Source organism: Camellia sinensis, chromosome 14 (assembly GCF_055761805.1).
Source record: "Camellia sinensis isolate YWXY chromosome 14, ASM5576180v1, whole genome shotgun sequence".
NCBI lineage: Eukaryota > Viridiplantae > Streptophyta > Magnoliopsida > Ericales > Theaceae > Camellia > Camellia sinensis.
The window spans coordinates 31,482,411-31,554,499 of NC_138974.1; the positions used below are offsets into that span (position 1 = coordinate 31,482,411).

General features: G+C 33.3%; 4 protein-coding genes, 1 non-coding gene and 2 pseudogenes across 7 annotated transcripts; 5 read left to right on the plus strand and 2 right to left on the minus strand.

Annotated features, from left to right (window-relative positions):
- Nucleotides 1–7,975: 7,975 nt before the first annotated feature.
- Nucleotides 7,976–13,328, plus strand: LOC114287601 (R3H domain protein). 2 transcript variants are annotated; one of them, XM_082905556.1, is made up of 7 exons: nucleotides 7,976–8,360; nucleotides 8,618–8,688; nucleotides 9,567–9,675; nucleotides 11,017–11,099; nucleotides 11,940–12,098; nucleotides 12,559–12,660; nucleotides 12,923–13,328. In XM_082905556.1, the coding sequence occupies exons 1-7, from the start codon at nucleotides 8,288–8,290 to the stop codon at nucleotides 13,073–13,075; spliced, it is 750 nt and encodes a 249-aa protein (XP_082761682.1). In that variant the 5' UTR covers nucleotides 7,976–8,287; the 3' UTR covers nucleotides 13,076–13,328. The 2 variants fall into 2 exon arrangements, with proteins under 2 accessions (XP_082761682.1, XP_082761683.1); XM_082905557.1 differs by having other exon boundaries at nucleotides 8,001–8,360; nucleotides 8,621–8,688.
- A 5,935-nt stretch (nucleotides 13,329–19,263) lies between these two features.
- LOC114288124 (protein FAR1-RELATED SEQUENCE 5-like) lies at nucleotides 19,264–20,140 on the minus strand. Its single transcript, XM_028231608.2, has 2 exons — nucleotides 19,666–20,140; nucleotides 19,264–19,481 (listed from the first exon to the last, which is right to left on the minus strand). Exons 1-2 carry the CDS (start codon nucleotides 20,138–20,140, stop codon nucleotides 19,264–19,266), a joined length of 693 nt encoding a protein of 230 aa, XP_028087409.2.
- Nucleotides 20,141–24,551: 4,411 nt separating this feature from the next.
- On the minus strand, nucleotides 24,552–24,658 carry LOC114288188 (small nucleolar RNA R71). The gene has a single exon (XR_003638143.2). It is a non-coding gene; the product is annotated as a small nucleolar RNA R71 (small nucleolar RNA).
- Nucleotides 24,659–24,726: 68 nt separating this feature from the next.
- On the plus strand, nucleotides 24,727–34,745 carry LOC114288133 (uncharacterized; annotated as a pseudogene).
- Nucleotides 34,746–38,620: 3,875 nt separating this feature from the next.
- LOC145807409 (uncharacterized) lies at nucleotides 38,621–46,851 on the plus strand (annotated as a pseudogene). The gene is made up of 6 exons (XR_014350462.1): nucleotides 38,621–38,753; nucleotides 38,884–39,108; nucleotides 45,189–45,462; nucleotides 45,824–45,985; nucleotides 46,445–46,528; nucleotides 46,622–46,851. The product of XR_014350462.1 is annotated as an uncharacterized LOC145807409 (transcript).
- Nucleotides 46,852–51,222: 4,371 nt separating this feature from the next.
- Nucleotides 51,223–55,099, plus strand: LOC114264250 (uncharacterized). Its single transcript, XM_082904730.1, has 5 exons — nucleotides 51,223–51,240; nucleotides 52,003–52,200; nucleotides 53,922–54,188; nucleotides 54,589–54,672; nucleotides 54,772–55,099. Exons 1-5 carry the CDS (start codon nucleotides 51,223–51,225, stop codon nucleotides 54,877–54,879), a joined length of 675 nt encoding a protein of 224 aa, XP_082760856.1. The 3' UTR covers nucleotides 54,880–55,099.
- Nucleotides 55,100–66,241: 11,142 nt separating this feature from the next.
- Nucleotides 66,242–68,931, plus strand: LOC145806884 (uncharacterized). The gene is made up of 4 exons (XM_082904731.1): nucleotides 66,242–66,280; nucleotides 67,706–67,936; nucleotides 68,271–68,369; nucleotides 68,824–68,931. Exons 1-4 carry the CDS (start codon nucleotides 66,242–66,244, stop codon nucleotides 68,929–68,931), a joined length of 477 nt encoding a protein of 158 aa, XP_082760857.1.
- Nucleotides 68,932–72,089: the final 3,158 nt, after the last annotated feature.

The following is a 72,089-nucleotide window of genomic DNA, read 5'->3' on the forward strand; positions in this document are numbered from 1 at the left end:
ATCAAAAAATTAGGATATTAAGATTGAGACATTGGAGCTCCCACAAGGTTTGTGAGTTAAAAACCCCATTTTCCTTATATGATACTAGCCTGTCATCCGTGCTATGCACGAGATAATTATAGTTATTTATATTTGTTTTAGATTTTTTTAAATATATAAATTATGTTTTTTAAGATTTTTTATAAAAATAATTTAACAATCTTATCACTAACCATAGTATATGAGAGAAGTTGAAAAAGGTACTGCAGTAACTATACACGGATTGTATCTATAATTATTTGTATGAGGGGATTTTAAATGCTGATTAAAGGATTTTGACCAAATCAATAAATGCAGGTTTGTAGAAAGACATGTGGATTGAAAAAAGTTAATAAATGTTGATCAGAGAATTTTGACTAAATCAATAAATGCTGAGTTTTTTTTTTAATAAAAAATTTTAAAAATTCAGATTGAGAACGGGAAATAAATAAAAAAAATCAAAGATATTTATATTTACTATATCTAAAAAAATCAAAGATATTTAAAAGATATTTATATTTAAAAGATATTTAAAAAAATCAAAGATATTTATATCTATTTTAAAGAAATCAACATTTTTAATATATAGTAAGTATAGATAGATAGATAGATATAGATATTTATATTTGTTTTAGATATTTATATTTGTTAAAAATAAAAATAAAAAAGTTAAAAATGATGTGTATATAGCAGAAGTTAAAAAGATTTTGGAGAATTTAATAAATGCTGAGCTAAAACAAAAATTTTAATTAATGAAAACTACAATTTAATGGGTCAAGACATATATATATATATATATATATATTACATGTGGAATACACGCAGACATCATAATACCGTGCTATACACGGGATAATTATAGATATTTATATTTGTTTTAGATTTTTTTTAATATATAAATTATGTTTTTTAAGATTTTTTATAAAAATAATTTAACAATCTTATCACTATCCATAATGTATGGGAGAAGTTTAAAAGACTACTGCAGCAACTATACACGGATTGTATCTATAATTATTTGTATGAGGGGATTTTAAATGTTGATCAAGAGATTTTGACCAAATCAATAAATGCAGGCATGTGGAAAGACATGTAGATTAAAAAAAGTTAATAAATACTGATCAGGGGATTTTGACAAAATCAATAAATGCTGAATTTTTTTTTTAATAAGAAATTTAGAAAATTCAGATTGAGATATTGAACCTCTCACAGGCCTTGGGGTTAAAAATCCCATTTTACTTAATATATAGTATAGATACTAGCATATCACCCGTGCTATGCACGGATTGTGTTTACAATTATCTATAAATATAAATTGTGATTTTTAATTTTTTTTTTTAAATGTCTTCTTTTTTTTCCTTTTTTATATTATATTAAAGTTTAATATTTTGATAATAATCATATATGTTGGACTTTTCAAGGAATTAAATGTCTTTTTTTATTATTATATTATATTAAAGTTTAATATTTTGACAATAATCATATGTATATATGTGAATTGTGATTTAAATTTTTTTTTTTATAAATGTCTTCTTTTTTTCCTTTTTTATATTATATTAAAGTTTAATATTTTGATAATAATTATACTAGCATATCACCCGTGCTATGCACGGGATTAAATTTAAAAAAAAAACTATTTATATTCTGTCAAACATATTTATAAATTGTTAGCATAAAATATATGTAATTTTAAAAGAAACTGTTGACATTGCATAATTAAAGTAATAAAAATAATAATTTATTGTATTTGTTCGAAATTCACTGAATAAGTAAAACAAAAAAATAACTAAAATCTAAATTGTTGTGAGCATTCCATCAGCAGCATTGTCAACAAGATAGTTATGTGGTGTTTGGTTATCATATTTGGCTAAATAACCACAAAAAGACAAAAAAATTCAAAAAATCACAAAAAGCCAAAAATCACAAAAAGACAAAAAAAAAATCTACTATTCCAAAGTTAAAAAGCCAAAAATCCAATCAAGAATACCAAACAAACAAAAAAGTTTCAGGCTAAAAAAGTCAAAAAGGCCAAAAAGCCAACTAAAAAAGTCATTGCTAAACAAAGACTTAGTATTATAATTAATGAACAATACATATATTATGTATTTATAAAATGTTATAAAGTAAAAATGTTATACTTACATTTTTTTTTTAACCTTCTGAAATGTATAGACATTCTTCTGACCAATCTACATTTAAAAAAATAACCGTTGAACTAACTACAATCACATTTTTCTCTTTGTGAGTATTTATATTTATCTAACTTCAATCATATTAAAAAATCAAATTATAATTTATTTTTGGCTAGACCAAATACAAATAAAAAAAAATGAGATAACTTCAATCATACAAATCACAAATATTTTTATGTTATCTAACTACAATCATATTTTTTCATAATAAAAAAATAATTATAAAGAAGAACCATTAAAGCAGTAAATAAAACGATTAAATCACGTTAAAAAAAAACCATTGAACAAATTACAATCACATCACATTTTTCTCATAATAAAAAAAATAAATGAAAAAAAAGAACCATTGAACTAACTACAATACAATCACATTAAAAAAAAAAACATTGAACAAACTACAATCATATCACATTTTTCCCATAATAAAAAAATAAATAAAAAAAAGAACCATTAAACTAATTACAATATAACCACATTAAAAAAAAACTATTGAACTAACTATAATCACGTTAAAAAAAAGAACCGTTGAACTAACTACAATCACATTTTTCTCTTTGTGAGTGTTTATATTTATTTAACTTCAATCATATTAAAAAAATCAAATTATAATTTTTTTTTAGCTAGACCAAATACAAATAAAAAAAGGAGATAACTTCAATCATACAAATCACAAATATTTTTATGCTATCTAACTACAATTATATTTTTTTCATAATAAAAAAAATAATTGTAAAGAAGAACCATTAAAACAGTAAATAAAACAATTAAATCACATTAAAAAAAAATCATTGAACAAATTACAATCACATCATATTTTTCTCATAATAAAAAAAAAGTAAATGAAAAAAAAGAACCATTGAACTAACTATAATACAATCATATTAAAAAATAGAACCATTGAACAAACTACAATCACATCACATTTTCTCATAATAAAAAAAAAACAAATGAAAAAAAAAGAACTATTAAACTAATTACAATACAATCTCATTAAAAAAAGAATCATTGAACTAATTACAATCACATTAAAAAAAAAAAAACTGTTGAATTAGTTACAATCACATTTTTCTCTTTGTGAATATTTATATTTATCTAACTTCAATCATATTAAATAATCAAATTATAATTTTTTTTTTTACAAATCACAAAAGGAGATAACTTCAATAAAAAGAACCATTAAAAGAACTATTAAAATAATACACAAAAGAAGAAATTGCTAAACCAAATACAAATTATAAATTTTTTTTTAGGCTAGACGAAATACATCAAAAAATGAGATAAGTTCAATCATATAAATCACAAATATTTTTATACTATCTAATTACAATCATATTTTTTCATATTAAAAAAAATAATTGTAAAGAAGAACCATTAAAATAGTAAATAAAACGATTAAATAATTATGAGGGGGTTTTAACTAAATCTCTCAAAAGGCATGGGGATTGAGAGAAATTAATAAATGCTGAGTTTTTTTTTTTTTTAAATCAAAAAACTAGAAAATTAGGATTGAGATATTGGAGCTCCCACAAGACTTGTGGGTTAAAAACCCCCTTTTGCTTAATATATAGTATAGATGTGTTGGACTTTTCAAGGAATTAAATGTCTTTTAATAAATGCTAAATTTTTTTTTATATTTTAAATCAAAAAATCAGAAAATTTAGATTGGGAGATTGGAGCTCTCACAAGCCTTGGGGTTAAAAACTCCCTTTTGCTTAATATATAGTATAGATAGATAGATAAATAGATAGATATTAATTTTTTGCTTTAAATATTTTATGTATAAATTTGATATACATATCTTAATATTTTTTTTTGTAATTCATTTGTAGATACAAATGCTCCAAATAATTTTTTAAATGCCCAAGATGATAGCGTTGTTGAGTTAAAAATTGAAATGATTGCAAATAGTGAAGAGGAAGCTTATAACATGTACAATGAATATGCATATCACAAAGGCTTTAGTATTCAAAGGGATGAAAAAACATACAAAAGAGGGACAACTCAACTGATTCGTTGTAGTTTTGTTTGCTCAAGAGAAGGGTTTAGAGAATTTAGTGACCTTAGCCCAGAGAAGAAGTATGATAAGCTAGACACTAGATGTGGTTGTTAGACTCACGTTATTTTTAAAGTGGAAAATAGCATTTATGAAATTAGACGGTTAATCTGCATGTAAAATACATGACACTAGTAAAGGTGTTATTAAATCCATGGTTGATGCTAGTATATGGGTGTCCAAAACATATGGATATTTGTTAAATGAAGCGGGTGGTTATCGAAGTATTGGATTCACTAAGCGTGATTGTCCTAACTATATTCAAGTTGAGCAGTCAAAAAGAATTGAAGCTGGTGATGGTTAGAGTGTAATAAATCATTTTAAGTATAAGTAAATAGAGAATCTAATGTTCTTTTATACAGTGCAAGTTGATGACGAAAATCGAATGAATAAATTTTTTTTTGAGAGATGGAATTTCCAAATTGGACTATTAGTGTTTTGGAGATGTTGTAATGTTTGATATGGACAAACAAATATAACATGATTTGTGCTCCATTTGTCGGGGTAAATCATCATTGTAAAAATGTGCTATTTGATTGTACATTTTTGTGTGATGAGACAATTGCTTCATTTGTTTGGTTGTTTGATGTTTTTCTTGAGTGTATGGATTGTAAGGCACCAAAAACTATTTTCACTGATCAAGGGGGTTTTGGAGAGGAAAAAAAGAATGTTGAGAAGGTGAGTACAAGTAGGGCTGAGCAAGGAATCCGTGAAATCCGTAATCCGATCCAGTCCAGTTCAATCCGATAGGTTTGGATTGATTTTTTGAATCCGTGGTTCGGTTCCGGATTGAACAGTTAAAAATCCGTAGTCCACGGATTGGTTCCGGATTGAACCCCACGGTTCCGGATTGGAACCGATCCGAACCGTATACAAATAGTCTATATTTTTATTATACATCCTCCCCATAGTATCTTCTCTTATTCCATATAAAACCTAAACTCAAACTTAAACCCGCATAATATCTTCTTTTATAACTTTTGTTTGTTAGTTTTTAGTTTTAATTTGTAATGGTTTAAATACTTATGGTGAAACCAATTTTCTTATGGTTGTTTAAATTTTAGAACAATATGTCGCTATTATAGAAAGACATATTGCTATTGTGGAACTAATATAGCGCTATGTTTATGTTTTTATGAAATTAAAGTGTTATATATACATTTTTTTATTATTTAATTATGTGAATCCGTGGTCCTAAACCGATCCAATCCGTGTTTAAATGGATTGGTTCGGATTGGTTCTATGATTTAAACGGATTAGATTGGTTCCAATTTTTCAGGAACCGTAAATAACGGATTGGTCCTGGTTTTACCCCCAATCCAGTCCAATCCGGACCATGCTCACCCCTAAGTACAAGGAAATTTCAAGCACTACACACTGCTGTGACAAGTAAATAAAATTATATTTTTGGAGATATAAAATTTATTTATTTTTGTACAAACAATGATAATCACACATGTTTATTTATTTATTATTAGATACTGCAATGCAGTCATATGTTGTAAGACTTTCAAGGTTTTTGGTGCCAACAACAAATATTCCAATTGTCCAGGAGGTATATTCATCATGTAAAAAAAAAAAAAAAAAACTTAATTTCATTTTGTTTAATTAGTATATATTATTTAAAGTATATTACCTCTTTAATGCAAATGTAGATGCTTGGATACTTGAATATGCCTTTTACTACTATGCTACAATCTAGCTTCTCCATGTCACGTTATATTTTAATATTTAGCTCATTACAATATATTTGATTTTCAAATATAATAACTAATCTAATTGTATTATTTACATTCTTAGTGCTACAAGAAGTCAAAGTTCTCCTAATATGTGTAACTTGAGTGAAGATATTGAAGAAGACTATGGTTTCTCTCTTTAACCATGCAACTGGAATAAATTCTATGTTTGTTTTCTGAAGAACAATATAGTTTTGGTTTCTTTTAAGCTTGATGTTTGTGACATTCATGAACTTTTGGTTTGTCTATAGACTAATTTTAGTTTGTGTTTTAATTTATGCTTTTATATTGTTTATTCGATGACGATCTTGTAAGGTTAATTTGGCTTTTGTAACATTTTCCATGGCTTAATTTGAATTTTAATGACGATCTTGTAAGGTTAATTTGGCTTTTGTAACATTTTCCATGGCTTAATTTGAATTTTAATGAAATCTGTGTTTTCAATGTCTTTTCTTTCATGAGTATTTTTTGTTTCTTTATCTTCCTTGTAACAAATTTTAGTAATTATTTTCTTTGAACACTTTTAAAACACTTAACATAATACAAAAGACAATTATATACTATTCATTTTCTTTTCTTTTTTTTTTTGGAATAAAAAATGATAATAATAAAAATATTATTTAGAGAATTTCATACAATGCTAGTTTAAAAAAAGTACATACATTAGATTTTCAGATTTTATTTTAGTTCAAACAAAGATTAAAATTATAAATTTTGAAAACCAAACATAGATCCAATATGTTTAGATTATTTGGGATTTAGATTATTTGGAGAATTCTAATTATATTAATCATATTTTTTTTGAGTTATTGGTTTGCCAAATTGAACAAAATAATATGTTTTGATTTTTAATAATATGCTTTAGATTATTTGACATTCTAAAAAAAATTCAATTTATGGATCGTTCTATCAACAAAAAATTATGTGACTTCATTTTTATATAAGTTGAAATATTGGATGGTGGTTTAATTTATTATTATTATTATTATTTTTGATAAAGGGAGAGTCATACTAAAAAGAATAAAAAAATAAAATTCTTAAAAGTAGAGTAAGACAAAAAAATAATGCTATATATATCAATTAGTGTATCAATTGATGATGTAACAAAATTTAAAATATTTTTTGTATAATATTGATACACTAATTAATACACTAATTGATGAATATAACACCATTAGAAATAAAAATATGCTCATGATTACCGAAGAGAGATAAAAGATCAATGAAGAGAGAGAAAGAGTTAATAGAGTTTTATTTCAACGTTTTAATGGTTTATTAATACTTGTCTTATGTTGTAAATTTTTACTGGAAAGATGTGTTGTTAAGTTGTGATAGGCTATGAATACCATACATGGGTGTAGGGTTGTAAATTTGGGCTGGCCTGGCCTGGCTCATGTCGGTCCTCGCAAGCTCTGCCAAAATTCGGGCCAGGCTGAGCCGGCCCACGAGCCAGAAAATTAGGTATAGGCTCAATCCAGTGGGTATTCGGGTCTTGAGTGGGCCTGAACAAAGTTTTTTGTTTTTTTATTTTTTTTACTAAAATTTTATTATTTTTCATTAAAAAAGACATTAGGCCTTGGGAGGGCCGGACCTCAAGTGGGTCTTAAGCGGGCCGATAGGCCTGGCTAAGCTTCAAAATAATGGCTCAGGGTTTTGGGCTGGGCTCAGGCTCAAACAGGCCACGACCACCCTGAACCACGGGAGGGCTTAGGACCGTCCATGGATCGCGGGTCATTTTTACATTCCTACCAACATGTTACTCTATCTGCACCAAAAAATTGTTCCAATTGATTTGGAAGTGTGGCCTATCCACATGTCGTGCCCATCATCTTTTACATGTCCCATCAAATCTATTTCAACGCAAAAATGTTAGAGATTTCAAAAATTTTACTAAAAATTCTATCAAATATTTCACATGATGTGAGACTCACATGAGACCCACACTCATATAAACATTTAATAAAAATTTTGGTAAAATTTTTAAAACAACTAACATTACTCAATCCAACGGATAAGGTTTCATCTATTTTGTCCAACCTGTTGCTGGCGAAAACTATCCTTAATTTGATAAATTTCACTCAAATCGGCATCACATATTAGCATATTCCTTGTGTGTAATTCTAAGGCTCTGTTTGGTGTCTCCGTATTTACTTACTAAAGATCCCTTCACAAGTTATCCTCCTCCTCCGTCAAACAAACACCAGAACAAGAAGACCAAGAGAGACCCAAAACCACCGCACCGGACAAAGACGAGATCGATCTCTGTTCAATTTTCTCGAGAATCAATCATGGCGACTCCTGAGGTTTTGCAGAGCGAACACGATCTGCTTCTATCTTATCCTCTATTTGACCATCCCAAAGGTACACAAATAGATCTATTCTTTGTAACAGACCCATCTAATATATATATATATATATATATATGAATGAATGCACTGAGATTTCAATTTTTTTGTTTTATGGGTCTTGGGACTGTGGGTGTTATGTTTAGACTGTTAATCTTGATGACCCAGATTCTTGATTTTAATTTTCTTTCTATTTAGCTACTCTACATGGTTATTTTTTTTCCATGCAATTTTAGGAAATTTATTGAACTATATTTTTGTATGCCTTTGCAGCAGAGAATGCCAAATCCCGAGGACTGGCAATCGAGAAAAAGATTGAGTTTCTTGAGAGCTTGGCTGGAAAAGTAATTACCTTTTTTTTTTTTTTTTGTCACTTGAGTTTATTTTCTTCCCATTTTTTTTTCTTCTTTTGGTGAAATTCTGTTTTAGGGAAAGACTCATGTTTGTTGTTGCTTTGGTTGATTTCTTGGTTATGTGAATTTGGTCCTGCAATTAGTGTAATCCACATTTGTCTTGTACAATTTAAACTTAAAAGAAGTTTTAATTATGGTGCTAAAATTGGGAATTTTGACTACTTGTTCTATAAGATCTGAGCTTCATTTTTGTATTGCCAAAAAGTTTTGAGATGGTGGAACAAGACTTATTACTGTCTAATGAATTGTAATTTGTAATACATATTAGGAGGGTATGGTATGAAGTGAAATATTACAGATTTATGCATCATTCAGTAATTTTTTTTTAATTCTAGTTGCAAAGAGAATGTTACCTCAATCATTGTGCTGTAATTTTTTGAGTTTCAATTGTTTATTATGTAATAAATAGGAGTGCAGTAACAATATGGAGGATTCATCACCAATCACAATAAAAGAAAAAGGAGGATTTACAATCTCTAATAGAAATCACAATTTTCCTTTTGTCAAAGCAATAAAGCACATTAAATTGATGTGTGTAGGGAGACCTATTAGTACTTCTCCCAGTTCTTTTCCTATGATTCTATTTTTTTTCTTAATAATAAAAAAGTCTAAGCAATAGGGGTTGGTTGGATGGGTTGGGTTGGGGATTGAAGTAGCTGTCAGGTCTTAGTAGATTTAGAGTTTAGAAGATTATTTGATAATTTTAAATTTTTATTCACAATCTGTTTACATTTAGCTATTGAGAGAAAAAGCTTGTGGTTTAGTCCAACCTGATCCTTATTGCTGTTAACTTATTTTACTTGTTTCAGGTTAGTAATCGAAGATCGCGCCGATGGTTAAATGATCGCCTATTGATGGAACTTGTTCCTCGTTTGAATGCAGAAGAGATTAGAGGCTTATTTGCTCCACCACCTTGGGGTGAGACTGCTTCATTAGCCTTTTAATTATGTGAAAATGGAAACAGGCCAATCTCATAGATCAGTGTTGATCATGGCAGAGGTGTAGTGGTTAAGATGAGATGTAGCAGTAATGAGATCATTTAAAAAGTGACCATAATTTTCTTTTTGTAAAATTTGGGGTGTGTGGAAAGTGTGAAATTGGACGACAAGGTCTCACTTTGAAGCCGAAATTGTGTTTGTGAGATCACTTTTAAGTTGGTGATCTCCTTTCTTTGTTGTTAGCCTTTCTTTTGTGTTGTTATGTGGTTTGAACTTACTGAGACAAAGTTTACCCATGTGGGCATTGCTGTTCTTTCCTCATATATACAAATTTGTACGTACCAAAAAGTTGTTTAACAACTTGTTCGCTCTGTTAAAAAGTTTGCTTCTGAATCTGATGTTATTAGGTGCTTATGAAAGTGCAATCCTTGCTTAAGAAATTAAATATATATCACAGATTCAGTAATTGTTTCTGTGGATCAAAATAGGTGTTAATTGAATTTTCAAAGTTGACGTCTTTAAGTATTGGGTTCCCAAGATCAACTTTTGAGCTGATTCCCTGTTTAGACATAATCCTACTATTTTAACTGCCACCGGTCTTGGTTAAAATACTGGTGGTTGGGAACATCATGGTGTTGGCAAAGATGATGTCCAAAATATTTATGCAAGTGAAAAAATTAATGACATGGACTCAGCCAATGATGAGGAAAATAAGTTTTTTGCTGCTGAAAATGCGATCCATTAAATTTCCATGTACAGTATGTCGCTAGTCTTGGTGTACTTTTACTTCACATTTTTCTGTCATACAATTCCATAAATTGTTTTGTTGGTGATTTAAGTTGATAGTTGAGACAATTGGCTGAAATTCAGATTGGCTTGATATATCTTGCAACATGTATCCTGATTGATTTTAGTTGATAGATACCATCCTGTATTTCATTGAGTCTTACAACCAATTTATTTTTATTTTTATTTTTAAAATTGCCTACTCCACCTGTGTACTATGCTAATCAAAACTTGAACAGCTTGCCCTACTTTGTAGGCCCATAAGGGCACTGATATTGCTAGAACACATTAAATTTTAGATCACCTGCTAATAGAAGACCTTGAATATTCTTCTTCTTCTTCTTCTTCTTCTTCTTCTTCTTCTTCTTCTTCTTCTTCTTTCAATTATTTTATATTAAATATATTACTTGGCACTGATATTGTTAGAAGACATTGAATTTTCTTCTTCTTCTTCTTCTTTTTTCAATTATTTTATATTAAATATATTTACTTGGCATTTTTTTTTGTTGGACTGTTGATTGGGTTCATTTTACAGGTGATGATGTTCCACTGTCGCCATTTTGCAAGACAAATATGGGAGAGTGGGACAAATTTAGGCATATAGACATGGACAAAGAGGTTTTTCACTTCCCTTATTCACCAAAGCATGTTTATCTGCCACAAAATTCTTACACGATACAGTCTGAGCAATATAATAATTGTTTGAGAATATTACACTGCTAGACTTTAACATGGCTGTTTGATTTGAGGCAAGTAATTGTGCTGCAATTTTGGAATTTAATCCATGAAATTTTTGAGGTGGCTTGGGATACTTCACACTTGGATTATCAGACTACTTCTTGCATGAGATGTTTTTCTTCTTCTTCTTCCTTTTTTCCCCACTCTTGTGTTGCTTTTTATTTGCTCAGAATATGCTATATGCAACATCTTTGTTTTGTCATGTATGGAGAAAGGAATCTCGTAGCAAACCTGGCTGGCATGCATTTATTGTTTAAATTGGAAAATTTACTTCAAGATTTACTACTTCAGTTAAATGGTATGTGTGGAAATTATTCATTTAATGGGAATTTACTTGAGCATGAAAGATGATTTACTACATACGATCTACATGCTGTTCAACTTGAAAAATGCATTTTACCATTTCCAAGACAAAAATTGCTTTGAAAAATTTGGTGTGCTTGACAACAATGACGTTATATATATAACATCAGAAATGGCATGAATATGGTGATTTGTAAGCTTCAAGTTGATGACTTTGACTGAGTGGGATTGTGCCGTGATATTTTGTTCTCCGTATCTTTTGTGTTGTTTGATTACTTTATGGAAATTGGGAATTGTTACTGCTCATAGGGCTTGTTGACATAAGTATTTCAAGTGTGATGTACACACCTACATAATATTTATATGGCTTGGAGCAACTTGCTTTAATTCTTCTAGTTTCTGTTTTCTTTGTGGTAGGCAACCATCATTAAAGCCCTCAAAAACTCTTCATCAAAAAAGAAAGGTCGTGTGGATGCTGATAAGATGGCTGTATTGAATGCATGGCATAGAGTAGATTGTCGAACTAGAGAGGCACTTCGCCGTAGCTTTCTTTCAGACCTTGTTAATGGATATGAGGTAAATCTAATCTCTAATGAATGAAGTTCATGTCTTCCTTTTTTTCTCCGTAAATATGCTTGGCTTTCTTCTTCTAATGAAACAGCCAACTGTTTTTGATATTTGGAATATTTATGAATGAGTGTTTGCTTTGTCCTCGCACCTAGATTCTCAAATCTATTAAGATAATCATAATCTTTGTTCTGTTTTCTCATCCAAAGACTCTTTTTTCTCTATATATTCATACAACTTTCATCTCCAATCCTATAGTAGGTTTTTGTAGTATTCTTTCTCTATCGCAGCCTCCGACATGTGATTTTCCTTGGTTATTATCTGATCAAATCATACATCACTATGAATATGGACAATACTTTTCATATATATATATATATATATATGTGCCATATCAATTTCCAATTTTTAAAACAATTTTCATTCCATTTGTGTCATTTAAAGGAGCTATAATTTTTTATCTTTGTAGGAATGCATACGAGCCTTCATCAAGGAGAGTGGAGATATGGAGGTGCTGGAGCTGCATGTTCAAGACCCTTTTCATAGGCTGTTGCTACATGGCGTCTCCGAGGTATATCTTTGAATTTTTTTTTTTACATATGAGAGCCCATAAATTTATGCAAGGGGTTGTCAATATGAAGGTTATATTTCATGCTGCTATCTAGAGCTATATGGTCAGTTACCAACCAAATCTGCAGAACCCAACTCTCTGCAGATCTTTAGAGATTTGTACATCAAGTGAATTGCTATTATCAAATTTGTCATCTTTTAACAAAATCACCAAAGTTTTTTCTTTTCATTACCTAATATTCCTAAAAAATTTGTTTCAACAGTTCTATGACCTTGTCTCAGTAACAGTTCCACAGTCGAAGGGCATGGAGTTAATGAAGATGACGAGGATAAAGAAGAAGAAAGCGGGTTCTGTTGAGCTCCCAAACATTACCCTCTGCCAATTCCTGAGAATGGCAAAGGAAGGGATTTGGTAATTATTAACCGCCTGGAATCCAAGCCATGTAATATTAACCAATCTAAAGCTGTTCATTATCTTTATTTAATGTTTGGGATGTAAAAAAAAGAAGTTAGTTCTTTAGTTGTACCTGTAACAATATCTCATTGACCCCTTTCCTGTTTGATAGAAGTTTGAATGTTGTAATCTTTGCTCCTCTCTTTTTAGATAATGTAATTGATGCTTACATTTGAAGTTTTATAATTATGCAGAATAAACTGTGATTTGATTAACCTTTGTAGATTTTGAATTTTTTTTTTGGGGTTAAAATATTTCAACTAAGAAAAAGTGCAAGTAAATAGATTGTGAATTGTACACATTTTCATTCTCAAAAAACAAGTTATGACTTACGTTTCTTTTTTCCCAACAAATATAGTATATATACAATAAAAAATTTGAAATTCTCTAGGTTGTGTACTTCCGAAGTTCTTATGTTGATCTAGATGTAAGATTATAACTATATTAAAAAATGTTATTCCATAATCGGGTCAAGTCTTTGTTATAGATTTCTTGTTAGGTTAATCTAACGATTGAGATTTGTAGTTGAACCAATGTGTGATTAACATATTATGCAAAATTTTTTGTATCATTTTATTTTAATTTTAAATGATAACTAAAAAATAAAGAATTTGAGATGTTCTTACCAAATATGAAATTTAAATGGACAGACTCAATTTTTTATACGTGCCGCACTCAATCACATTACTCCTTTATCACAACATTTTTGGTCTAAAATGATACGGTGGTGCAAGATGTAGTAATTAATAAATTTGACTATAAATCCCTTTTATCTTCTTTTTATTGTTAAAAAGATTAAGAAAAAAATTATACTTTTAAAACCCCCTCATAATTATAAAATTTTGTATAAAAGACAAAATTTATTATTTAAATATTTTATCAGACTATTATACCCTCAACTATCTCAATCTCTCAAGATACCATGGCTAGGGTTTCAAGATCTGGTATCAAAACCAATGCCGACGACCTCGCATGCCTCTTATCCACCCCGTTGCCTCCACCTTCCACCTTCAACGGCATCTACTTCGTAGTCGATGAAAACCACCGCCGCTACAGACGGCCACCGCTAACCACTTGGTGACTTGCTTTGCTCCGCCTCAGATCGAAGTTCGATCTCCTTCTTCGGTTGATTTCTTCGCTGCTCGATCACCGCCGTTGCCATTTGATCAAATATCCTCACCTGAGATCCATGAGTTGGTCGATTCGCCAAGCCACCGCGATGACCTTGTAAGCCAAATTGAAGAGTAGGTACCAGATTATTTTGATATCATTTTTGGAAAGAGCTATTGTGATCCCAACCACATTTTCCTTCATAAACAGTGCTATTGGGGCCATGTACAGCAGAAGGTTCATAGAATTCAAGAGATTTTCAAGATGATATTGATGATGATGAATGATTATATGAGTTGTGGGAGTTCTGATCTGTTTGAGGTGGAAGACATTGGTGTGATTGGGGTTGGAGCGTAAATGCATATCAATTGGTTTTTTTTTTTTTTTTTTAAGATCTAAAAGTAAAATTTGACTCTGGTTCATTCATTTATGTATTTTATTTTTTTATAACAGTAAAATTATACTCCGGTTAAAAACATATTGTTTTGCCTAATGATATAAAATTTTACTTCAAATCATAGTAAACTACTTTGAATCAGAGTAAAGTTTATTATGATTCAAAGTAAAATTTTACTCTGGTTAAAAACATGTTAATTTGCTTAACGATATAAAATTTTACTTTGAATCATAGTAACCTTTACTCTGATTCAGGATAAAATTTTACTCTGAATCAGAGTAAAGTTTACTATGATTCAAAGTAAAATTTTACTTTGAAATACAATGTAAGGATAGCTTAATAGGAGAGTTGATAGATATGAGGGTAATATAGTAAAAGAAACAAGTTTTAAAATATTAGGGTGTTTTGAAAGTACCTATATAATTCTTGTTCTTTTGAAAGACAAAGACAAATTAGAGAGTGAGGGGTCTATCACCAAATCCCCCATTAGTATATCCATTTTTATTAGAGCATTCACAATGGATGTGTTAAAAATGTGTTATATGACAAAAAGTGACAAAAGTGGAGCTAAAAAAATGTGTTAAGAGTTTGTTAATTTTAGAGAGTGAGTGGTGGTGCAATGGATGTATTAAGATGTGTGTTAAATATATATATATATATATATAAACCATAAATAAAATAAATAATAGTTGAAAAGTGAAGTGGGCCCCACCCTACTGCACTGTGTCAGCAAGCATCTCACTCTTTCTCTTTCTCTTTTCTCTCTCTCGGCTAGCTAAATGGGTTGCTAACCACTTGACTTCTTGGCATCTGACATGTTTAATGGGTATGTTAACACCTCCATTGCAACACAAAAAGTGATTTTTAGTTGGCTAGAGTTTAGTCCTTGACACTAAAACACTGCTTAACACATTCATTGTGGATGCCATTATAACATTATTATTAACTTCACATACTATACAAATTATAAATATTCAAAACCTCTAAAATAATGTCACATAATCTGTTAATACACTAATTGATATACTAATTAGTACATATAGCATTATTTAAAATTATATATTTGTAACATTTTTCAGTTTAAAAACTCTCTTCACTTTTTATTCATGCCAAAATGAGTTTTATGATGAATGGTTAAAAATGTATAATTATTTTATTATTTTTAATCATTAATACACTTTTATTAATTTAATTTCCCCACTTTATTTTTAGATGTGATTTAATGATCTAATTTTAATTTTTATAGGATAATTTGCAATTAGGATAAAAGTTGAGGCTAGATGGCAATTAGAGAAAAAAAAGATGCCAAATTGAAATCAAACTCCTGCCATGGAGAGCTGCCACATTACACAGCCAACCAACAAAGTGGATGAAGAGACTTAAATGGTTGAATAGTGCATGCAAAGATCCTATTGGCTGGATGATACTAGAATATATCCAAATTTACCACCCCAGTGACATCTACAAAGCGTAAGGATCCTCTAGAGTAATCCTCTAGAGTGATCTCCTAAAGTACTTAATCCGATGGCTGAGAATGAAACTCACCAAAACGACGTCGTTTTGGTGAGTATTTTGAAAAAAAAAAAAAAAAACAAAACAAAAATCAGTTTCAGGGATTTCAAAATTCCCCCTATATGGCTGAAGAATGCGAATACAGACGGCGAGTGTGCGAAGGAGTTCGAAGGACAACAAGACGAGGGACGAAGGATGACGAGACGGTGGACGAACGGCGGCAGAGGCAGACGAACCACGACAGAGGATGGAGGACGAAGGACGACGAACCACGACGGAGGACGAACAGGAGCCTGCGACAGCGAATCTGAGGTAAACCTGAAATCGCAAAGTTAGGGTTTACGTTTGGCTTCAATTTTTGTAGAAATTAGTCGATTGGGAGTGTTTGGGGTTGGATTTTGTTTGCTATTTGTGTTAGGGTTTGAGATTTGGCTTTAATTTGTGATATGTTAGGCTTTGGGATTTGCCTTTATACCTGTGATCAAGAATGAACTCTGTGTTCACATTCTGCACCCTGTGTATGTTGAAAAATTGAAATTTAAATGACTTTTCAATTTATACCTGGGATTTGCCTTTGTACCTGGGTTTTGGCTTCAATTTCATTACAAGGACATCAGAGTCCCTTTTTGTTTTTTTTTTTGTCCTTAATTTTGGACCAATTTTATTTCCTCAAGGTGGTTTTCAACTTATTTTCCCAAAACCCAGATGGTTTCTTGAAGTCGTGTTTTGGATTTGAAGTTGTGCTTTCAAAAACAATTTCATTGAGTTCTATAATTAGTTAATTGAAGTTGTATTTTGAAAGCTCATGTTTTGAAAAAAAACCAAAACAACCCCCTTAGATTTGAGAAAATAAGTTATTAAAGGATACGTTCTTAGAAAATAAGATGCCAAACCACTCAAGTTTGTTAAAAAAGGACGTGTATTTTGATGACAAGATGATGAATTTTATAGAGATGATTGGCATTTTCATTGGAAAAGTAGTGTTCAACTGGTATTACCAAAACCAAACTAATACCACCAAAGTTATTTGTTTTTTAATCTTAAATTTGTGAAAGAAAAAAATAAAGAAAATATATATAAATAATTGAAGAAGCTTTTTATTCTCTTTTCTTTTTTGTTTTTTCAATTTTCTTTTCCTTTTCTCCCCCCTTTACAAACCCAATATCCTAAGTATTGTTCCACACCCAAACATAAAATAAAATTAAAGATGAAAACAAGTAAAGGTAATGGACAGATTAAACATTGCAAAAGCCTATTGCTTTCTACACTAACAAAGGTAGATTGATAGTTACAAAATTACACTTAGGAAGAATAATTGTCAGAAGCACAGATCCTGAAGAGAACAATTACAAAGACATCTCTGTAGGACTCTTCAGAAAAGATAAACACTTCCAATGAAACCTGCATTGAGAGGACAATGAAGATTGCTTAATGAGAAGCTGAACAGAGGTTGCAATCAAAAGCTCAAACCCAAAAACACAAAATCATGATGTTTTCATTAAACTTCACAGCCCTTCTTGAAGCAACCTTGGCATCATAATCTGATTCTTATATACAGGATTCCTAGTGTTTGTTTCCTTTCTTTCTCATTTACAGTACAGTATAGTTGAAAAATCATGATGTCTTCTAGTAATAGGTAAAACAGCTTGAGAGATAAAAACATAGGAAGAACGTCATCTTTTACTAATCGGTAGTTGAATCTGTTGGTATTTTTTATGCAGATAAACAAATGGCTTCATCTTCTACTAATAATACGAACTTAAGATTAAAGCCAAGGTTTTGTAATTGTGGAAGAACAACTTCCGTGCGTATTGTACGAACCAATGCGAATGGAAATGAAGGACGTGTCTATTTTGTTTGCCCAAGAAAATATGTAAGTTCCTGTTATGTAAATGAATCTGTTACTTTTTACAAAATTCATTTGTCCTTTATTGATTAACTGATTCTTGGCCATCGTAGACTACGAACAACCACTGCAATTACTTCAGGTGGTTCGCAGATGATGACGACGACGACGATGACATTAACTCATCAACTTCAACCAATGCTGGACCTCAGACAGATTCAAGAACAGAAGAAATTAATGATCTAAGGAGAAGGCTTGGTGAGCATGATAGAAGGCTTCAAAGGATGGAGAAGATGTTCAAGGCAATGACTTATGTCATTGTATTTTGTGTATTTTTGTACTTTATCATGTAAATGACTCAGTTGTGAGGTTTTCGAACATGCTATGAATGTAATCTACTTTTCTACTTGTTTTGTAATTTTTTTTGGTGCTTAAAAATCTGATGGCTTGCAAAAACAAGTGTATAACAGGTTTGTTTGAGATGAAATGTGTTGAATGAACAGTTTGTGAAATCTATTGAGTTATGTTGGTTGCTTAACAATGTGTATTATATGTGATGGTTTGAAAAAAACAAGTATATTGATTAACAATGTGTTGAATGAACATGTGCTTAATAGTGTATTTTTTTGGACAATGGTTGAACATGTTGAATTGAAATGTGTTCAATGAACAGGTTGAACAAGTTGAATAACAAGGTGTTCAAAGAACAGGTTGAACAGGTTGAAGGTGTATAACAGGTTTCTTGATGAAATGTGTTGAATTTGTAAAGTGGGTATTGATTATGAACAGTGTGTGAAATCTTTTGAATTATGTTGGTTGCTTAACAGTGTGTATTATATGTGATGGTTTGAAAATGTTGTATGAAATGTTCAACGCTGTATAACAGGTTTCTGAAATTCAAGTTGTTCATGACCAACATTTTAACAAAAAAATTTATTTCACATATTTATATTGACAAAAATATGTAAGATGCATTTAGCACTCTGGGAAAACATAACAAATAAAATTAGAGAATGAGTACGGGACCTTGCAGCTTCAAAGATCACACAGATTGCACTTAAACTTTGACATATAACATATTGCACATGATATCCTACTAGATAAACAAAAATGAAAGCAGACTCTTTTTGCTTGTTTTTGACCATGCACAATGACACAGAGCTACATCAAAGTAATTGCCTGGAAATTATGTCATGTCCATATTGATATTCAAGAGAGAGCTTCCCATAACAAACCAAGCAATCATTGATATGAAAAATATATGCATTTTTAATACCCACTATGATCAATAAACCTGAATAAGTAGAGTAAATGAGAACATCAAAGCTGCACCAAATATTACAGTTTCCCTATGATGGTTAAATCCAACAAAAGACGCAAATGGTCTATGTGCACTATTTAACTTGTAAGTAGTGTCGAAAGTCACAACATCACCAAATTGCCCATAATCCATGATCATCTGAGCATCGGCCCAAAATATGTTTGTAATCTGCTCCTCGTTATCTAATTGGATCGAGTAAAAAAAAGATGGATTCTCCAATGATTTGTCACGAAAATATTGCAAAATGCTACCTGCCTCCCCATATGCTAAACTGTTTTGCCTCTTCGTTCTCAAATAATTTTTTTGGTCCAGCTTTGTGAACCCAAGTGACTCCCTTCCACCAACTTCATTACCCAGCTTCATTACCCATGAGCTCAAATGCAGCATTAAGATGGATTCCAGATTTTTCAGCTAAATCTATTTCGGTTGCCTGTGATGCAGATATCTTCCTTTGGGATGGTAACATATGCGTACATTCTGTTGGTACAAAGATATGATTATGTTGTTCAACAAAATCACTAACAAAAAATTTCTGCATATTCCTATCCCACTTAATGACAAGTCGGGCTTGACAACCAGTCCTCACTTCCTGCCTAAGATTTTTTGTTAATGGATCTCGCTTGTCGACAACCCGAAATCCCTCTTTATTGCAAACAAATTGCCTTGAAGTGATTTGCCCCTCTTTGCTCTTGTTTACATAACCCCTTCTAATACTAAAGCCCAACCTTCCTCCATAAGTATCATAGAAATCATATGCTTCTTGTTCTGTATCAAATGCCATGCGAACTCTAGGCTTCCAATCACACTCACCCCCGTCATTCTCATGATTGTTAGGTTCCATATCAATGTGCCAAGTCACTTAAAAAACAAAGAAGTGCTCAATATTAGCATAAAAACTGTAAATTATGTTTGCAAAATAATACAAACTGAATAAGATAATCAATGAATAACAGAAATTAGATAATCAAGGCAAACAAAAAAAATAGAAATTAACAACAACCAAATGCCAAGTGCAATATGCTATCTTTGTGGTTAGAGTTCCAGTAATAAACTTTATTTCAGGAGGGTCAAACTTTATATTCATATTTTCAAATGATTCTCAACAATGAAGTCAATCAAGCCTTCAAAAGACACTGCCACTCAATTTCTATTTAAATTGGACAAAAAGTCTAATAAGAATTATCTGTGGACTCCACTTTGAAACGAAATGCTACAAGCATTATCTGTGGACAATTTAACAGCTACAAGCCCATAAACATCATTTAACAAGTCAATATGAATTATCAACACATTTAAACATCACATATTAATCATTTCACCAACTCAAATTTTCATGTTGTTACGTGTTGTGCATCAATATGAAATAAGATAGGTTTAGTTATATAAAAATAAAAAACTAGAGATATATCAGTTATAATTTATATGAATGGAAACATAGCTGATGGTCTAAGCTAGCTCTGATTGATAATGTGAAATGCACAAGATGTAAAATTAGAAGCAGTTGTCATGACTGTTAATGCCAGAATTTAGGACATGTGCAAGACTCAACCAGGATTTCTAAACCTGATAAGATGAACTAAAAGAAGGTAAGTCAGTACCTAAAAATCAATGACCCAGAATACAGTCAAGGGAATTCATTCCAGTTCAAAACTTGTTAATCTTACTCTTGATTCAAATTCCATTTTATTTGACAATCATCTGAACATGTTGACAGTGTTTCCAACTATAAAATTTCATTAAAAAATTCATCTTTTCCCAACAAAACATAAACTTTAATATATCCCCCATTTTTTTTCTAAGGTTGCATATACTGTGTATATATATATATATATATCTATTATCACAGGGATTGAGCAATATTCAGCACAACACAGATGAGGCAAAAAAAATTTGTGGTTGAAAATTCTATATTTCAGCAAGATTCAACAATATATGTCTATTATTCAAGGCTGTATAATGTGTCTATATATAATATAATCACCTATATTTTCTTTAATCGGTTGGAGTAGGGGCGACGGCCACGGCGGCGGTAGGACAGTGGCGACGGCAGGACGGTGGTGACAGCGGGGCGATGGCGATGGTGGGGCGACGGGATGCTCTTCACGACGGCCAACTCTTCTTCGTTCTCTCGTTCTTTCTTTGCTTCTTCCCGTCGTCTGTATTCGCGTTCTTCAGCCATATGAGGGGAATTTTGAAATCCCTGAAATTGATTTTTGTTTTTTTGTTTTTTTTTTCCCCCTCAAAATACTCACCAAAACGACGTCGTTTTGGTGAGTTTTATTCTCAGCTGTTGGATTAAGTACTTTAAGAGATCACTCTAGAGGATTAACTCTAGAGGATCCTTACGCATTATACACAGCAATCTCATTGAGGCGGAAGATTTTTTTTTTGGGGCGGGGGCCGCCTTTTAATACATATTATTTTCTTTTTGTTTTTTTAATGTTTTAATTATTTTAATTTTTTTTGTTAAGGTCAGGGGTGAAATCCTAATATTTTATTTATAGATATTTTATGATTCAATTATAGTTTTTTTTAAGGAATATTTATCAATAAATTCTATCTCATAAACAAGTACTTCAATTATTTCTAATTTTTTTTCTATTGATCTATTAAGTCTTGTTAGTGGAAAACTTTTTTCTTTGTAGTTTTATTTTTTATTTTGGTAGTGTTTTAGCGGATAACTATATCTTTTTATTATCGTGACAAGTATGATGTGATAGCCTAATGTGATAGGTATTAATGTGACACTCTAATAATATGACACTCCAAAAAAACTAAAAACTCCTTAGTGTGCTTTTTCCAAATGTAACAATGTGGCGGGTATGATGTTACACTCCAAGACTTTCACTCCAAAAAAACGAACACTCTTTAGTGTTTTTTTTTTTTTTCAAAAGTGACAACATGTCGAGTATGATGTCACACTTTAAAAAAACTAAAAACTCTTTAGTGTACTTTTTCCAAATATGACAACGTGGCAAATATGATGTGACACTCTAAAAAAAACCTCATTAGTGTACTTTTTCCAAATGTGACAACATGACCGATATGAGTGACACTCTAAAAAAAATAAAAACTCCTTAGTGTACTTTTTCTAAATATGACAACGTGGCGAGTATGATATGATGTGACACTCAAAAAAAAAAAAAACTCTTTAGTGTACTTTTTCCAAACGTGACATGTGACATTCCAACATGGCGGATATGATGTGACACGCTAAAAAAATTAAAAACTCTTAAGTGTACTTTTTTCAAATGTGACACTTCAGCATGGTGCTTATGATATGACACTAAAAAACTCCTTAGTGTACTTTTTTTCAAATGTGACACTCCAATGTGGCGGGCAAATGAGTCATTACACATCCAAAAAGACTAAATGGATCACAAAAAAAAATAAATGGGATTATATGGATTACAAGTCTAAAATATGGGACTTATTGGTCAATCTCCTTTTTTTTTTTTTTTTAATGTTAGATTATTTTAATTGATTGGTTCATTTATTTGGAGAAAGTTTTTGTTCTGTATAATATCTTGTTCTATCGTAGACTCAGGGCACGATAGAAGCTTTATATTTCCTGCGAATCAAATAACTAGATTTTTATGGTGTAATCAATTAGTGGAATTATTTTTTATATGGAATAATCGTTTTTATCTACCGATTGAAAATACATTTTGTGTATGTTTCAATTGAGTTATATAAATTGAATCTAAAATATTTTAAATAAAGCATTGATGGCGGATCTTTGATGCCTTAGCACCCTTTTTTATAATCACCTTATTTTATCTTGTAATTAATTATTTTTCTCAAACTATTCAACCATTTCAAAAATTCAAAACCATATTTTTCTTTACTTTATTTGAGTGGTGGGTAATTATTTTGAACAAACTGCTCCTTGTGGATTCGACCTCGGACTCACCAAGTTATATTATTTCGTGACATCTTGCACTTGGGATTGTAATATAAAAGTCGCAGCAAGTTTTTGACGCCGTTGCCGGGACCTACATCATTGTTAAAAAAAAAAAAAAAGTACTGAGGAGGTTTGCATTGCGATTTCTAGCAATTTTGGTAAACTCGTTCCACTCTTTTTATTTTATTTTTTAATAAGTAGGATTTGATTTAAAAAAAGAAAGAAAGTAAAAGTAATGCTATTGTTGCGTCGGAATAGTGAGGTAGTGTGTTTGCTGGTGTGATTGTGATAATTATTATTTATTTGTTTTTTTACAATTAGTCACTGTTTTGTTACATTAAAAAATATATATATATATATATATTATTTATGTTGTATGCATATTTGGTGTCGTGATCATCTTGGTCAGTTGGTAAGAATTGATTTTGATTCAGATACATTGTTTGGTAATCTCTTTGAGTCTGAATTTGATTTATTTGTACACCCTCACACTTGACATGATATGAAAATCAAATTCAAATAGCTCAACCTGTTCGAACGTGATTATTTGCAATCCACAAGGAGTAGTGCTCCGTCTTGTATTATTTTTCCTCCAAATGCAAATAATTTAATTTTAAACCGGGTATGATTGCGTTACTTCCTAGATTTCATGGCCTTGACTTTGAAAATCCTTACTTGCATATTAAAGAATTTGAAGAAGTTTGTGCTACCTTTCTTGACCAAACCTGTAGTGAGGAGACTATAAGGCTGAAGTTATTTCCTTTTTCTCTAAAAGATAAGGCAAAAACATGGTTAAATTCATTGAGATCTAGATCGATAAGCACTTGGCAAGAGATGAAAACTGAGGTAGCGTTTGGCAGAGTTTTCTAAATATGATTTGAGAATAGAGTTGTATTTTGAGTTTGTGAGTTTTGGAATTATGATTTAAGTGTGAAAATTTTGTTTGGTGAAAGAGTTTTGAATTGAGTGGGAAATTTTTGATGTGACATATGATATTTGATACAAAAACTTATAACTCATAACCAAACACACAACTCAAAATTCTATTCAAAACTCATAAAAAAATTTAAAAATTTCAAATTTTTTTTTATTTAAAATATAAAAAATAACAGGTGCCAATTATAGTAAAAAAAAAATTACACTATACTAGTCAACCGGCCGGACATCCGGAAGGATTAGCTTAAATTTTCCCGCCTTTGAAATAATTTTCAAAAGTGGGTGTGGAATTAACTTTTGAAAACTCTAAATAAGCACCATACTAAAACCAAACGGTGGAATCATAGTTTGAACATCTGACCAAACACTGCCTGAATTTTTAAATAAAATTTTCCCAATACATAGAACAAATTCTTTGAAAAGACAGATCATGAATTTTTCTCAAAAAGAAAATGAAACTTTTTATCAGTGCTGGGAACGCTTTAAGGGTTTGTTAAGCTCTTGTCCACATCATGGCTACGAATCTTGGCGATTTATTGATTTTTTCTAAGAAAAGTTTGACTCCTCAAATGCGCCAATTGGTAAAGATGATGTGTAACGGTGAATTTTTGAATAAAGATTCGGATGAAGCTTTTGAGTACTTTGATTTACTAGCAGAGAATGCCCAATCTTGGGATACCACTGATACTCTAGGACATTCTAGTAAAACCAAGCCTTCTTCTACAGTTTTTGGTGGTGGTAAGTACCAACTAAAAGATGAAGATGATTTAAGTGCAAGAATAGCTACTTTGACCAAAAAAGTAGAGGCCATGGAATTAAGGAAAGTTAATGAAAATTTCCAAGACCATGGGACACCTAATACATGAATGTCCAATTATTCCAGCTTTTAAGGAGCTGTTGCATGATCAAGCAAATGCTATAAACACTTTTAAAAAGCCTGTTTCATCCGCCTATTTTGAGACTTACAATCCAGGATGGAGGAATCACCCAAATTTTAGTTCAAGGAGTAATAATGTTGCACTACCCCCACAACCCCAAGGACATTATAAATTTGTTCCATATGCTCCCCCGCCAAAGAATAACCTTGAGGATACATTGCAACAATTCATGCAAGGCCAGATAGTGATAAATAATCAGACATCTCAGGCAATAAATGACGTTAAGAACACTCTCACCAAATTGACATCTTCATTGAGCATTCAAGAAAAAGGTAAATTTCCTGCTCAAGCTCAACCCAACCCACAAGGACAATATGGTGTGAGTGATTCTTCATCTTCTGACACTCAGCTTAAACATGTCAAATCTATTACTGCACTTCATAGTGGAAAAATTATTGATAAAACTATGCCTATGAAGGCCCTAAAGCCTAAGGGTATTTCAAAATCAAAGAGTGGTGATGATATTGACAAGTCCAAGTCAAGTGAAGAAATGAAATGTCCGATTCCTGCTCCCTGCTCCTTTTCCTTAAAGATTGCAGCCCCCTTAGATATCAAATCAAAATGCTGAGATTTTTGAGCTTTTCAAGCAAGTCAAAATAAACATCTCCCTGTTGGATGCAATAAAACAAATCCCGTCATATGCCAAAATTTTGAAAGATTTGTGTATAGTCAAGTGAAAGCTTAATGTACATTAGAAAGCCTTTTTGACAGAACAAGTGAGTGCAATAATTCAGCAAACTTCCCCACCAAAGTTTAAGGATCCAGGATGCCCCACAATCTCTTGTGTGATTGGGAACTATCAGATAGAGCAAGCTTTGCTTGACCTTGGGGTAAGTGTGAACCTTTTACCATATACAATTTATAAATAGTTAGGCCTTAGGAGAGCTTAAACCAACTACCATTACACTCCAACTTGCAGATCGTTCTGTGAAAATACTAAGGGGAATTGTGGAATTGGTTCAAATAGATAACTTCTATTTCCCTATCGATTTAATTGTATTGGACACACATTCTGTTTTGCATACACACACAAATTCCTGTCATTCTAGGTCGTCCATTTCTTGCAACTTCCAATGCTTTGATTAATTGTAGAAATGATGTGATGAAATTATCTTTTGGTAATATGACTTTGGAGTTGAATATTCTCAATATTTGCAAACAACCAAGGGATAGTGATGAGATTGAAAAAGTGAACTTGATTGATACATTTGTTGAAAAGCATTTCAATAACTCCTATTTTTCTGATCCACTGGAATCTTCCTTAGTTAATTCTTGTGATTTTGATGAAGATTCGAAAATTGCAACATTTATTCTTTATTGGAATCTGCATAGGAATTGAAAGACTACAAATGGAAGCCAAAGTTTAAGCAGTTGCCAACTTCTGTGAGTAAGTGTAGACCCCCCATTTTTGACCGTCCTCAAGACTTAGACGTCATCATTTGAACATTTGATGATCATCCATGTTCGTGTTCGTTTTGAGTTGTCGGAGGTCTCAGCTACGCGCCTTGCCTCAAGATCTCTCAACTTATCTGTTTTGTGCTTGGTTATATACCAAACACTTGTGTTTTTGCTTCTGAGGGCAGGGAATGGCTTGTTGGCCATCCCCACACTTTACCGGCCTTGGCTTGAGGCCACCGGCCCTGTTTTCATGCTACCGGCCAAATATTTTGGTCAGTCGGCATTGTTTTTGGTCGGTCAGCCCATTTTGTTGGTCAATCGGCCATTTCTGCTGGTCGACCCCTTTCCATCTGCTTTTGGCAGATATTTTATGCCAGTTGTAATAGCTGGCATCCACAATACACCCCTCCATACACGTGTATGGAGGGATTTGCCTCTTGGTTAGCTTCTCTTAGAAGCTTTAGAATTGAACCTCTATAAGAGGAGGGCTTCTCCTCCTTCCTCCAGGGTTTAGAGAATTAGGGTTAGAGAGTGAGATACAACTTTGTATCTATATTCCCTTATTTGATCCCATTTTGTGCCTCAAAAGTGAGTTTGTGTCTTAGTTTTGCACTTGAACACCTAGCATTACACTACCCTTGGGTTGCTGAGGCATTAGAGGGTTGTTGTTAAGGTTCTTGAGCTGATTTTCATCAGAGAAACCTGCTGGAGCTTGGTTCTTGAAGAGGTTCTACAAGGGTGAGTTCCTTGCTTTAGATTCTCCTTTTTTGCACAAGCTTTTAGCCTATCTTGCATCTATTTTTAAGCTTAAGTTATAACTGATAAAAGTTCTATTTTTAAGTGCTTAAAATAGTTGTTTAAGATTACTTTGGTGTTTGGGGTTGTTTACCCCCTCTTAGGCCTTGTTTGGCCTCATTTTTGTGCCTTTTTTGTGAGCTCCGGGACCACCTTGTATTGGCCTTCTCACCACTGAAATCCAGAGGGATTTTAGTGGTGGGGATGGTGTTTTGAGGTCCTAAGAAGGAGAGGGCCATCCCCTCTCCGTGTTGTCTTCAATACTTGTCATATTTGCCTCATGTGTGAGCACCTTGTTTAAGTTCATGTTGGCCATGTCTTAGTTGATATTTGGTATTATTTTGCCATGATTTACCTCTGTCCAAAGTTGGTTTAGACATGCCATGTATGCTCCATACACTTGTCTTGTAATCCCATGTTTTGGCCTTAACATGCATCATGTTATAACATGTGTTTTTAGCATGATTTTGGCTCAACTTTGTGAAGTTTCTAGCCTTGTTTTAACATGTTTGAGCTCTGATTTTGGTTGTTTTGGTTGTCCATGACTTACTTTGTATAGCTACCATGCAATCTAGCTTGTAGGCTTTGAGTTTTGACCCCCCTAGCATGCATTACTTAGCTCATTTCAGTGATTTGGAGTCACTTACCATGTCATTTCAGTCCATATGGCATGCTCGCTTACTTACATTTGATGCTCCTTTGATGCCTTAAAGAGTTGCTATTTTATGCTCCATGTTTGGACCATCATGTATGTCATCATGTGTAGGCCATTTAGATGCCATCTAAGTGGGTTTTGGGGCTTATTTTGGCATGATATGATTTTGCTTTGCATTGAATAATCCATGCCATGTTTGGTTGTGATGGGTGTAGAGCAATGCTCCCTTTTGTAGCTTTGAATACCCTTTGTTTTGGGCCCGTTTCTTAGCATGTTTTGGCTTTGTTCCATGCATGCTCTAACCTTGTTTTGGTTTGTCTTGGGACTGTTTTAAGTCCTCTTGGCCTTTTGGGGCATGGTTGATATGGTCATGGCTTGAACCCCTCGGCTAGCCTCAAGTTTTTGGGACTCCCTTGCATGCTTTACTTGGGTAGTTTGATTGGTTTGGCACCACTCTTAATATGATTTTAGAGCTTAGCATGCTTGTCATTTGTCCATATTAGTCTCTTTTAAATGTGTTTAAGAGTTGCCTCTTTTATGCCTTAGATGATAGGCCTTTGTACATGCATGTTTGCATATCTATTCCATGCTTTTGTTGTATCATATTGGCCACTGTTTTGGACCTATTAGAGAGCTGTCCTTCTTGGTGTAAGTCCATCATTTGCATGTTGTTGCATGCTCGCCTTGTATGTTGTTGCATACTTTGCTCATTGCATGTCGTTGCATGCTTAAGTTGCATTTTGCATCCTTGTTAGCTTGCATCTTGTCATGTATTTGATATGTTGATTACATACTTGTTCACATGCTTGAGTTGTTTGCATGCTTAGGTTGCATGGCATTGTGTGTGCATTGCCTTGCCTCTTGATCACACATGATAGAGGTTAAGGTCCCTTATGCGTTTTGTGCATTTCATTTGATATCGAATTGCACGCTTGACTCTTTTGGGCCATCATGCATTGAAATGCGTTATTGATGGCCTGAGGGTCGAGAACCATGCTCCTCTAAGTCTCAAACATGCTGAGGAGGGTGGTGGTGCATAAATTGCTTTAAAAATGAATTGCCATGTCTTGTCTGTCCTCTGTTGCAGCAAACCAGTATTCTGCAGGAAGAAATGACCGGTCGGCAACTTTCAGTGCTGGCCGACTATCAATACCCAGCTGTTGATCTAATTTTTGGTCGATGATCATAATTCCATGGCCGGTGGTGCTCCCTCTTGGTCGGTGGCCTCCCACAACTCTTAGGGAGTATTTCAGAAGCAATTTGGAAACGTGTGCAGTCTTCAGAAGAGGAAAACAATGCAAACAGAGGCAGCATGAGCATGGCGATGGATTTCAGGGCGGAGCCGAGCATGCGTGCATTTATCCCTCTTCCCAAGGCTGTTTTACCGCTTTATTAGCTTAGTTAATTTGCTTAACTAGTTAAGTGGTCTGTAATAATTAATTAGCTAGAGTAGTTAATTATTTATTTGGTTTGTACTATTCTTTCGGTCCCTCGAGAGGGCGCAATTGTGTAATAAGCGTGCGTGTGTGTGATGCATGTCTTCCAACCTCCACTTCTTTCTCCCTTTTACTTAACCGCTTACGATGGTTAGTTCTAGGGCACGTTTCAATTAGCATCCTTATGCTATGCATGTTTGCATCATTCATCAGTATTGTATGCACCGGGCTCGGCTCATCATACTAACTGCATAGTGTTTCAAATTTCAAGTTGAATACATGTGTTGAATTGTCACATCTCATATGCCACTTTAGATTAGCCGAGCCTATTCTAGTTGCATTTTGCCTGCGATGCATTAGCCATTTTTAACATGGACTTGGATCATACATTTGATTACTAACATGTTCATTGTTTTGGCTCGGAGTACACTGTGAGTATTTGTGCTTTAGCATCTTGCATGTATGTGAGTGTTAACATGACAGCATGCTTACCATGAGGCTATTTGCTTATGTGATATAACTGCCTGAATGCCTGTGGGTGAAGGTTGGGTTGCTTGAATTGGAATAAATTCGTCGAAACCCGTGTTTTAGCCTACTTGCGAGTAGCAAACTTCAAACTAGTTTAAAAAACAGACGGGTATGCGATGCTTTGTTCCAAATTAGGCGATCTAGTCTATACGTGTGTGTTGTGCGTATCACATAGTAAATTCTAGCTAATTAACCGGAATAAGAACACACATGTTTTCAAAACTCAATATCATGGTTAGTAGAGGCCGATCTTTGATCGGGCGAACGGGGGTGCTCACGAAGTGACCTTCCCCAATCGTACCCAAGTTCCCGAGGCGAGGCAACTTTGGTGATGACGGACACGTGGCCTTAGGCACGAGTCAGGGTTTCCTAAATTTCCCCAAAATAAAATATTTAGGTGGCGACTTTGCATCTGGCAAAGCAGTCCATGTTTGGCACTTCTTTCTAAAAATCAGTTTTTCAAAACGATTTGCCGGATTTGGACTCTTTGATGATTCATCGGTCTTGTATTTCACTCCATGAGATTAGATACAGGACCGTGACATTGAGTCCGAACTGTAGTGAGCCCCAATTGAACAAAATGGGATTCCCTCCCGGGACGTTCGGGGACGTCTACAGTAAGCCTTTGCCATCAAGTGAACAAGTACCAAAACTTGAGTTGAAACCTTTGCCTGCAGAGTTGAAGTATACATTTTTAGGATTCGAGGACACATATCCAGTGGTAATATCTTCTAAACTTGACTGTGTGCAAGAAGGTAAATTACTTAATGTTTTGAGACAACATAAAGGGGAAATAGGATGGACCATTGCAGACATTAAAGGAATTAGTCCCTTAGTGTGCACTCATAGAATTTACTTGGAAGAAAATGCCAAACTATCGAGGGAGATACAACGTAGGTTGAATCCTATAATGAAAGATGTTGTGAGAGGAGAGGTCTTTAAGCTATTAGATGTGGGGATCATTTATCCCATAGTTGATAGTAAATGGGTAAGTCTCACACAAGTAGTACCCAAGAAGTCTGGAATAACTGTGGTAAAAATGAGAACAATGAGATGATTCCAACTCGTGTTGTTACGGGTTGGCATATGTGCATTGACTATAGAAAATTAAATTCCATGACTAGGAAAAACCATTTCCCTTTGCCATTTTGGACCAAATTTTAGAAAGGGTAGCTGGACATGCATTTTATTGTTTCCTAGATAGGTACACGGGATATTACCAAATTGAAATTTCATTAGAGGACTAAGAAAAAACCAGTTTTACATGTCCTTTTGGTACTTTTGCTTTTCGAAGGATTCCATTTGGATTATGCAACGCTTCAACCACTTTTCAAAGGGGCATGCTAAGTATTTTTAAGTGATATGGTGGAGCAATTTTTAGAAGTTTTTATAGATGATTTTTCTGTATTTGGAGTTTGTTTTGATGATTGTTTAACAAATTTACAGAAAGTTTTGTCCAGGTGTGAAGAAAAGAACCTTGTGTTAAATTGGGAGAAGTGCAAATTCATGGTTACTTTCGGGATTGTACTAGGACACATTGTTTCTTCCAAAGGAATTGAGGTAGATAAATCTAAAATTGAGTTAATTGCAAATCTATCTACCGTTAAGACTGTTAAAGATGTTAGATCATTCTTAGGACACGCAAGTTTTTATAGGAGATTCATTAAGGATTTTAGTACTATATCTAGACCGTTATGTAATCTCTTATTAAAAGATGCACCTTTTGAATGGACTAATAAATGTCAAGAGGCTTTTGAAAAATTGAAAACCATGTTTATTTCTGCCCTTATCATGCAACCATCTAATTGGTCTTTATCTTTTGAAATTATGTGTGATGCTAGTAATTATGCAGTTTGAGCTGTTTTGGGACAACGCATGGACAAAAAGCTATATGTCATTTACTATGCTAGTAAAACTTTGAATAATGCCCAAATGAACAACTTTACCACAGAAAAAAAGTTGCTAGTTGTACTATTTTCTCTTGACAAATTTTGTGCTTATTTAGTTGGATCACCTATTGTTGTATTTACTGACCATGCATCTTTAAAGTACCTTCTCGCCAAGAAGGATGCTAAGCCTCGCTTGATTAGGTGGATCCTTCTACTCCAAGAATTCAATATCACAATCAAAGACAAAAAAGGAGTAGAAAATGTTGTGGCGGATCATTTGTCTCGACTTATGTTTGATGACTCCATAGAAACAATGCCCTTAAAAGATACTTTCCCTGATGAGCAATTGTTTATTATTATTGACATGCCTTGGTATGCTGATATTGTTAATTATCTTGTTACAAGCATGATCCCGAGTCAATGGAGTGCACAAGACAGGAGGCAATTTTTGGTTGAAGTAAAGAATTTCTTTTGGGATGATCCATATTTGTTTAAATATTTTCCAGACCAAATCATAAGAAGATGTGTCCCTAATAATGAAATAAATAGTGTCATCTCCTTTTGCCATTCTGAAGCTTGTGGAGGCCATTTTTCTTCAAAGAAAATTGTTGCAGTGTGGATTTTATTGGCGAAGCCTTTTTAAGGACAGTCATAATTTTTTCAAATCTTGTGAGCATTGTTAAAAGTTAGGAGGGATAACCCATAGAAATATGATGCCCTTGAACCCTATTTTAGTGATTAAACTATTTGACCGTTGGGGCATTGATTTTTTATGGGACATTTTCTTTCATCTTTTGGATATCTTTATATCTTAGTTGCTGTTGATTATGTTTCCAAATGGGTTGAGGCAATTCCTTACAGGTTTAATGATCATCGAACTATTTTAAAATTTTTGAAAGAAAATATTTTGTCAAGGTTTGGAATTCCTCGAGCCGTTGTAAGTGATGGGGTTTGCATTTTTGTAATCGGTCTTTTGAAGTTTTGATGAAAAAATATTTTATTACTCATAAAGTTGCAACTGCTTATCACCCACAGACAAGTGGTCAAGCTGAACTTGCTAATCGGGAGATTAAAAATATTTTGGAAAAAACAGTTAACTCAAATCGCAAATATTGGTCCTTGTGACTAACCGATGCACTTTGGGCATATTGTACAACTTATAAAACTCCGCTTGGTATGTCACCTTATAGACTTGTCTATGGAAAAGATTGTCACTTGCCAGTGGAACTGGAACATAAGGGATACTGGGCTATAAAGACATTCAATTTTAATTTAGACAAAGCTGGCTCACTAAGAAAATTGCAGATGAATGAGTTAGAAGAAATCCAGAGAGATGCTTATGAGATTCTAGGATTTACAAAGAAAGAATGAAGGTGTTTCATGACAAGCATATTTTTCGGAAAAATTTTGAGCCTTCACAAAAAGTTCTTTTGTATAATTCTAGATTACATTTATTTCCCGGTAAATTGAGATCTAGATGAACTGGCCCTTTCATTGTTAAAACTGTTTTTCCTCTTGAAGCTTTTGAAATTGAAAACCCAAAGAATGGTAATGTTTTTAAAGTGAATAGGCAGCATCTGAAACCATTTTTGGAAAATTATCCGTCTGAGGATGAGTCCATGGAACTTGTGGATCCAATTTATCAGGATCATGAAACAATTAGGATTCAATTTTCTTTTTCATCTTGCATTTCTTTCCTTTGTTTTGTTTTGTTTTGTTTTTTTGGTTTTTGTTTTGTTTTGTTTTTGTTTGTTTTTTTTTGGTTTTGTTTTGGGTATTGCGAACCCATTGCAGGAAAAGCAAACATGATTCATCATTTAAGATAAACCCTTTCCTGTTTCGTTTTTTTTTTTTTTTTTTACATTGAGGACAATGCGTCGTTTAGGTTGGGGGGAGGGATTAATTATCAGTTTGTGTTGATTGGAATAAGTTAGTGAAAAATGGTTGAAAGCACTAAAAGTGGTGCTCTAACAGCACCACTAATGATGTGGCAGTGGGTGGGGTCCACTGTCTATGCCTTCTTGTTGTTGTTGGTTTTTTTTTTTTTTTTGGCATTCCCAATGCATTAGTGCTATTAGTGGTCTTTTTTTTTTTTTTTTTTTTTTGTGGTATGAATCATTGTTGTAAGTTAGTAAACCCAAAAAAAAAAATCAAAGTTATCTCTTATATGTGCATTAAAGTGGTTGAGCTTAGTTGTGATATTTCTGTTGTCTTAGCTTGAGAATTGTGTTGAAATTTATTATTCTATCCTCATTGACAAAGTATCTCATGTGTTCATATTTAGAACTTTTGCACTGCACTTTAGCCACATGATTACAATATTTAGTTGATACGTGGATGTGACTTAAAAATCTTGAAGAATGATATTGGAGACTTTTAACAGTATGAGTTTCGAGCCATTCTTTTCTTTGGAGGGTTATTATACATTTACTCTTGATTTTTCTTTGGAAGCGCATTAAGTTGTTGTGTAGCCTCATTATTCTTTGTCTTGGTTAAATACTGTGAACACATTTATTTGTTATCACACTATTATTTCCTTGAGATCATGAAAATTGAAGGACCATACCAATTTTTAAGATATGATTTTAGTCCATCTTTGTTTCTTTGAGTTTTATATTTTTCTTTGTTACATTAATCCCTTGAAGCCCATTGGAGCCTATATTTAGCCATTCTTTGTTAAACCCCACATCCAACTTGTCTTGATTTGTCTTGAAATTTGTTGTTTGGGAGGTAAAAGGAGTGTGCTTACTAAAAAGCACAAAAGATGAATTTTTGAAAGGGTCTAGAAAAGTGAACTATCTGCAATAATCTCCTAAATTGTGTTATATTTATCTTCATTACTCTCAAGACCTCAACCTTTACTCTCTTTTGGATTTTTCCACCTTTACCCTTACATTATAATCAAATAAAAGTCTTATTTGATCTTAGGAATGGTATGGTTTGGATATGGACATGATGGATAGTTAATAATGTGTGAATGTTAATTCTCAGTATTTGACATTCCTTCCATGCGACTATTTGTTTATTCTTTCTTATGAGCATTTTTCAACCAAGTTAATATGTGAGAAATTTTGCTTTTGGTTTACATTATTCTGCTGGCATATATTTAGAGTGATATTTACACCACATTTTGAGTGATTCAATTGTTGAGTGTAAAACCGGTGAGATTTGAGTCAAAGCATATTTCAGATAGACAATTGAGTTACATTTTACCTTGAGGTTAAGAATGTGTTTATGTTGGCTAAGATTATTCACACACCCTGAATTTTGGATATGTTGGGTTATCTTTACTTGTTGCTAGTATTTTAAATTTTGATTGATTCTTTTGTTAGTATAATGAAATTCATCACTATTGTTCTCGAACTTTGTGCATATAAATAAGGGAGACTTTGAGGTTAAATTTTTGGATGTTTGTGGGTATCATCTTTGGAAACCCTCATGAGACTATAACTCGTCCACTAAGGGTAACTTAGGGGTTTAAAGGCTTATTGCATATGCAAATGCAATCGCGTTGTCCTACGAAAATGGTTTACATATTTTTGTTAAGAACTATATTTTTGTAGGCGCCTTAGTTGCTAGGGACTAGCAATTAGCTAGTTGAGGGGTGCGATGAATAGTTAAAAATGTATAATTATTTTATTATTTTTAATCATTAATACACTTTTATTAATTTAATTCTCCCACTTTATTTTTAGTTGTGAGTTTAATGATTTAATTTTAATTTTTACAAGATAATTTTCAATTAGGATAAAATTTGGGGCTAGATGGCAATTAGAGAAAAAAAATGGAAATTGAAATCAAACTCTTGCCATAGAGAGCCGCCACATCACATAGCCAATGAACAATGTGGATGAAGAGACTTAAATGATTGAATGGTGCATGCAAAAATCATATTGGCTGGATGATACTAGAATCTATCCAAATTTACCACCCCAGTGACATCTATAAATTAGAGGTGAGCAGCAGATATATTGATCTTTCCAAATTGATTGAACAAAACTGATCTGCCGCATTTTGGATGGATGCGTGATGACAAACGGACGGTTACGGATTGATTTTTTTCAATCCGTCTAGTTTTGGACGGATGTCAGATTTAAGGTTCCTTTGGCCGCAACCGAATCGCCAAACGTTGAGCACCCCTAGTAATTTGTAAGATTTTGCGTTTTCAATTTATTTAGATATTTTGTTTGTATTTTCAATTAAAAAGAGTTTAAATATTCTTTTGAATATATTCTGTTGAAAAAGAATTTTCAACTTGAATATATTTTTTGAATTGAAAAAAAAAATTATTTATCTATATTTTTTGATTTTTAAATCTAACTCTAAAAATAATAAATAAATAAGATGATATATGTTGGTTGATTTTTGTTTTAAAAAACAGATATAGATGTAACAATACAGAAGCATACAATCTCTACTACTGTTCTATTCATAGTTTTGGTGGTTTGAATTGTTTTTATATTTTAAGAACCACAGATTGTAATACTTTATGTGGATGAGGCATGCTATGATTCTAGTATGTGGATGAGGTAAACAGTGATTGTAATATTTTAAAGTTTCAAACTTTCTTTCTTTGGATGAGGCATGCAGTGATTGTAATGTTTTTTTTTAAATTTATTTATTTTGAGGAAGTGCACAAGTTGAATTATATTGAAAATTTATAAAATTTTAAACCGTCAAACCGATTCGCATCCATCCGCCAATCCGCTCAATCCACATCTGCCGGATTGGCGGACAGATGTAGAGTGATTTTCTCCAATCCACCAATCTGGCAGACGGATGGCGGATTGGAGGTTCTGTGGCCGTAACTAACCCGCGCCCACCCCTATTATAAATACACGACAATCTCATTGAGGCGAAATAATTTTTGGTAAGGGAAAACAGATCATTCAGAGCTTGTTTGGGAAGTATGGGTTTGGTTTTTTTTATGGCTAAAATAGTCACAAAAAAACAAAATAGGATTTTTTGCTCAATAAGACAAAATATCACATCTAACTCATAATCATTACATTTTTTCTCTCACAAAAAGTAAAAAAAGCAAAAAAGCGCTTCTCAAATCAGGTTTTTTAGCCCCAAGCTAAAATAACCAAAAAGCCAAAAAACCAACTCACTTCCCAAATGAACCCTCAGAAATATTTCAGAGATTTCACCTTTTAATACATATTATTTTCTTTTTTATTTTTATGATGTTTTAATTTTTTTTTATTAAGGTTAGGGGTGAAATCGTAATATTTTATTTATAGATATTTTATGATTCAATTATTATTATTATTTTTTTTAATGTTAGATTATTTTAATTGATTAGTTTATTTATTTGGAGAAAGTTTTTATTCTGTATAATATCTTATTCTATCGTAGACTCACGGCACATTAGAAGCTTGATATTCCTTACGAATCAAATAATTAGATTTTTATGGTGTAATCAATCAGTGAAAGTAATTAATTTTTTTGGAATTAATTTTTATATGGAATAATCGTTTTTATCTTCCGATTGAAAATACCTTTTGTGTATGTTTCAATTGCGTTAGATAAATTAAATCTAAAATATTTTAAATAGAGCATTGGTGAGGATCCTTGATGCCTTAGCACCCTTTTTTTATAATCACCTTATTTTATCTTGTAATTAATTATTTTTCTCAAATTATTCTACCATTTCAAAAATTCAAAACCATATTTTTCTTTACTTTATTTGAGTGGTCGGTAATTATTTTGAACAAACTGGTCCTTGTGGATTCGACCTCGGACTCTCCGAGTTATATTATTTCGCGACATCCTGCACTTGGGATTGCAATATAAAAGTCGTAACATTTTACTCTTTTTTTTAAATTAAAAATTATCACTCACTAATAAATTTTTTACTTAACTTATACTTCAATTTGAGTTTTTATTTATTTATATATTTTTTTAAACTCAATTTTACTCCATTCTTTATTTTTGTTATACATAATTACTAAAATAGTTCAATAATTGAGGTATATGTGCAAATAAAAAATATATTAATGTAATTATATATAATAAAGACAAAAAAATAAAAATAATAGTGTATTTAGAGTAAATTGAAGTGAGAATAATACCCCCTTTATTTATTGTAATGTTTTATATCAACTAAAATTTTTATGGATAAATTACACTAACAGCCCTTGAGGTTTGTCTTTAATACAAGCACTCCCTCACATTTTGAAAATTATATTCCCTCCCGAAGGTTTTAATTTTCATTACAATTTAATCCTTCCGTTAATCAACTATTAAGTCAACTAATGAGAAAAATTAATATAAGAAATTAATTTTTTAAAATGCCTATTAAAACCACAAAAACTTATGTACCATAGCAATACCTAAATTTTTAATAGTATAATAATATATGTATTGAATAAATTTTTATAATTCTCTACAATTTTTTTTACTCCTCTAATATTTTTTTTAATTTTTTTTAATAAGAATAAAATATGCATTTAAAAAAATTAATTTATTATATTACTTTTTTTTCCGTTAGTTAACTAAACAGTTGATTAACGATAAATTGTAATAAAAGTTTAAACATCTCGTTTGGCAAGAGGCTATTTTAGCCAATTAGCCAAAAAGTTACTAAATTAGCCAAAAAGCCAACAACCCATACCAAAAAGTCAAAGATTCTCTTTTCTCTCTACCTTTTGCACATCTTTTCGTAATTAGCCAAAAAGTCATCCCAAACATACAAGTTTTTTTTACCTATATTTTTAACCAAATAGTCAAAAAATTACTAAATTAACTTGTTCCCAAACGAAGTCTAAATAGAAGAAGTAATTTTTAAAAGGTGAAAAAATATTTATATTAAAGACAAACTTTAGGATATCAAATGTAATTTGTCCAATTTTTATTTAAAAATAATTTAAGTAAACCTTAGATAGAGGGATTGGTGCTTTGGAGCTATAAATTCATCTTCTTCCCCCTCTCTCACTTTCTGAGATGGAAAAGAAGCTTGTCAAGTACTGTGTGGTAATGTCTTCTCTCTCTCTCTCTCTCTCTCTCTCTCTACAATCATATGGACTTTGTATTTGTATACACAACATTTTGTGCTTTTTGTTGTTGTGAGTGAGTGACTCACCGACTCGAGTTGTTGGATTAGGTCGATGCGTTCACGGACTCGCCGTTCAAGGGAAACCCGGCGGCGATTTGTTTGTTGGAGGAAGAGAGAGACGATGAGTGGTTGCAAGCTGTTGCTACTGAGTTCAACCTTTCTGAAACCTGTTACTTGACTCGGATCACTGACTCCGACTCGGAGACTCAAGACTCGTCCCACTCAACCTCAAACCCTCGGTTCCGCCTCAGATGGTTCACTCCAGTTGCCGAGGTCACTTCACTACCGTTTGGTTGCTGAGAAATTGAAATATAACCTCGAATTGTGCAAGTAAAAGAATCCTAAACATGCACTCCGAATTGCGCAATCTTCTAATTTGGCAACTTAAATTACTTGCATAATTGACGACTTCGTTTTGGTGTTAGATTTCTTTTAATTTTGATTGATTCATTTCAGATTGTTACTTGCTTTCTTTTCAACTTAATCTGAAGAGTAGTTGGCTCATCTCCAATCTTTAACTCTCTCTTCTTTTTTCATTAAATTTGTGTGAAAATTTGGTTTAAACCTTGATGATATAGAACACTTCTTCTTCTTCTTTTTTCCCTCACCTCCAAAATTAACCTAAAAATCTGTTTTAACCATTTTTTGGGAAAGACTATGGTGCACAACCCTTCAAGGTGTGCACTTATTGAGTCATAACTTTAGAAAAAAAAAAGAAAAAAAGAAAAAAAAGGCTATAATCAAAAAAATCTCAAAACAATCTCATAACTAAAGAAAAAAATAAAAAAATTGGTCATATCTAAATAAGAAAATGACATAACTAAGGTGCAAATGATAAGGGTGTGTATGATAGAATTCTCCTTTTGATAATAGAAGACATCTCCAATCCTTGCTCTTTTTAAGATCTCATCAAATCTGATTAAAAATATGAATGTTTTGAGAATTTGGTGAAGGATTTGGTGTATCCTTGATTTGGTGAAAAAATTGTTAGGGAAAATCGATGTGATTCCCCACAAGTAAATCAATCAATGGGAATAAAATCTAATGCGGAAAAATTAAATCAAAAGCAACACAAGAATTTTACGTGGTTCCCTCAATGTGAGGTACGTCCACGGGATCGAAATCCGATTCCACTATCAACCAAATAAGTTCCAAACGATTACAAACGAGACACCAATGGTCTCACAAAATCACCCTTAGGTGAATTCCAAATAATCACAAATAAACAAAGAGGAAAGACCTCACCAATAAGATGAACCAAAATCTTCAGAATCAGAGTTGATGAAGATCCAAAATAACAAACCAATTGGGTCCCACACTCCAATAAGGAGGTATACCCAACAATTCTCCCCCTACCGACTTAGGTGGAGACATCAACCATACCCGCCAAAGTTCGACACTTCAAATGTTTGTCCCTCGACAAAGTCTTTGTCAACATATCTGAAATATTATCATCTGTGTGAATCTTTTCGAGTTGTAACAATTTCGAATCTAACACATCACGAATCCAATGGTATCTCACATCAATGTGTTTCGATCTCGAATGAAAAGTTGAATTTTTGCTCAAGTGAATAGCACTTTGACTATCACAATAAAGTACATACCTTTCTTGCTTCAAACCCAACTCTTGCAAAAATTTCTTCAACCATAACTCTTCTTTGCAAGCTTCTGTAATAGCAATAAATTCAGCTTCGGTAGTTGAGAGAGCAACACATTTTTGTAATTTAGATTGCCATGCCACAGCTCCCCCTGCAAAAGTCATCAAATACCCCGAAGTAGATTTCCGAGAATCAACATCACCAGCCATATCAGAATCTGTGAACCCATCAAGCATCGGCTTACCATCCCTAAAACACAAACACACCTTCGAAGTCCCTCGAAGATACCTTAGAATCCATTTTACCGCTGCCCAATGTTCTTTACCTGGATTAGAGAGAAAACGACTCACCACACCAACGGCGTGAGCAATATCCGGCCTTGTACAAACCATGGCGTACATCAAAGAACCAACTGCTGAAGCATAAGGAACTTTCAACATCTCTTCTTTGTCTTTCTCACTTGTAGGACATTGATTCGAACTAAGCTTGAGGTGACCCGCAAGTGGACAACCAACCGGCTTTGCTTTATCCATATTAAACCTCTCAAGAACTTTCTCGATGTAGCTTTCTTGAGACAACCAAATCAGCCCCTCTTTGCGATCACGAACAATTTTCATACCAAGAATTTGCTTTGCCGGTCCCAAATCTTTCATAGCAAAAGACTTGCTTAACTCCAATTGCAACTTGTTTATCATGGTAGAATCTTGACCCACAATTAACATGTCATCAACATAAAGCAAAAGAATAATAAATTTACCATCTGGAAAATTTTTCACAAACACACAATGGTCCGAAGTGGTTTTAGAAAAACCATTATTCATCATGAAAGAGTCAAATTTTTTGTACCATTGCCGCGGGGCTTGCTTGAGGCCATACAAACTTTTCTTCAATTTGCAAACAAATTTCTCTTTCCCTTTTTCCACAAAGCCTTCCGGTTGCTCCATGTAAATTTCTTCTTCAAGGTCACCATGCAGAAATGCGGTCTTCACATCAAGTTGCTCAACTTCAAGGTTCATACTTGCAGCCATGCCAAGTACAACCCGAATAGAAGACATCTTTACAACTGGCGAGAAAATTTCATCAAAATCAATACCTTTCTTTTGCCCAAAGCCTTTCACGACAAGACGTGCCTTGTACCTCAGATTCTTGCCATCATTCTTCAATTTGAAGACCCACTTATTTTTCAGAATTTTCCTCCCCTTAGGCAACTTCACTAAATCATAAGTCTGGTTTTCAAGCAAGGAATTCATCTCCTCTTCCATGGCCTTTTTCCAATCGCCTTTCTTTGTATGCTCAATTGCTTCTTGGTAGCTCTCAGGCTCCCCTTGATCAGAAATCAACACAAATTCATTAGGAGGATACTTCCTTGAAGGTTGTCGGTCCCTTGTAGATTTTCTTAACTCAAGTTGTGGTGGCGGTTCTTGAGTTGGATTCTCTTCCTCAATTTCTGGCTCAACTTCATTAGAATTAGCATCATCCTCTACATTTTCAATAGGTGGCTGCACATCTCCCCCGTTTTCATCATCAACTGAAGATGAAGGAGATGAATCCATGTCAATGAGATCACTAGTTTTTGGCTCCGGTTGATCACCTTTGCCAAAGTCTTCAATTGTTTGGTCTTCAAGAAACACAACATCACGGCTTCGAATGACTTTCTTGTCGACCGGATCCCACAATCTATACCCAAATTCATCACGCCCATAGCCAAGAAAAATACATTGTCTTGACTTGCTATCAAGCTTGGACCTCTCATCTTTTGGAATGTGAACAAAAGCTCGACAACCAAACACTCTCAAGTGCTCATAAGATACATCTTTACCGGTCCAAACTCTTTCTGGAACATCACCATTCAAAGGATAGGAAGGAGACAAATTGATCACGTCAACCGCTGTCTTCAATGCCTCACCCCAAAAGGATCTTGGCAATTTAGCTTGTGAAAGCAAACACCTTGTTCTTTCCACAATGGTGCGGTTCATCCTCTCGGCAACTCCATTTTGTTGAGGAGTCTTCTTAACTGTCTTTTGGTGCCGAATACCTTGGCTGCGACAATACTCATCAAATGGCCCAATGTATTCACCACCATTGTCTGATCGGATGCACTTCAATTTCTGCCTTGTTTCTCTTTCAACCATGACCTGAAAATGCTTAAATACTTCTAGAACTTGATCTTTAGTTTTTAGTAGAAAAGCCCAAACTTTCCTTGAATAATCATCAATGAAAGTAACAAAATAAAATGCACCACTATGTGTTCTAGCTTTTAAAGGACCACAAACATCCGAATGAATCAACTCCAAAACATTTTCTTTTCTAGAGGCAATATTTTTATGAAAAGAAACTCTATGTTGTTTACCCGCCAAACAATGAACACAAGTTTTAAGATGTGTACCTTTCAAACCGGGTAGAAGCTCTTTCTTGAACAAAACTTGCAACCCCTTTTCACTCATGTGGCCAAGCCGCTTGTGCCATAATTCGGTAGAAGTATCATCTTGAAGTGCATTGACAACACCTTTACAAATTTTTCCTTGCATCGAATAAAGTGTATGAGTCTTCTTGCACTTAGCCACCACCAAAGAACCCTTCGTGAGCTTCCATATTCCATCACCAAATTTGTTGTTGAAGCCTTCATCATCTAGCTTCCCAGTAGAGATCAAATTGAGACGAATGTCGGGAACATGCCTCACATCTTTAAGCAACAACTTGCAACCCAAATTTGTTTCCAAGCAAACATCACCCATACCAATAATCTTGGACAAACCTTCATTACCCATTCGAACAGAACCATAATCTCCTGCAGTGTAGGTAGTGAAGAAATCAACTCGAGAAGTCACATGAAAAGAAGCACCAGAATCAATCACCCAATTGCTCTCTTGGCCCACAAAATTGATGCAATCATCTTCACAAACGACCATGAGATCACCATTGGTAGTAACTGCTGTTGTGTCTTCTTGCTTCTTATCCACACTTTTATCACGCCTTTTCTCCTTGTTCTTGAGTTTTCGGCATTCTCGCTTCATGTGCCTTTTCTCATGGCAATAATAGCACTCAATGTCTTTCTTTGAAAAAGAACCATCTTTCGATTTGTCACGGCTTTGATCACGACCATGAGGACTCTTACTCCTCCCCCTTGTTTTGCTTCGGCCTCTCACAACAAATGCTTCTGAATGAGAGGAACCCGCTGATTTTCTTCTAGTTTCTTCATTCAACAGGCTACTAGTGACTTGGCCCATTGTGACAACTCCATCAGGTGCCGAATTACTGACGGTCACAACCAAAGTCTCCCAACTTTCGGGCAAGGAACTAAGTAGCATCAAAGCCTGCAACTCATCATCAAAAACAATTTTCATAGAAGCAAGTTGGTTAACAATACTCTTTATTTCATTCAGATGTTCCGGAATAGGGCTGCTTTCTTTATATTTTAAATTAACCAACTTACGAAACAGAAAAGCTTTATTTGTAGCTGATTTCCTATCATAAAGACCCTCTAATTTTTTCCATAAATCATGTGCTGAAGTTTCAGTAGCAACATGATGAAACACACTGTCATCAATCCATTGACGGATAACACCAACGGCTTTTCGATTAAGCCTATTCCATTCATCATCTTTCATACCCTCGGATTTTCCAGAATCACCCTCAATGGGTCCATATAAATCTTTACAAAATAATAGGTCCTCCATTTTAGTTTTCCAAGTTACCCAATTGCTTCCATTGAAGCTAGACATACGACCCACATTCCCCTCCATTGATTTACACAAATAATTAAACCCAAATAGACCGTAAGCTCTGATACCAGTTGTTAGGGAAAATCGATGTGATTCCCCACAAGTAAATCAATCAATGGGAATAAAATCTAATGCGGAAAAATTAAATCAAAAGCAACACAAGAATTTTACGTGGTTCCCTCAATGTGAGGTACGTCCACGGGATCGAAATCCGATTCCACTATCAACCAAATAAGTTCCAAACGATTACAAACGAGACACCAATGGTCTCACAAAATCACCCTTAGGTGAATTCCAAATAATCACAAATAAACAAAGAGGAAAGACCTCACCAATAAGATGAACCAAAATCTTCAGAATCAGAGTTGATGAAGATCCAAAATAACAAACCAAAATAGAACCGAAAGCCGAACCGCACGAAGTAGAACTGACCCAAACGTTTGACTCCACTGAATTGCTCTCAATCAGCCGCAGCACATTATCTCACCAAGAAGAATCAATTGGCAGCCACACTATTCCACCCAAGTATTATTTCACCAAGGAAAAGATGTATTTGCTGCCACTTTTTCTTCACAACATCCACGGAGCAAAAACAACATAAACAATATATATGTATATATTGTGAATCTAGGGTTTTGTAATCAAACCTAATTGTGTCCAAATTGAATTGGATCTCCACAAATATAATATATAAAAATATATTATACCTAAACCAAGTCAAATTGAAACTCTTTAACAAACCAATTGGGTCCCACACTCCAATAAGGAGGTATACCCAACAAAAATTGTCTGGCTCTTGATTTGATATAGGTTTGATGAAATGGTTAGAGCATACTATTAGCCATTTTTTCATCAAATTTGAATTTGATGAATTATTGGAGACGTTCTTGTGATGTATGGTGACTCATCAGTCTTCCCCAAATGCTGCATGGATTGATCTTTATAGTTTAGTCAATTGAGGGTTGTGTTTCAATAGCTATGTCCATAGTAGGGAGTAATTTAACCTGGACATGAAATTCATGTTGACTTGCAGGTTCAACTTTGTGGTTCATGCAACTTTGGCAGCTGCACACTTTCTGTTCACTTCTGGTTTGGTAAATGCCAACAAAATCAAGTTTCTGACACTGTCAGGAGTTTTGACTGCTAAAAGAGTTCCAGAATCACAAGATTGCTTCTTAATTGAGTTGGATTTTCCGATAGTTCCACTGGTTGATTTTGATTCTGCTGAGGTTTCATCAGTTTCTAAAGCCTTGAGTGGTGCTTCTGTGATTGACTTAAAGATGACAACTATTGAAAAAGACCTCTATGTAATCATTCCTTTTGCATTCTTTGCTTAATTATTCATAATTATGCAACTTTTTATTTGAAGTAAATGATTGAAAGGTTGTGCAAATTATGCTGGAGGTTGGGTGTGTACTCAATTTATCTCCTCCCTGACCCCCGTCAAATTGGGACTAAACTAGGTGTAGTTATTATTTAAATGAAAACAGCGATTGTTGCAGTTTAGAGGTGAGAGTGAAGTTTTTTCTAAGATATTCTGAATAAATCTGACATATTATTTGGGTGCACCCTCAAACCTTAGTGTCTTCATGGATGTCTCTCAAAGAAGGATGTTAACTTGATATTCATTTTGTACTTAAAGGGGGTGAATGTTAATGCATTTGGCAGGTTGTGCTCCCATTGGGAAAGGCTGTTGCTGATCTACAGCCCCAATTTGATGAAATACAACGATGTCCTGGACGCGGAGTAATTATTACAGGGCTTGCTCCCCCTGGATCTGGGTTTGACTTTTTTAGTCGCTGCTTCTTTCCAAAATTGGGGACGAAGGAGGTAATATGGTTTAAATCAGTTCCTTTCATCTTTCTAGGTGTCTTTTGATTAAGTGAAAAAACACTGTTTATAATTTGTAAAAGAACAAACCAAACAACTGTAAATAAACTAACTAGTCATAATTTGAAATGAAATTGTCAACACAAAAATAATATGGGACCGCATTTTTTTGTCACACTGTCCATTGACTTGAGAGTATTTCAGATTTTTCGCTATATAGTACTGTAAGAAAAGCTTCATACCTTGACTATTTGCTTCACTTCTCAATCTTTATTTATGGGAATTTTTTTTAGAGATATTTATCATCCAAACAAAAAGCATCTGCATCACATATTTTTTTCATAACCCTGCTTTGCTGGATGATTAATGGTGATACTCAGACTCTCATTCAACAATTTACTACAACTGTAATAGAGTTGATGGATGCTCCCTCATATGTTACTTGCTGCTAATTTTCAGGATCCTGTTACTGGGAGTGCACATTGTGCCCTAGCAGGTTATTGGTCTAAAAAGCTGGGGAAATGTGATTTTGTTGCATATCAGGTTCTCTCTCTTTCTCTCTTGCACGTGTGTGTGCGCAGTTGTGCCACTCGTGTTCCTTCTTCATTCATTAATTGTGTTGTTTACTTGATATAGGCATCACCTCGAGGTGGCATACTGAACCTCCATTTTGATGAAAAGAGTCAGAGAGTACTACTTCGAGGGAAAGCTGTCACTGTAATGGATGGTTCTCTTTTGGTTTAACCAGGAATTACCCGTCTTTGCTTGTACGAATCAATTGAAATAAAGGCTGTTAATGTTTCGAAGGTTTGCTTTTTACTCTTTGTATTAGACATGAATGTACGAAATGTATTTCCTTTTGTATCTCTGCTAAGAGCATCTCCAACCCTGAACTAAAATAGGATGCTTTTCTCAATTTGATACCACTGGCTCCAACGCTTCACTTTTTATCAAATCTGCTCCAGGGATAACCGGTTGGTCGACCGGTAAGAGGAATTTTTTTTTTTTTGAACTGTTTGAATCAATTTTTTTGAACTGTTTGAACCGTTTAGTGGTCGACCGGTAAGGCGAATTTTTTTTTTTTAACCGTTTGAACCTTTTTTTTGGAACTGTTTGAACCATTTGGTGGTTGACCGATTGGTCAACCGGCCGGTCAACCGGCTGGTCGACCTGTTGGTCTCTCCAACGGTCATGCACAGTGTTTTGGTGAAATGCGGAGCCTGTCCTCATTTTGGTGAAATCTTGATTTGATATCAATTTGGTGAAACCGTTGGAGCATGAAGAAGTGTTTTTTTCACCAAATTTTAAATTTGATGCCAAGTTTGGTTCAGGATTGGAGATGGTCTACGAATTTCATTCAGCTTATAATTCTGTTATGGAAATTCTCTATTTTCCTTGTTACTAATAATATTGCTACAGATATGGATGATTTACATTTTACAGCTTAAAAATGTGCGGAGTGGATTATCGAATATAGAACCTGTGCCAGGGGCCGGACTGCACATCCAAGTGAGAGAATTCAGGTTCAAAATGAATTAGAATTATCCTAATTTTTGTTTAGATTGATTTCTCTGGCAACGAAAGCAGATTAATTGTATTAAGATGATATAGTAATAAGGTGAACAAGACAAAAGTTATATAAATATACAAATCTTACAAACTCATCCTTTATAAAATGAGTGGTGTTTTGAGAAGATGGTAAAAAAATAATTTTTTTGATTTTTTAAATTTTTTTTGACTTTTTTGTATAAAAAAATAAAAAAGTAATGTAATCTAAAAAAGTCAAAAAATTAAAAAAAAATAAAAAAGTCAATCTTTTCAAATTTAATTTTATAAATTAAATTAATTAAACTAATACGATGATATTTATACACAAACAAACGTGATTTATTTTATATTTCTAATTTAATAATGTCATATTGAAAATCCTATCATTTAATTTCCTCATACTCATCATTTCAATCAACTTGCAATAATTAACAAATACAAACACAAATTTGGACAAATTCAGTGCTGAGTCTGACACTGACAGGTAGACAAAAGTGAGCAATATCACTTTCAGATTGGGCTGCCCTTTCCTTCCTTTTGTGATTGGACTGGAATGTATCGTTAGACTTGTGGAGATTTATAATAGATTTTATTTTGATAATTTAAATTGTGAAGTTTGTTGATTATTATATGTTTGTAAAAAATTATGTTGATTGGATATCAATAGCTATTTTATCAGATTAGATTTATATCAACTATTTATTTTTTCATCGCTTATTTTTTTTTTTTGTACAAAACTAATTTAATCACGTAACTATCAATATCCGATTAACGTAAATTTTTTCAAACACATAATACTCGACGAATTTTATACATTAACAATTTAAATTATTAAAATAGAACCCGTAATAAATCCTTCAGACTTAACAGTATCCTTTAATTACATCACAAACTATACTCACCAAATTGGTTTAGAATTCCATTTGATGGGTCACAAATTGCATTGCATCGCGAAACGCTCGATTTCATTTGAGGGGACACTATAGTCACTGACAAACACATATATCTAACTTTTGATATTCAAATTCAATTACTAAAGTATTACTGTATGTCACTTCAAAAATCATGTGAGACTCTTTTAATTGATGGATTGACAAAGATGTCATTTAAAAAAAAAAAATTTAAATACATATACACACAAGTGATAAAAAATAAAGTAATTTTATTTTAGTGTATGTTTAGAAATATACTTTTAAATTAGTGATAAATTTTATGAATATTAAAAAATAAAACCATAATCTTTTTATGAATATATAATTAATTTTTGAAAACTCCACTGACATATTTAAAAGGGCAAATTACAAACACTCCTCTCGAGATTTGGTAAAAATACAGATTCTTCCTTGAGATTTGAGAAATTACAAATTGTCCCATGAGGGTCAAATTTTCATAACAAATTAGGGGAAATTAGGAGGGAATCTGTATGAAAATAAAAACTCCATGGAACAATTTGTTATGAAAATATAAACCTCAGGGACGGGATGTAATTTCTCAAACCTCAGGGAGAAATCTGTATTTTCACCAAACTCGAGGGGGTGTTTGTAATTTGCCCTATTTAAAAAAAAAAAATCACAAAAACAATCCAACTGAAAAAGAAAAACAAAAAAGTGTACTAAAATTTGCATAAAGATAAAAATAATCTTCTCATCAACATTAGTCTAGTTATGATCAGCGTGTTTGTTTTGAATTTTTTGAATTAAGTTGTTTGAAAATTAAGTTTTTTGTTTTTCGTATTTTTTTTATTTTTAGTGAATATTTTTAAAATTTTAAGTATTTTTTTTAAAATTTTTTAGATGCATCTTACTTAGATATGTCTAAAAAGTAAAATATTTGTGAAAAATATATTTTAAAAAATTAATAAATACACAAAAATACAAAAAATGTATTGAATTTTAATATTTTTTTTTTGTATTTTTGGTATTTAGTAAATTTTTTAAAGATTTTTTTTCACAAAAATTATACTTTTTAAGTGTATTTATGTTAGGTGTGTCTAAAAATTAAAAAAATTACTTAAAATATTAAAAAATTCAGTAAAAATAAAAAAATACTAAAAATAAGAAAACATAATTTTCTGAAAAGTATTTTTAGAAAATTCAAACCAAACAAAGTGAATAGTTTTAGAGTTATATTAGTAACGCAAGGTTTAAAATTACTCTCGTATCAGCCTAGTTACATCAAAATTAAATTTGATATTGTTACAGTATATCGCTTAATATAGCGATACATTGTTCACATATTATACAATATTTTAAAAAAAATTTTGGTGGCCCGAATTTTCGTGACTCGAATGTGTTAAAATGACGTCGTTTTACACACAAAGCGACTTTATTTTATGTATTTCGAGCTATTCGAATTATAATTTTTCGAACCACCTAATATTATTGAATATTTTATTATTTATTCTAGAGAATTGACTAGAGAAAGAATGACGACTGATCAGACATCCTACCAAACAACCAGTTGCTGCACCAATTTTTCATATACCACCAAATCTTGCTTTGTTTTCCTAGCGTCCAGTAGATCATGTGCAAAATGATCCAGTGGATCATTTACGTTAGAAAAAAATAAATATTTTACAAAATTAAATTTTAAAATAGAGAGACTCATATAGTATGTACATACAGAAAAATGTTGGGTAAAATATAAAAATAATTTTTTAATTATAATTTGATTCAAAATTTGTTAAGCTTGATGTAGATGCTGTTACTTTAGAACTCAGATTATCTTAACCTGTATAAGAAAACCCTAGCAAATGAATAGACCATTTGACGCCCAACAACCAAACATACCCCAAACAAGCCCAAACATAAAAATGCTTGGTGGCCCGAATTTGTATGACCTGAATGGCTCGAATGTATCAAAACGACATCGTTTTATCCCCAAAACAACGTTGTTTTGACATATTTGAGTCATTCAAACCATAAATTTTTGGGCCACCAAGCATTACTGCCCAAACATACCCCAACGCTCCAAATTCAACTGCCAACAGCTCTCCTCGTTTTGTATTCACCTGCCTTCTCAGACTCTCGTGGGGGATTCTATTTACATCCCAAAAAAATTATTACGTATTTCTAATTAGTACACCTTATTAATTATTTAAAATTTTATTTTACTCTCATTACACCTTATTATTTTTTCTAAATTATCCTCAAGGTAAACCCAAATAATAAATAATAAAAATACTAAAAAAACTATTTCAAACACTTTTCAATACAGAAAATAATTCTCAAATACAGAAAAAAAACCCAACTTACATAAGCATTATAAATATAGAAAAAATCAAACTTTCACATATTATAAAGCTTTTCAATACAGGGAAAAAAACTTTTACATTATAAATTATCCATAAGAATGCTTGTGAAAAAGTAAAAATCAAACTTATAAGCACATAAGCATCAGGTACTAATAAGAAAGAGTAGTTCTCAAATAATGTACTATTTAAATGACAAATAAGAACAACTCGAATAATATGTTATTGTTAATCTAACTACTAGGCCCTTTAATTTTTGTCAAAAAAACGATATAGAAAATTATTGCTCTACAAAAATTGTGAAATCCCTTTATATGAATACCTACCTTCTTTTTGATGGGTTGTTTCAAAAAAACTATTTTGATTATTATTTTCATTCATTATTTGATTTTGTTCAAACTTTCTTTTAGGGTTTAGGATTTCAAAATAATAAAAAACAATGATATTGATGATGATGGTGGGTTTTGGTAGGGTGGATTGGAATTTTGGAGGGAGGAATAAGAATAAGAAGAAGAAGAAATAACTTTGATCTCTTAAGGAAGGATATACAGAGATTTAAATAGAAATAACTGATTAGGGGTACCATGAGAAGAAAAAAATTATTTTAAGATTTAATATATATTGTCCTTATTAATAAATTCATATTATAAATAATAAAAATTAAAATTTATGAATTTAGGCTTGGTTTGGCATCTACTATATAATCCATCTTTTTATCTTTTTATCTTTTTTCCATCACATCACCTCTCTACTTTTCTGCACATCTTGTCGTAAAAAGACAAAAAGTGCACTTTTTTAGGACACCCCAAACCAACCCTTAAACTAAGACGCTTTCATTTGGCAATGACTTTTTTAGTTGGCTTTTTAGCTTTTTTGACTTTTTTGGTCTGAGATTTTTTTGTTTGTTTGGTATTTTTGATTGGCTTTTTTGACTTTTTAGCTTTCAAATGGCAGATTTTTGTTTTTTTGTGATTTTTGGCTTTTTGACTTTTTGTGATTTTTTTACTTTTTTTTTTGTCCTTTTGTGATTTTTTAGTCCAACACAAATACCAAACAACCCTTAGGTTCAAATAGAATCCCGACTCTCTCTCTCTCAAGATGGGAAAGAAGCTTGTTAAATACTGTGTGTGGTAATCCTCTCTTTCTCTCTCTCGTCTTGATTTTGTGCTTTTTGTTATTGTTGTTGTTTGTGACTCACTAATTTGAGTTGTGGAATTAGGTGGACACGTTCACTGACTCGCCGTTCAAAGGAAACCCATCGGATGTATGTTTTTTGGATAAAGAGAGAGACGCTGATGAGTGGTTTCAAACTATTGCTAGTGAGTTGGAGATTAACTCCGAGTCGGAGACTCATGACTCGTCCCACTTATCCACAAACCCTCGGTTTCGCCTCCGATGGTTCAATGCAGTTGCCCATGTCAGTTCACCATCGTTGAAAGTTTGAAAAAATGTAGAACTGTTTGCTTTCTGAATGATCTGTTTGGTTACTGAGAAATCGCAGGAAAAAGAAGGAAAAAAAATTGAAATATAACATCCAATTCCCCTTCCGAATTGCGCAATCTTCTAATTTGGCTACTAACATTTCTTACAATTGTCGACTTAGTTTTTTTGGTGTTAGATTTCTTTAAATTTTGATTTGATTGATTTCAGATTATTACTTGCTTTCTTTTCAACTTAATCTGAAAATATTTATACAAGAATAAAGCTTGAGAGCTCGAAAATTTGCCCCCCTAATCCCCCTAATGCCCAAAACGACGTCGTTTTGGGCATTAGGTTTTTTTTTTTTTTTTTTTCTGCCATTTTCCACCATTTTCGAGCTCAAAACGCAGGTGGAAGAGAGAGAGGGAGAGGGAGAGGGAGAGAGAGAGAGAGAGGGAGAATGGAGAGGAGAAAAGCGGAGAAGAGAGAGGGAAAGAGAGGGAGAGAAGAGACAAGAGGGAATGGAGACACACACACACAAATGGCCCCTGCATTCCAGCCGAGCGTCCGATCGTCGGTCCGACATCTGCCTCCGCCGCCGCCATTTGCCTCTGCTTCTGCTTCTTCCCTTCTTTCCTTCTTCTTCTTCTTCCCGTCTACTTCTTCTTTCTGATTGAACCAAAAAAAAAAATAAAAATTCAAAAACGCCGAAACGGCGTCGTTTTGGTTTCGGGGGATTAGGGGGGTCTTGGTTTCGAGCTACGTAGCACGGTTGATTTATACAATCCTTCATCAACTTTTTTATCAAATTCATATTTGATGAACAAATTGGCTAAAATTGTGCTTGAACCATTTCATCAAATTTGTATGAAATCAAGGGTGATTCATTTTTTTTAACAAGTCAGAGATGATACAAATCCTTCGTCAAAGTTCTCAGTCATATTTTTACTTCAATTTGACGAAATTTTAAAAGATCGGAGATTTTTTTTACATAATAAAAAATGGTTAAAACGGATTTTTGAGATAAGTTTGGAACTTTTCAAAAAAGAGATAATAAGGATTGAAGTATATCATATTAGATCAGGCTTTTAACCAAATTTTTACTCAAATTTAATAAAAGAAAATTGATGAAAAAAAAGGTGCAAGGATTGGAAATGCTCTCATATATGAAGTGTGATAATTGAGGATTGTGTTTCAATAGCTAAGTCCATGGTAGTGAGTAATTTAATCTGGACACAATTTTCCATGTCTACTTGCGGGTTAAATTTTGTGGTTATGGAACATTGGCAGCTTCACACTTTCCATTCACTTCTGGTTTGGTAAATGCCGATAAAATTGAGTTTCTGACACCGTTTTGAGTTTTGATTGCTAAAAGAGTTCTAGAATCACAAGATTGCATCTTAATTGAGTTGGATTTGCCGATAGTTCCACTTTCTGATTTTGACTCTACTGAGGTTCCATCTATTTCTAAAGCCTTGAGTGGTGCTTCTGTGATTGACTTAAAGATTACAACTACTGAACAAGACCTCATTGTATGCATTTCTTTTGCACTCTTTTCTTAATTATTCATAATTATGCAACTTTGTATTTGAAGTAAATGATTAAAAGGGTGTGCAAATCATGCCAAATGTGAGATCGAGTGATCGTTCAATTTTAGAATTAAATGGTGGGAGTGATGTGATTTCTAAGATATTCTGAGTAATTCTCTTCAAACTTTAGTGTGTTCATGGATGGGTGTCTCTTAGAGAGGGAAGTCAACTTCAACTGATATACAGATATTCATTTTGTACTCAAAAGAGAGTGAATATAAATGCATTTTGGCAGGTTGTGCTCCCATCGGGAAAGGTTGTTACAGATCTACAGCCCCAATTTGATGAAATACAACGATGCCCTGGAAAGGCAGTCATTATTACAGGGCCGACTACCCTTGGATCTGGGTTTGACTTTTTTAGTCGCGTCTTCGATCCTAAAATGGGGATTAATGAGGTAATATATTATTGGCATTTTGTCCCAAACTACCTCACAATTTAAATCAGTTCCTTTTATCTTTCTAAGTGTCTCTTGATTAAGTGGGAAAATATGTTCATAATAAGTAAAGGAAAGCTGATCCAAAAAAAAAAGAGTAATGTTAGAGACTCAAAAAATTCTACCAAAGTTTCTACCAAATGTCTTATACGATGTGGGTCCTACACCCATGTGAGACATTTAGTAGAACTTTTGGTAGAATTTTTGGGGCCTCTAGCAATTTTTTTTTTTAAAAAAAAATTTTTTAAAATAACATATCAAACATAATCCCCCATTGCATGACTAATGGAGATACTTAGATTATAAAGAACTCTCATTAGAGTTGATGGCTACTCCTTCATATGTTGCTGCTATTTTTCAGGATCTTGTTACTGGTAGTGCACATTGTGCCCTAGCAGGTTATTGGTCAAAAAAGCTGGGGAAATGTGATTTCGTTGCATATCAGGTACTCTCTCTCTCTCTCGCGTGCGCTCATGCAGTTGTGCCATTTGTGTTCTTTCTTCATTCATTAATTGTATTGTATTGTATTGTTTATTTGGCATAGGCATCAGCTCGAGGTGGCATACTGAACCTCCATTTAGATGAAAAGATTCAGAGAGTACTACTTCGGGGGAAAGCCGTCACTGTAATGGAAGGTTCTCTCTTGGTTTAACTAGTAATTGCCCCCATCTTGGCTTGCATGAATCAATTGAAATAGAAGGCTGTTAATGTTTGGATGGCTCACTTTGAATTTTGACTGACGCTTTTGCCGTCAAACTTAATTTTACTCCTTGTAAGTTTTGTACTAGAGGTCTTCTGTAAAATTACATTTGGCACTATTATTCGACATAAATTTATATCTTTGCTATCTATAATGGAAATTCTCTTTCTTGGTCACTTTAACTATTAGAACAAAACCTGTGTAACTGATGCAAAATTCTAATTTAAGATCTTGAAAACAATTCTTGAAATCACATAAGAAGGGATTTTTTTTTCTCTCTCTTTCTTTTAATTAGTTTAATTGTATTTTCTTCAACTCACTCGTCATAATTGACGTGGAAATAGGAAATATTCAGTGGGATATAATCTTCATTTGAAATAGTAGTCAAGTTGATCCAAGAAAGAGGCTAACGTTAACCTTTCCTTGTAAAGTTGTAACTTTGGTTAAAGACTCGAGATTTCCTCTTCAAAGATGCAATAGCTCCATATCTCATATTCACAAAGAAGAAAATCAGTATGTAGATGCCATTACCAATACTGGAACTAACCCTCCCTGTTTGTGTGTGTGTGGGTTTTTTTTTTTGGATACATCGGAACTTGTGTTTTGTTTGTTATTCCTTTCACAAAAAAACATTTCTAAACAAAATTGTTGGCAAGAGACCTAATAAGCGAAACCTACCAAATCAAATTTGTACTAATTTAGCGCTTATTTTGTCATCTAGACAACTAAATACGAAAGTTAGCAATATCAGATTCTAATACTATCAAATTAGTGTAGTATTTGATGTGTCACTATAATCAATGATAACATATCACATAATAATATCCGGCATTTTATATTCATATTTAATCACTATTGTATTTATTACTTAGTATCACTTTAAAAGTCATCAAGACTCTATAATTTATTCTCTCTGTTTCAAATTATTTGTCAATTTTCACTATTTAATACATTCAAAAAATTCATTTATATTTTATAATTATTCTATTTTCAGCAATTTAAAAACTTCATCTACAAGAATTAATTGAATTTTTAAATACTTGAATAAAACACTTGAATACTTGAAATCAAACTTACAATTATACAATATCAAACTTACAATAATATAATAAATTAAAACTCACAATTGTTTTACTGGAATGAAGCAAACGAACAGTTCTTCCAAATACATGACTTGAAAACAAATTTGAAAATATAAAATTACAAAGATAGCTATTTTTCTTGAGGAATGAGCACTCAAATTTTCTAACCCTGCCTTATTCTTGACTGAAGAGGCTCTTAAATAGATGAAAGGAGTTACTGTGAGCCTTGTGAAGGAATCTAACTTTGAAAGAAGCACATGGGAGCTGTCTGCAACTTTCGATGAGTGACTAAAGTTGATGGTTGCCTCTGATTATACTGAATTTGTCGATTTGGTGAATAATGATGAACCATGAATAATAGTGTTGACTTTTTGATGAATAGTGAACAGTAAATATGACTTTTTTCACTATTCATTTGGGAGCATGTGACTGAGTGGAATCAATATAGATATATATATATCAGTAGCTTTTCTCAAAAGGAGAGTATTGATTGAAGCTGATAATTATAGCCATATAGAATCCAATGACTGCATCAAGCATATGGGTCCTGAGCATCTTGAAACTGGGGCCCGTATGGATCCTGATTGGTTAAGCCTTAAGAAGAGTTAGAACCGTCTGAACCTTCTTCTAAACTATCTTCATCAGTTTGTGACTTGGCTTGGGCCATGAGAAGGCGAGCTATTTGAAGGAGCTCATCTTTTGATGACTTGGACTTGACTTTAGATTTAGCCTGGGCTAATGAGGGTTGTGCTTTAGCTTTGGACTTTGACTGAGTATATTTGGGCTTTGCTGACTTGGGCTTGGAAGAACTAGATGTTGGGCTTCCAAGATTGACTAGAGGAAGTGAGCTTCCTTGTGTTAATGGAGCAGTTGGGTTCTGTTGAGCTTTAACCATAGAAGGTGTTGGAGCATGAATATTGACTGGAAATTCTGCTTGGACTTGTTCAATGATCCGTGGAATTTTGAAATTATCCCACCATTTAACAAAGTGTTGGCGAAAGATTATGTTATCAGAAATAGCATATTGCCATTTAAATATCCAGGGAATTTTGTATTTGGAGATAAAAATGAGCAATGGAGGGAATTTCTTTTGTTCTGGGCTAAATGGGAAAATAGTAGAAAAGTAGTTAACTTGTTCAATCATGATAGAGGGGAAGATATCATTAATAGCCCCATATTGTGACCACCAACGCAGAAACTAAGTGGGGAGTTCTGACTTAAACTTATGATCAAATTGGAGGAACCATGAATGACTGTTTGACTCATTTTGATATAGGAGGACCTTAAACCAAGCATCAATATAGTCATAATAACTATATTGGATTGCATGACCAGGTAAGTCTCAGAGTTGGAAAGGAGATCCCCATTCATTCAAAGAGACTATATTGTGAATATATAATGAATGGTACACAATTTTACTAGTGTAAGTTCGATCATAAATAGGCTTAATAACAATGGACTGATGATTGAAAAGGATGTCTTTGTAATATGTGATTGACTTTTCTGGATGAAGAGGAACAAAATGCCATCTAGGAGGGAAATAGGATTTGACTAGGTCAAGAACAGGATGGGTATTTTTGTGACTAGGTTCTTTGAAAAAGAGATTAGTTGTATGAGATTTAACACAATCAGAACGAGCCAATTTAATAGGGTTAGGAGGGCAAGGAGTAATTGATTGAGAAGCAAAGGCGAATGGATCAGTAGCCAATGCAGAGGTATAACTAGGTTTAGGTACATTACCAAGAACTTGGTAACGATTGACTAATTCAGCAGGATGATATTTGGTGACTAATTCCAAAGGAGGAATTGATTGACTAGAAGGAACAAGAGCCTTACTAGAAGATCTCAAAGGTCTCTGAGCAAACATCTGTAATAAAATAGGTGGACTGAAATTAGCATCCACTAAGGATATTTAATTTGCTCATATGATAATCAGCACAATTAATATAGTGAGCCAATAGATTACGGCAATTGCAAATGGTATGAAATAGAATAAATTGAGCACGTTTAGTAGATTATTTGTCTAATTTGAGGCAAGCAATATGGTGAGCAGTTTGGTGAATGAGGTTTTGGTAATGGGTAACTTTAGATTTATGGTAGGAAATAAAAGGAGTTGGCATCCCTTATGCCCCCTGTAAAAATTCTCTGGTAAGGAAATCAGGAATAGAATTTTGACAACCAGGTATATATTCAATATCAAAATAAAAAATACTTAAGATAGATTGCCATCGGGCAAAAACTTGTTTACTAGCAAGATTTTGAACATCTTTTTTTAAAACATATTTAGCAGATTTGCAATCAACACGAAGTAAATTTTTTTGATTTAAAATATCATCTTGAAATTTACTAATACATAAAACAGTAGATAAAATCTCTTGTTTAATAGTACTGTAATTTTTTTGTGCTTTGTTCCAGACACCAGAATGAAAACGAACAATTTCTTCGGAGGACTAAGGAGTGATTTTCTGGAGATGGATGCCACCATAGCCAATATCAGAGGCATCAGTTTGAATAATCTTAAATGAATTTTCAGTAGGAATACCAAGGCATGGCTGAGACTTGACATATTTTTTAACTTGTTTAACAATATCAGTATGAGTAGAAGACTAAGGAGGAGGATTATCCTTCAATCGATCAAAAAGTGGTTGACAGGTTTTCCTAAGGTCTTTGTAAAATTCAGCAATATAATTAAGCGATCCTAAAAATCTCTGTAACTGGGTTTTATCTAAGATTTCATCAGGAAATTTAGAAGCAAATTCAATGGATCTACTAATAGGTATAATGGTATTCTGGTGGATGTCATATCTTAAAAATCTGACTTTGGTTTGAAAGAGTTTAATCTTAGGAGGAGAAATGACTAGACCATGAGTTTTTATGGTGTAAAAGAAAGCGGTAAGATGTTTCCAATGTTCACTACGGGATTTGGAAAAAATGAGAATATCACCTATGTAAACAATGGAAAAATGATTAAAAGGATTGAAAATGTCATTCATTATATTTTGAAATTCACTAGGAGCGTTTTTTAATCCAAAAGGCATGACATTCCATTCATAATGCCCAAAAGGTGTAGTGAAAGCAGTTTTATAACGATCATGAGGGTGAATTTGTATTTGCCAGAAACCACTTTTTAAGTCAAATTTACTAAAAATGACAGCTTGGCTAAGTCTTTTAATTAAATCTTTTTTATTAGGGATTGGATAACGAATCTATTCTAAAACTTTATTTAAAGGTTTGTAATTAATTACGAGTCGGGGAACTCCACGTTCTAACTCAGCATTTTTATTAACATAAAAGGCAGGACAAGACCATGGTGACTTGCTATGACTAATAATTTTGTTTTGCAATAATTCATTAATTTCTTTTTTGCACATTTCAACTAATTCATGATTCATTTGAATAGGTCTTGATTTAGTAGGAATTTGTCTTTCATTAAAATTCTTAATATATGGTAAGGTGACTACATGTTTTTTCCTGTGCCAAAAGGCAGTAGGTAAATTAAAACAAACTGTTGATTCCAATTTTTGTTTAAATTGTTCAATTTGAGAAACAGTAATAGGATCAGATAATTGTTGCTCAATTCTTTTATAGTTGTTTTTTTCTTTAAGATATCTGATTTGGCGAGTTAATCGATTAATAGTTTTAGAAATAGAACAGTCTTTTAATTGGTTTAATTCTTTAACCTCAGGTGGAGATTGAAATTTAAAAGTTATGGTTTGTCCAAAGGCTTGAGTAGTTATTCCTTGATTAGAAATGGTGAATGGATAGAGTAAAAATATAAATGGTGTTCCTAAAATAACTTTATCAGTCATATTTCTAACTAAAACAAATGATGTTTTGAAACAAACATTATTTTGACAAATATGGACTTTTGGTAATTTATATTTAATATGCATTTTGCTACCATTAGCTGAGGTTAATTGTTCACCTGTTTTATGATAATATTTCGTAGGGAGTAATCCTTCTTGAATACAATTAAGATCAGCACCAGTATCTATTAATGCGATGACTTCTAACTTCAAATCATTGACAACTAATTTGATTTTATTAATTTTATTGATAAGATTTAATCGTTTATTGTCAGGGGTATCAGAAGGATTGGATCGATTGTCAAACAGAATATTATCTGGATTAGTATCTTCATTAGTACCTTCAGATTCATTAGAAGAGATGGCATCATTCTGTTGAAAGTTGTCTAAACTTTTATTAATTTTTAGTACAGATATTTCTTCTTCTAAAATTTTATCTTTACTTTGTAAATCTTTGATAAGACGTTTAATCTGGTTAATTTCTTGTTGTAAATCTTGAAGAGTGATTTCTTTTTGTTTATTTTTAAAGCGCTCTAAAGTTTTTGTTAAGCTAATGATTGGTTTATCATGTTGTGGTTTAGTGTCTTTGTTAATTAATAATGATTTTAATTTGTCAGTATATATATTTTTTAATTCAGGATCATCTAATTTACTAATTAGTTCAATAAGAGCAGTTTCCTCTTGATGTTGTTTAGTAAGGACAGTGATTTGTTTAATAGGTTTACAACAAGTATCATTACATCCTAATTCAATATTACTATGGGAAGTATCACTAGGCGAATGTTAATCAGATGAAGTATTTGAGTTAGGTAGATCAGTAAAGGAGATAGGAGATTGATTTAACTGGAAAATTTCAAATAATTGATTTTTAGATTCATCACTTATTTGGAGTTGATTAACTTTATCTTTTAATTTTTGTTTTTCTTTACACTTATTGGAATAATGACCCTTTTCCCCACAATTATAACAAGTAATATTAGACGGATTTTTGGAAGGAAATTTAGATTTTGTCTTTTGATAGGATTTGGATTTATGATGAGATTTTGGCTTATCATAATACTTATCAAGGGGCTTATAATTAGAGTATTTCTTGCGATATTTATGACTTGATTTTTTAGACAATTGTTTATTTCTTTGGGACTTTCTCCTAGAGGGTGCTATAGGGGGTAGGCCATATTGTTCGCAGAAATTGCCTAGTTCATTCTTAGCTTTATGTTTGTCTTTAGCAGCGACTAAGTTTGAGATCAATACACATTTTTAGTCCTTCTTTTTGGATAGGACTAATTATATCACCATAGGTTAAATTATCATATTCAATGATGCCAGTAGGTTGACTAAGAACATCCCAAATCTTATGAGCAAAAAGACTAGGTAGACCATTAATAAATTTTTCTTTCCAAAATGATTTAGTACAATCTTCGTGTAGCATTACTTTAGATGTAAAGACATCTTTATACCATCTGAAATCACTTAACGTGGGACAAGTAAGGTTACTAAGTTGATCATGTATTCTAGAATATATATTAGTAGGTGTGCTAATAAAATGTCTGACTATAGTATAAATTAGGGTATTGATACCATCAGGTTTATAATAGCCAATTGTTTCATCAAATATGGGTAAATCATTTTCATCTTTTTGACTTGCATGTAAAATAGATTCTCTTTGATCTTTAGTGAGATATTTTTCCCACCAAGATTTTAACATACTAGTAAAATCAGAGGTTATTAAGGAAACAATTTCAAGTTGAGTGTGATCTGGATAGTTACTAAGATAACTATTGGCAACCATGGATAAATGATTTAATTTTTGAAGGATTTGATCTTCACTACGACCATCGATATTCCATTCGTAAAGTTTTTTGGCAGAAACAGAAAATTGATTACTAAGGTTAGTTTCTTCATATTGAAGATCAAGGGGAGTAGGTCTAGAGTACCAATTTTTTGTAAGAGTTGTAGGATTTACTTTAGGATAAGTAATTTGATTAAGATTAGAAGTTTGAAATTGCTGAGCTAAAAGATTGATTTCATTTTCAGATATATCAGTTTCTGATTGATGAGAAATAATATCTAGGGTACGTTGTTGGTTCAATATAGTAAGACCTTTTTCAGTTGAGGGAGAAGCGACATTTTCATTAGAAGGAGAGGCTAATTTAGTGAATAATTGTTCTATGATTTTAACAGTAGAACTATCCTGAGTAACCAAACTATTTTTGGTGGAACGTTGACTAGGTAAATTAAGTAAAGGTTTTTCTAAAGGTTGTTTTGTAGAAGAATGAGTATTAGAATAATCTTCTAAATTTGTTTCTATTTTATCTAACTGTTTTCCAATTGTTTTTAGGCATTGGTTAGTATAATTATTTTGTTTAATGACTTTCTTTAATTCAAGTTCAGTACCGGCTATCTTAAAGGGAGAAGCTTTAATACTAGATCCTTGGTGTTCTATGATAATAGTTTCTAATGGAGGGTGACTAGAACTAATAGTAGTATTAGAAGAAGTTTTCCATTTAGTTTTTGTAATTGTATTGACCTTTTTGTAATAATTGTCCAAATATTCAAAGAAAGGAACCTCTATACTATGTTCAGTCATGAATTTATACCATTTTCGAGTAATTTTGGATTGTTGAGGAAGATCATATTTAAGTCGATAAGCTTGGTGTTTGACTGTATTATTTTTAGATTTAAATTTAGTATGTAATTTATCTAAGTTAGGAGCAAAAGGTTTACTAATAGTTAATAATTGGGGATTTATTGGGGGTATGACTTTAAAGTCAGTTTGTGTTGGTGAATCCTAAGAGACAGTATCTTCTTCAGGAAGATGTGTATAACTTGAATAGGCAGGTTTACTAATCTGGGAAGTTGCAGAATCATCGACTCCTTTCATTTTGCTATGGAAAGTTTGACCAATATAAATTTGACTGTTTTTCCTTAATAAAGGTGTATTAAATATTTCATCTTCTGTTTTAGTGTTAGTTGGTATACTAGAAGTACTATGTCTAGAGGATTGAGTAGATCTATTAAATTTAATTCTAACTGAGCCATCAGTAAATTGTTGAATGTCTTGGATGTCTTGACTAGTGGATTGTTTTTGATTTTGTTTGTAATTTTCATTGACTGTAACCCATTGGTCTAGGAGAGTAATATCCTTCCATTCAATCATTTTAGGAATATTTATATTAGTGTCATTACTATTACTTTGAATCAATAAAGTTTTGTCTTTTAGACTTTTGTGTAAAGCTTGAACATTTAAATTAGTTTTAATACATTTGTAATAAACATGATAAATTAAAGCAATATTATGAACTTTTTCCTTCATATTTGTAAAAGAACCATTAAATTGAATATTCAAAGTTAAAGCATCTAATATATGTGGATCTCTAAGACTAAGTGTAAAGTCAGGAAAACAATTAAAATGGATGGGTCCTCTATGAAGACCAGTTTTCATCATACCTATTAAACTATCACTATAATCAAGAAAACAAGCATCTCTTAAACACAATAAAACAGAAGTATTTTTACCTTATTGAGTTAATGGTTTGATTCCAACTTGAATTAATCCTAAGTGAATAAAATTATGACCAGTTTTTAAATGATGTTTAATAGTAGTTGTACGGGAAAGAAATAAACCTTCTCGTATAATCCTGTTGACCAAGTCTACTCTCCTCCGTACGTCATCGCTTTATCACCTGAAAACACAAACGTGAGCTAGCCGGCGGGTGTGTGCCGGAAACCTCTCCGATGCCTAAGTCAGTAAACTTGACAAATAGACAAAAGCTCTGTATATTCAGAAAACAAAGTTGTGTGTTACCTCTCCAAAGGTGATGTTTGTGAGCTTTTATAGGTTACGTGTGGCACAATCCTAGTAGGACTTCTATTCTTCCATGCAAAGTCCTCCTAGGATTTAACCTCCTGAAGGATAATCCTTATCCTCAAACACCCCCCTCACTGCTTAAACCAAGTGAGATGGTTATTACCATGGCCGGACTCCCACATGACCGAAGTAATCATGGCTATGCTGAGCCACAGAGTAAGCCGTACTATCCTTAGTTCGGTTCTTCCTTCTCCTCTTTATCTCGGTTCTCTTATGCACAAACCATGGTATGTTTAGACTGAGCTACCGAGTAGCAAGGTTCTGACCGTTCTAACCACAATACGCCATGACCGGACTAATTCTGAGACCGGCCTAACTCCAAGTCGCTTCCGGACCGGAGTAACTTTACATTCCTCTCGGGCCAGAGTAATCTTTTACCTTTCTTGGGCCGGAGTAATTTTACGGCCTTTTTACCCAGCCCTTCGTACTTTGGGCCATAATGTCCATCTCATAGCTCGGCCCAATTTTCACCAAAATTACCCTCTCAGTAGTAGTATCAAGTAATTGACATGTTTCCCTAGGTTTTTCTAAAGCATAAACTTGTTCTAAAGTTTTGACATGAAGATTAACATGAAATATAGACTGCATAAAAGCAGTTTTATATATTTCTTTAATTGGTAATTATGGTATGTTCCAACCCACATCAATTTTATCATTTTGTATTTCTACATCTTCTTCATTAATTACCAAGCCTTGATTAGGTATAGAGGGTAGTGTAGTTGACCTAGAGCTGACAGAAGAGTTACTTCTAAATAATCGACTCATTTTTTTTTTCTTTTTCGTAAAATGGCTTACAGTGAGCTTAATACATTGTCTAAACTTATCATGTTTTCACATACGATGTGTTCACACATACCCATTCCAGGAAACCCCTATGTATCCAATACTACCTAACCAAAGGACTTACCTAGGACCTGGGACGAAAGATGGGCGGCTAATAACAAAGTGGAAAGACACAGATAAAGTTTGTGACAGATTAAGAGAACTGCAAACAATTTACGAGCGGAAAGGAACAGAGTGGATTAAATAGAAACAATACTTCAATAAGCAATAACCATCAACATAACTTGGCTCTGATACCAAAAGGAGACGAAATGAAGCAAACATCAGTTTTTTAAATACTTGAATAAAACAGCAATTTTTTTTTTCTTTTTTCGTAAAATGGCTTATAGTGAGCTTAATACATTGTCTAAACTTATCATGTTTTCACATACGATGTGTACACACATACCCATTCCGGGAAACCCCCATGTATCCAATATTGCCTAACCAAAGGACTTACCTAGGACCTGGGACGAAAGATGGGTGGCTAATAACAAAGTGGAAAGACACAGATAAAGTTTGTGACAAATTAAGAGAACTGGAAACAATTTGCAAGAGGAAAGGAACAGAGTGGATTAATTAGAAACAATACTTCAATAAGCAATAATATATATATATATAGGGGAAATTACACAAAATCCCAGGGTTTAACGCCTTTTTCAAATTAAACCCCAGGTTTCAAATTGTGACAATTTGTATCCCACCATTTTACCCATGTTGCAATTCGATCCCCCCATCTATTTCCGTCTCTATTAGTTAACGAAAGATTGATTTGGGTGCCAAAATTGCCCTAATCTTCACGATTTAGGGCAAAAGACACCCCTCCATTGCGATTTACAGCTCCATGCAACTCACCTGGTGATTTAACCTGCGATTGAAGCCACGCATCGAAGGAAGACAGGAATTTCATAGTTGATTTTCCAAAAAGCTTTGGACTCTGAGACAGAGGTAAGAAATGGGTTCGTTTTTGGTTGTTTTATATTGATTTTTCCCTTTCTTTTTTCTCCATTGTTGACCTTCTATTTGTCTCCATTGTTCATCTTCTTTTTCTCTCAATTGTTGACTTTGTTTTTGTCTGCATTGTTGACCTTCTTTTTCTCTCCATAGTTGTGCAAACTGTTTTCTATTCCATCAAAGTGAAAGACGAAAATGAGTGAAGGTAATAGCTGGGGTAGGAACAATTAGGGTGAGTTGACTTGTTGCAGCTGTGGGTTAAGAGTGAAGATCAGAACTTCATGAACTCATGCTAATCCTGCTAGGAGGTTTTTGGGTTGTCCTAATTATGGAGTAAGTGTATACAATTTTTTAGTATTTATAGAAAATTGAGAATAAAGTAATATGTTCAATTTGAAAAAGATAACAACTGTATGGAAGATTCACCCAAAAACAATTGCTCATTTGTTTATGTTTTATTGCAATTACAGAAAAATGGGGCTTGTGGTTTCGTTTCTTGGTGTGATCCACCCACATGTGCTCGTGGTAGACAAGTGTTGCCGAAGTTGGTGGATAAGGCTGCAACACTAGAAGAATGAGGTTGCACAATCATGCGATGTTGTTCAACGTTATCGTGTATGACAAAAGTGGCTTGTCATTGCCTTGATTGCAACATTGCTTATGAATGGACTATTTGTAGTCCAAAATAGTGTTTAGGCTTGCTATGTAAGTGATAATATGTGTTTTGGTTGGGTACATTACTTCCACAATGTGTTTTGTAATTGCAATGCTTTTGTTGAACAATGGCAATGTCAATTGTGTTTGGTTTGAATGGTGAAATGGTTTGTTATCAATTACAATTGCAATTGCAATGCTTTTGTTTTGTAATGGGGAAATGCTTAGGGCATTGCTTTTGCTTTGTAATGGTCAAATGTAAATAAAATGTTAGGTTTGTGAAATGCTTTTGTTTTGTAATTGCAATACTTTTGTTATCAATTGGTGAAATGGTTTTGTTTTGTAATGGTGAAATGGTTTTGTAATGGTTTGTCCTTAGCTTTAGCATGTTGTCCCTACATTCATGTACAATGATAATAACCATACAAGTATGGTCCAAATTGATAATCATACAAGCATATGAAACCTGGTTCGACATAAGCATAACAACCACAACAAAGCAAGCATAAGAACTTGTTATTTTCATGAATGAACTTAGAACATAATTCAAGCCAACCAAACATTGGGGTTTCAACCATTCAACTATTGAAGGATAATAACCATACAAACATTGTTGAAGGTTTCATAACCCATATGTACAATATAATTGTTCCAAAAGTCTATTTTAATTACAAAAGTGGTGAGTAAGGTAAGATAAACCATGAGCATTCCAAAAATCCTATTTTAATTACAAAAGTGTTCGAAACCACTTGTTCATTCTACACTGGCTGCCCATTGCTTGCTTGTGTTCAAAAAATTGAAATATAACATCCAATTCCTTATGAGTCTCCTCTCATAAGGAAGAGTCTCATTGGAAGTTTGAGAAAATTATGAAAGTCTATTCCTATTTATAGGAAAAGATTTTTCCAAAGAGAACCTACAAAATTCTATGTGGGATTCAATCAAATTATTTGAAACATATTGATTGGAGGGAGAGTTGAAAATTTCATTTCCTTCCAAAATTAAACCTAACATTCAATCAATTTTTTTGGAGGGAATGTTTAAAAAATTTAATTTCTTTAAAACAAGTGACTTTTTTTTTTTTATCAATTATGACTTTATTAAATATTATTAATAAATATTATACAACAATTTTTATTTCTCTAAAACTGTGCTTGAACCATTTCATCAAATTTGTATGAAATCAAGGGAGATTCAATTTTTTTACCAAGTCAAAGATGAACCAAATCCTTTGTCAAAGTTCTCACTCATATTTTTACTCAAATTTGACAAAATTTTAAAAAGAGTAGAGATTAGAGATTTTTTTTTATATATAATAAAAAATGGTTAAAATAGATTTTTGCGATAAGTTTGGAATTTTTCAAAAAACAGATAATAAGGATTGAAGTATATCATATCATATCAGATCAGGCTTTTAATCAAATTTCTACTCAAATTTGATTAAAAAAAAAATTTGATGAGAAAAAAAGGTGCAAGGATTGGGAATGCTCTCATACATCACAAAGTGTGATAATTGAGGATTGTGTTTCAATTGCTAAGTCCATGGTTGTAAGTAATTTAATCTGGACACAATTTTCCGTGTCTGCTTGCAGGTTAAATTTTGTGGTAATGGAACATTGGCAGCTTCACAATTTCTATTCACTTCTGGTTTGGTAAATGTCGATAAAATTGAGTTTCTGACACTGTTTGGAGTTTTGATTGCTAAAAGAGTTCTAGAATCACAAGATTATGTCTTAATTGATTTGGATTTGCCAATAGTTCCACTCTCTGATTTTGACTCTGCTGAGGTTCCATCTATTTCTAAAGCCTTGAGTGGTGCTTCTGTGATTGACTTAAATATTACAACTACTGAAAAAGACCTCATTGCATGCATTTCTTTTGCTCTTTTTTCTTAATTATTCATAATTGTGCAACTTTGTATTTGAAGTAAATGATTAAAAGGGTGTGCAAATCATGCCAAAGGTGAGGTCAAGTGAATCAAATGGTCGGAGTGATGTGATTTCTAAGATATTTTGAGTAATTTTCTTCAAACTTTATGTGTTCATGGATGGATGTCTCTCAAAGAGGGAAATTAACTTCAACTGATATATGGATATTTATTTTGTACTTAAAAGAGAGTGAATGTAAATGCATTTTGGCAAGTTGTCATTATTACAGGGCCTTGGAAGGGCAGTCATTATTACAGGGCTTGCTCCCCCTGGATCTGGGTTTGACTTTTTTAGTCTGGTCTTCGGTCCTAAAATGGGGATCAATGAGGTAATATATTAATGGCATTTGGTCCCAAACTACCTCACATTTTAAATCAGATTCTTTTATCTTTCTAGGTGTCTCTTGATTAAGTAAGAAAATATGTTCATAACATATCAAACAAAAAAAATTGATGGCTAATGAAAGCTGATGCAAACAGAAAAATAAAATAAAAATAAAACAATATATCAAACATAATCCTCCATCACTGGATGACTAATGGTTAGAAAGAACTCTCACTAGAGTTGATGGCTACTCCTTTATATGTTGTTACTATTTTTCAGGATCTTGTTACTGGTAGTGCACATTGTGCCCTAGCAGGTTATTAGTCAAAAAAGATGGGGAAATGTGATTTTGTTGTATATCAAGTTCTCTCTCCCTCTCTCTTTCTTGTGCATGCTCGTGCAGTTGTGCCATTTGTGTTCTTTCTTTATTCATTAATTGTATTGTTTACTTGGCATAGGCATCAGCTCGAGGTGGTAAACTGAACCTCCATTTAGATGAAAAGACTCAGAGAGTATTACTTCAGGGGAAAGCCATCACTGTAATGGAAGGTTCTCTCTTGGTTTAACTAGCAATTGCCCCCATCTTGGCTTGTATGAATCAATTGAAATAAAAGGCTGTTAATGTTTGGACGGCTCGCTTTGAATTTTGATTGACACTTTTGCCGTCAAACTTAATTTTACTCTTAGTAAGTTTTGTACTAGACATCTTTTGTAAAATTACATTTGGCACTATTATTCGACATAAATTTATATTTCTGCCATCTGTAATGGAAATTCTCTTTCTTGTTGCCTTTGATTACTAAAACAAAACCTGTGTAGCTGAAGCAAAATTCTAACTTAGATCTTCAAAACAATTCTTGAAATCACATAAGAAGGGAATTTTTTTTTTCTTTTCTCTCTCTCAATCTCTCTTTCTTTTAATTAGTTTGATTGTGTAGACACCCCATTTTTGACCGTCCTCAAGACTTGTACGTCACCATTGGAACACTCGGTGATTATCCATATTTGTGTTCGTTTGGAGTTCCCGGAGGTCTCGGCTCGGGCGCCTTGCCTCAGGATCTCCGAACTCGACTGTTTAGTGTCTGGTTTTGCACCAAACACTTGTGTTTTGCCTTGAAAGGGCAGGGAATGCCTTGTGAGGCATCCTCACACACCACCGGCAGTGGCTAGAGGTCACCGGCTGGTTTTTGTTGCCATCGGCACATTTTGTTGCCGGTCGGCACTATTTGTTGCCGGTCGGCACTCAATTTTGTCAAAATGACATTTTTGGCTGGCCGACTACTGTGCATTTGCTTTTGCAGATATTTTATCACAGCTGTCTTGCTTTTGGCTCCCCTCCATACACGTGTATGGAGGGATCTCCCTCTTTAGAAGCTTGTCTTGTAAGCTTTACAAGACAAAAAGCTCTATAAGAGAGAGCCTTGTCTCTTGGCTTTAGGGTTAGACACTTGAGAGACTTAGGATATTTTTAGACAGCCATTTTTAGGGTTTTGAGTTCTAAGGTTAGAAACCATACACTTTCTATCTCTATTTCTCCCTCTTGTGTGTGTTAAATTGCATTTGTGTCTTACTATTGCACACAAACACATAGTGTTTCACCTTCACTTAGCTACTGAGGTTCTAAGAGGTTGGTTTTGAAGTTTTGGAGCTGTTTTCAAGCCAAGGAGGGCTGTTGGAGCACCATTGTTGAATGGGTCTTCAAGGGTAAGAAACTAGCCCCTTTATTCCCCAATCTTGCATTGTATTTTTACCTGTCTTAAATTCGTTTTTGAGCTTGGTGTATAATACAAAAAAGTTCTGTTTTTAGGCCCTCTTGATTTTTTTATTAAGAGTGTTTTTTGGTTTGGAGGTGTTTGACTCCTCTTAGGCCTTGAAAGGCCCTATTTTGAGCCATTTTGAGTGAGTTTCGAGACTTTGGTGTTTGAGCCTCTTCACCACTGAAATCTTGAGGGATTTCAGTGGTGAAGATGGTGCCTTGAAGTCTCCAAAAGGGGAGGGCCACCCCCTCTCCTTGTTGTCCTTGAAATGGACCCCTTTTGGCCTCTTGAGAGAGCATCATGTTAGCATGTGTATTGATCATGTCTTGGTTGTTTTCCATGCTTATTATGCCATGATATAACCTTGTTGTGTGTTGGTTTTGGTACACCATGCATGCTTAGCATACCTACCATGTAATGCCATGTTATTGCCTTAATATGCCTTAGGTTGTTAGCCTTTATTCGAGCATGTTTTAGGTCTAGTTTTGTGAAGTTTGTGTGCTTATTTTGCCATGCTAGAGGTCTGTCCATAGTTGTTTGGGTCGGATTTGGCATGCTTAGTATAGCTCCTTTGCATTCCGGCTTGTTGGCCTTAAGTGTATGAACGTATAGCATGACATTCTTGCATTGATTTAGTGGTTTGGGACTATCCACCATGTTATTTCAGTCCAATTATCATGCTCATATGCTTGCATTTCATGACTCTTTTGATGTTTCAAGAATTGATGTTTCATGCTTCATGTTTATGCCATTGTGTATGTCTCTAAGATTAGGTCATTTGGATGCCATCTAAGTGGTTCTTGAGGCTTACTTTTGCATGATTTGGGGCTGTTTTGATTCAATTTGGTCATTTGCATCATGAGTCATTTGGTCATGTTTTAGGTCCTTAGGCTTGGACTCATGCATAGCTTGCATTGGTAGGTCAATTGGGCATCATTTCCTACATGTTTTCAAGGCTCATAATGCATGTCATATGTCCATGATTACCTCTTTTCAAATGTGTTTGAGAGTTGTCCCATTTGTGCCCAAGTGTTGACCCTTAACATGTACATGTGTGTATGTGTTTAGTTCCTTATTTTGGTCACTTTGGCCATTGTTTTAGGCCTATTTAGAGTTGCCTAAATTATGTGTAAGTCCACCTTTCCATTAATTTGCATTACCTCATGTTTGCTTGTATGCTTGCATAAGTGTCTTGCCATGCCATGTTGCACCCTTAGCTTGCATGCCTAGGTTGCATTGCATCTTGCATGCATGCCTCGTTCCTTGACTTGGTGATAGGAATTGGGCCTTGGTTTGTTTGTTTGGTTTGCATTTCATTTGACATGAAAGTTGCACACTTGATCCTTTGGGCCGTCATGCATGGAAATGCGTGATTGGCGGCCCGAGAATCGAGCCACATGCCCCTTTAAGTCACAAACATGATAAGGGACATGATTAGTGCATATATGCCTTGAATTGTGCTGCCATGCTCTGCCTTGCCCTTTGTTGCTGTCAATTGCAGATTCTGCAGGAACACTCTGCCGACCGGCAGTACCAAGTGCCGATCGGCACTCCTATCTCTGCCGATAGCTTCACCAATGGCCGATAGCTATATATCACTGCCGGTGGCAATTCTATTCAGCCGGTGGTGATGTCCAGTATCCAGAGAAGCAATCCAGAGGTTTTGGCAGCCTCCAGAGGAGTAAAAGAAGGAAAACAGAGGCAGACTAGGCATGGCGGTGCACTTCCGAGCAAGACCCGAGCACGCACTGCATCTGGCCCTCCCCCCCGAGGCGGTTTACTGTTTTTCTTAGCTTAATTAGTTTGTTAGCTAATTAGGCAATTTGTAATATTTAATTAGCTTGCGTAGTTAATTAATTTGTATTATTTATTTGGTCCCTCCGAGTGAGGGCAAATCTGTAATAAGTGTGCGTGAGTGTGCGTATGTCTTCCAACCTCACGTCTTTCTTCCCTTTTATTTACCTGCT

What these genes read in the sequence shown, in the direction of transcription:
- LOC114287601 (XM_082905556.1), top strand. Translation starts at nt 8,288, where the DNA reads ATGGCGACTCCTGAGGTTTTGCAGAGCGAACACGATCTGCTTCTATCT. An exon ending in TCTATTTGACCATCCCAAAG is followed by an intron (nt 8,361 to 8,617) that starts GTACACAAATAG and finishes ATGCCTTTGCAG; the next exon opens with CAGAGAATGCCAAATCCCGA. An exon ending in ACCTTGTTAATGGATATGAG is followed by an intron (nt 12,099 to 12,558) that starts GTAAATCTAATC and finishes TTATCTTTGTAG; the next exon opens with GAATGCATACGAGCCTTCAT.
- LOC114288124 (XM_028231608.2), bottom strand. Translation starts at nt 20,140, where the DNA reads ATGGAACCTAACAATCATGAGAATGACGGGGGTGAGTGTGATTGGAAG. An exon ending in TGCTGCATTTGAGCTCATGG is followed by an intron (nt 19,482 to 19,665) that starts GTAATGAAGCTG and finishes CGATCCAATTAG; the next exon opens with ATAACGAGGAGCAGATTACA.
- LOC114264250 (XM_082904730.1), top strand. An exon ending in GGTTCAATGCAGTTGCCCAT is followed by an intron (nt 52,201 to 53,921) that starts GTCAGTTCACCA and finishes TTCAAACTTTAG; the next exon opens with TGTGTTCATGGATGGGTGTC. An exon ending in CTAAAATGGGGATTAATGAG is followed by an intron (nt 54,189 to 54,588) that starts GTAATATATTAT and finishes GCTATTTTTCAG; the next exon opens with GATCTTGTTACTGGTAGTGC.
- LOC145806884 (XM_082904731.1), top strand. Translation starts at nt 66,242, where the DNA reads ATGGCAATGTCAATTGTGTTTGGTTTGAATGGTGAAATG. An exon ending in TTGGTTTGAATGGTGAAATG is followed by an intron (nt 66,281 to 67,705) that starts GTTTGTTATCAA and finishes GTCTGCTTGCAG; the next exon opens with GTTAAATTTTGTGGTAATGG. An exon ending in AAGCCTTGAGTGGTGCTTCT is followed by an intron (nt 67,937 to 68,270) that starts GTGATTGACTTA and finishes TCATTATTACAG; the next exon opens with GGCCTTGGAAGGGCAGTCAT.